Raw genomic sequence first — 69,940 nt, 5'->3', positions numbered from 1 at the left:
GCGGAGCTTCTCCTCCTCCTCTGAAGGCCCAGAATGAGGTGGGAGTCACATCCACCCCCAAACTTATATCCGAGTACTTTCCCAGCAAAGACCCCTCTCTCTTCTCTGTCTCTCTCCCTCCCTCACTCCCTCCATCCATCCCGCCTTGCTCCTCCCTCCCCCCACCCATGTACCTTGCACCAGGCTGTAGAAATGAAAGGACCCTCCTCAGGCTGCTCTTTGCCACATGAGGATACAACGAAAAGACAGCCAGCTACCTACGAGCCAGGGTCTGCCGGCACATTGATCTTGGTCTTCCCAGCCTCCAGAATTCTGGAACCGGTGGCAACCCTGCCTCAAACATACAGATGATGCCAGGCCTTAAGGGATGTCAGTGCAACGTGAGAATTTGGGTCACCGACTGAGAAGCAAGCTACCCACCCACCTGGAACGCTGACCTTGGACTGATCCACGAGAGCAGTAAAGGTCTGCCTTTGGTAGCCCCAAAGGAAACCAGATCACCTCTCCATCATCTCCCCCACAGGCCAGGCCCTCAGTGTGGCCTGCAGAGCTCTCCTGGTCCAGCGCCTGCCGACTCCTCCAGCCCCACGTCTGCCCTTCCCCACATGCTGCACTCTGCCCAGGCCCACCTCCTGTGGTTGCCCAGCTGGCCACGGGCTCCAAGGCCACGGGCCTTGGCTCATGCTGTGCCCTCTGCCTGCGATGCCCTGCCCCAACCTGTGCACTGAGACAACCTTCACCTGCTGAGACTCAGGGCAGCCTGTTCCTCCTTTGTTGGAAGGTCTCCCGACGCCCCCCACCCCCGCTAACCCCTCCCCCTCCTCCCTTCCCCCCCCTCCCCTCCCCCTTCCCTCCCCCTACTCCTCTTCCTGGCCCCTGCTCCCTGCCCCCCAGGCTGTGCCTCCCTGGGGCTGGGATGTAGGGTTTCTACATCCCAGCAGCCAACACTGCTTCTGGCTCTTAGTAGAGCTCATGACATCTAGTTTGTGCCTCGAGGATAAAAATAGTGATAGTTGCAGTTATTGAGCCTCAAGCAGCCACTGCCCTAGACCTTCTCATTTAAACCCTATATTGGCCCCATGAGGAAGGTGCTGGTTATGGTTCCTGACTCACAGGTGAGAACCTGGGGCCCCGACAAGGCTGAGTAAGCCATCCAGCAGCGGGAGAGGGGACGTTCAGCAGACCACCCAAGCCGCATCTACTCTAGTCCTGCACCAGCCACTGCGCAGAACCTGCCCAAAGGGTGGAGGGAAAGGGCATTGCCGATCCAAGAGGGTCCAGTGCAGCCACGTGCAGACGGATGGAGCAAGGTTGGGGGCACTGAGAGAATGAGGCTGCAGAAGGCGGGGATGATCTCTGGGGGGATGGCCGCAGAGGCCTCAGAGATCCCACCGAGACCGCCCGGGCAGCATGCGTCAGATGCAGCCTGTTTTGATTCTCTCAGCATCCATGTGCCCCCTGGGGACACAGCAGCCCTCACCCCGACGGGCACCAGACTGCATGGGTCAGAACCAGGCCTCTGGGCACCGCAGCCTGGAGATTGTCTTCAGGCCCCAATGGTCCTTATCCCAGGAACTTGTGACACAGCAGACACCTGATCCCATTTGGTCCAGGCTAAATAGAGACCTAGAGGCCTGGAGAGAAGGACAAGACTGAGGGGCCAGCTGGCCATCTGGGGCCACCCATAGGCCCTGCATCAACAAGAAGAGGAGCCCAGAGGCTGGCAGTCGTCCCCCACAGCACAGCCCTGACTGCTGGCAGCACCGGTGTGCACCCAGGTCACATGCTTCTCGGCGGCCCGGCCAGGAGCGATGACAGTGCAGTTTGGAGGGGATGCTGGCTGGCTTCAGTGGAATCTGGAAAATTGGGAAGTAGAGAGGAAGGAAAGAACAGAGAGAGAGAGAGAGAATTTTAATCCAGCCCCTGTATTAACCGAGTGAACTTGGAAACGTATCTTAAAGCCTCCATCTCCTTATCCGTGAAATGGTGACCGCCACATCCGCCCCTCAGGACAGTGTGAGACTGACCACAAGTGCCCATGCTTTTCAAGCTCTCGGCCACCGCATTCCAGTGTCCGCTCACCCCAGGGGTCCCAGGGCCTCCTGGAGGGTCAGCCTCGCTGGGGCGTGTACAAGCCCGTGTGTTGCATGGGTGTGGGGAGAGAGTGACCTGTGCAAACACATGCATTGACTGAATTCTGCCCAACAGCCAGTTACTTTGCAATTATGTGTAATGGGAGGTTGAATCCCAGGACTCAGAGACTTGTCCAAAACCATTGTTGTCCCATTTTTTATTTCTGGTTTTGAAATATTTACATAGACTTGATTTGAATTCCAGCTGACTTACAATTAGAATTTTTATTCTCAGAGAGCAAAGAGGTGTGGGTACCCCAACTTACAGCTGCTCATTCTGGTTTCAGAGGCGCTCAGAGTCTGGAGGAGCCTGTATTCTTAACAGCTCTCAGGACCGTGCCTTCCTTCTTTCCGCAGGGCTCCAGAGAGGGGAAAGACTTGCATAGGGTCACACAGAACTTTCCAGAAGGGCCAAGACCAGCACCCTAGAGGCCAGGCCTGAGCTCTCCCCAAGGTGCCAGGTGCCTCTCACCACACACATGCACCAAGAAAGAGAGACAGATCTATATTTTTAGGAAACAAGAGACATCAACAGTTACTTAATATATTTATAAGACTAGTTCATTTGCTAACTGCCCTGCCAACTGGTAGATTAAATTCACCTCTTTTCTTCACTGGAAGAAGGTAAGCTGTGTGTGTAGTGTGTGTGTGATCTAAGCATCAACAGCACGTGTGTGTGTGTGTGTGTGTGTGTGTGTGTGTGTGTGCCTGTGTCTGTTCTGTGTGTCTGTGTGTCTGTCTGAATGCACCAGCTACCAGCAGGGACGCCTGGCACTAGCAGGGCTGAGTCCCCCCCCACTTTCCTGCTTAATGGAGAACCCTAAGCTTCATGGTGATCCCTGAAGCTCTTGCTTCTGCTTTGCTTGAACTACGGCTGCATTTCCCTCTGCTGGTGACCTTCAGGGCTGTTTATGAGCCCGTTTCAGTGAGCCATCCCTATAACAATCACAAGGTATTTGAAATCCAAACACCTGGCTCTCCTGATGGCAGCTATTCCTGAAATCCAAAGCCATCCTTGGGGAGCCTCTCTCACTCCTAGCAGACCTCTTCCTCCCTTCGCACGCCCTCTTCCCATTGCACCACCTCACCGTGCACATTTTGACCATTAATTCTACGTTGGGGAAGCTGTCCTGTGCACTGTAGGATGTTTAGCAGCGTCCCTGACCTCGACCACTAGATGCATAGTAACATCTAGTAGGAAAACCCACCTCCCTCTGTTGTGGCTACAAAAATGTTTCCAGGAATTGTCAAATGTCCCCTGGGGGGAAACTGTCCCCAGCTAAGAACCACTGTTTTCAACCAACCACCATCCCCTCTGTCTCTATTAGGAAGTTTAAACTAATAACAACATCTAACATTTATTGACGTAAGTTTTTATTCTAAGGAATGTATATATACAGAAGTTCTCCCTTATCCATGGAGGATACGTTCCAAGGCCCTCAGTGGATGCCTGAAATGATGGATAGCACCAAACCCTATATATACTGTTTTTTCCTATACATACATACCTATGATAAATTTAATTTATAAATTAGGAACAGTAAGAGATTACCAACAGTAACTAATAATAAAATTGAACAATTATAAAAGATATGTGAGTGTGGTCCCTCTCTCTTTCTCTCTCAAAATACCTATTGTACAAATTCAATGCCTTTTCCATCTTAACTAAGTGCTCATCACACGCTGTGGCTGTAACTTTTGCAGTTTGAAGTTCAACAGCAAAAACTAGCACAAATTTCTTATCCTTCTTCACAATTTCACAGATAGAAGGTTTATTCTCACGCTAGATCTATCAACCTCAGCATACGATTTTTTCTTTTCTTATTAATTTGTGAGCTCTCACCTTTTCACTTAAAAGAAGCACTTCACGGCTTCCCTTTGGCACATCCAAATTGCCAGCATCAGTGCTCTTACACTTTAGACCCATTATTAAGTAAAATGGTTACTTGAACACAACTACTGTGGTACCGCAACAGTCGATCTGATAACTGAGAGGGCCACTAAGTGACTAACGCCAGGATATGCTGGACAAAGGGATGATTCATGTCCCAGGCAGGACGGAGCAGGATGGTGTGAGATTTCGTCATGCTACTCAGAACCGCTTGCAATTTAAAACTTATGAATTGTTTATTTCTGGAATTTTCCATTTAATATTTTCAGACTGCGGTTGACCAAGGGTAACTGAAACCATGGAAAGTGAAACCGAGGGTAAGGTGGGGACGACTACTATATATAAAATTTAGGGCTTCCCTGGTGGCGCAGCGGTGTGAGAGTCTGCCTGCCAATGCAGGGACGCGGGTTCGGGCCCTGGTCTGGGAGGATCCCGCATGCCGCGGAGCGACTGGGCCCGTGCGCCACGGCTGCTGAGCCTGCGCGTCTGGAGCCTGTGCTCCACAGCAGGGGGGGCCGCGATGGTGAGGGGCCCGCGCACCGCGATGAGGAGTGGCCCCCGCTTGCCGTAACTGGGGAGAGCCCTCGCACAGAAACAAAGACCCAACACAGCAAAAATAAATAAATAAATAAAATTAAGAAGTGTTGTAAGAAAGGTTTAAAAAAAAAAAAATTTAATCCTTGCAACCTTCCTATGAGGAATAGGTACTATCATTTTTTCCCCACTTTACAGATCAGAAAGCCAAAGCTCAGAGAGGTTAAGTAAGTTGTCCAAGGTCACACAGCTAGCAAGTAGCGGAGCTGGCAGATGACGCGAGTCTTGGTTCTTAGCCACTTGGCTCTGCAAGGGAGATCTGGGGCAGTCAACTTACAAGCAATTCTGTGCTGGGAGTGGCCCCTGCCTGACCCATTGGAGTGGGAACAAGGAAGCACAATGACATTGACACCCAAATAGCCTGTGCTTAAGCCTCCAGCTGGTCACTGGGGCTTGTGGTCTATTGCAAACCACAAACCTCCCTGCCTCGAAGCATTCTGGAGTCTCCAGGGGGTAACAGGCATTGTAAATGTTGCCCATGAGGAGGTCTGGCCTACTTTCTGGCCCATCCCCCTCTGATGTGGTGGGATTCCTGCCAATTTGCCCAGCAACTTGGGTTTTAGGGTCCAGGGCATGATGTGATTATCAGCCACTATGATCACACCGTCAGCTTGGGAGGGAGCTGCGGAAAAGCAGAATGAATTTCTGGGAGCTGTGGCTTCTGCCTTGGTGAGCCCCTCTAACTCTCCAGCCTCAAATTCCCTTTCCGCAGAAAAAAGACAATGGAGCAGGTGAACCCCAGGACCTTCTGGTTCTGACATTTCTTGATCTTCTGACCTCTCAGTTCTCTGTGGGACAGAGGCTATGTGGGCGGAGGTGTCACCATCACCAAGTGCAGGCGAGCCCCAGGAGGGCCTTGGTTCCTCCATCAGGATGATAACACTCCCTCCCGGGATGGCCATGCAGGTGCCTGGACCCCTGAAGGGGCTGCTAAATGGGGGCATCTGCATCCCTTCCCACCCCCAGGAGTCGGGGGCGCCTGGTCCACTGCCTGCCTCCTCCTCAGCCCCGCCTCCCACCCAGAACCCAGGCCCTCCTCATCGCAGCAAGCCCAGGCCCTTCCTCGGAGTGCCAGATCTGGCTGACATCTCTGCAGTGTCACATGGCCACTTTGGACTCCCCGAGAAGCAAGGCCAAGGTGAAGCCGTCAGCCGCCTTTCAGCTGGCTGCCCTGCAGAGATGCCAAACGGGTGAGAACTGCATTTCTGGAGCTGTCACTTTACTCCCCGCAAGCTCTGCCTCCAGAGCGGCTGGCCAGGGGCTGAATACGAGAGGCTCCTGCCCTCACTGCTCCACTGCAGTTATGGAGGGGTGGCACTGGGCCGGCAAGGAGCTGCTGGATCCAGCAGGAAATGCAGCGCCTGACACAGCCTGGCTCACCCCGGGGCAGGAGGGAGGGCCTGCTGCATGCTTGTCTTGGTTGGGAGATGAGATGCCTTTCCCTCTTGCCCAAGGGCAATAGAGAGCTCCCAGATCTGCTTGGAACATGTTTATGTTCGTGGCTAATCTGTTCCCAGCAGCTAACAGTGCTAACTTGAGTTCCCAACAGTGACTCAGGCATGGTGACTCAGGTTGGCCCACAGGGTCAGCAGCCTGCAGGATGGCTCAGTCCAAGGCCCACTCACTGGTCACCTGAGCCTGCCTGACCCATGGGGGATGCCCTCCCCTCCTGCACACACCCTCCCCCTGCAGGTGGCAGGTGGGAAGGAAGAAGTACCGTGGATGAGCGTCTCCTGAGTGCTGGGCCCTGGGTGGGCTGTTTGAGCCCTGGGACCTCATTTAACCCCTTAAGAGCCATGGGAGAGAAGACTCATCACTCTCCTATTCTCAGACGATGAAACTGAGATTCAGAGAGGTGCAGGGCTGTAGCGAGGATTGGGCTGGGATTAGCCGGCACCAATGCCCATGCTGGAGACAGGACAGGGCGGTGCTAACTGGGATTGCATGTGGGTGGTGACTCCGCAAGGAAGATGTTGTCTGCACAGGGCTGACCAAGTGCGTCCCCACCAGGCCCAGGACCATCCCCTACTGGGACCTCCTCCAAGGGCAAGACACTCCGAGGAGAAAGAGCTTACAGACAGTTGGCCCTGGGACTACAGTGCTTCTGCGGCAGATGCTTCCATATCCGAGGGCTGAAGCCCAGGAGCCGAGGTAGACGGCCTCACTCTGCGTCTCTGGGCGGGATAACTCGGGGCTGCCAGCCGAGGATGGCTGGTGAGTTGTGTGACGGGGGATGAGGTGTAGAGCAGGGAAGTGTGAGGCTGGCTGAGGCCGTGGCTCTGCCATTCCTTTCTGTCCTGCTGGTCTGTCCTGGCCGCTCTTGTCTGAAGGGTCAGTCGTGGATGGTCATGGCTCGGGAAGGCCCCAGCCGGCTGCAAAGAGCTCGTGTCCCACAATGGAGTCTGTGCCTCACATCTGCTAACGGTGATGCAAACCCTTACAAGACCCCATTGTTCCTCCCTTGACATGCATGGGGGCTGCTGGAGGGAGCAGGGCCGGGATCAGGCTGCCCTTCGCCAGGCCCCAGGGGCCCCCCCTCATCCTTGAGGGTGTCACCTCCACATCTAGGGTGTTGATGAGGTGTGAGGCTGACCTGCCCTTCTCTCCCATCTGAGGGGCGGGGTTACACCCTCCCTCTGCTTTCTATGAATAGGCAGACTGTCTTCTCTCCCAGGAGTCTGCCTTGGCCCCCAGAGCTGGGAGGTTGATGGGGGTCCAGACTGCTCCAGAGGAAATATACTGTCAGTTGGCCGCACTCCAGAGGGCACAGTGCTCACGGTAAAGAAAGGAAGGGGGTGGGGGACTTCTCTCTGCCTTCTCCTCGCCCCCTCCTTCCTTTCCACAGATGCACCTCCTTCCCTCCCAGGACTTGGGGCCTTCGTCTGCCCTCCCTACCCCTGCAGGCTGCCCTCTGTCCTCTCCAACCCAGAACTCTGCCCAGGGTGTGGATCTCTTTCCTGTCCCTCTTCATCTCTTGAAACCAAAATAAACTGATATTAAGCGGCAGCCAGGGCTGGGGGCCAGGACGCCAAGGCTGCAGAGGTGCTTATTTTAGCGGATGATGTTCCATCACTGGGTCAGAACTGTCCCAGGCACTGAACCACATCCCAGCTCCCACCCCCTTTTCACCCTTCTCTGGCTCTTCCTCTCCTTCCTGAAAGAGGTATCGCTGTCATATGGAAAACATGCTGGGCTTGGCTCGCTCTCTGGTCCCTACTAGGTTTGGGGCTCTATGAACTGCCTCCCTCCCCAAAACTTTACTCATTGAATTCAGATTAAAATAAACATGGAGGGAAACCTGAAAGGGAGAGGCCTGGTGTGTGTGTGTGTGTGTCTGTGTCTGTGTCTATGTGTGAGAGTGTGTGCAGCCAAGAACCAGGATGATGCTGGTGGACGTGCCACAGCCCTTCCCAGTTTAGATCCAGGAGCTGTGTGGCTTGCATGTAAGCACATATAGCAACAGCCATTTAATGAGCACCTACTATGTGCCAGGAACTGTTGTAGGTACTGATACTCAGCAGTGAACAGAAAGACTATCCAGATGGGACAGACAGGCAAAAAACAAGTGACAAATAAATGTATAATAGTTAAGGGGGGGTGATAAGTGCTATGGAGAAAAATGAAGCAGTGTAAGGAGATGGAGAGGGAGGGAGGGAGGCTCTGTGTAGGATCGGGAGAGTAGAACCCTCCTGGTGCCATGTGTGAGCCCTGGGGGCTTTCTCTTGGTGGCCCAGCCTTCTTTCTGCTGCCCTGCAGGTCGACCAGTTGTTTGGTTTCTGCCTCTGCATCTATGCCCCATTTAGCCCTTTCTGTCCCATAAAAACCTTCCCTGGAGGACTGTTCCACAGGACCACCTCTGGGGCCTTGCACAAAGGCTCCAAAGATCACTGGAGCCAGGACTTCTCAGATGCTTGTGTAATTTGTAATCAGGGACACATAAATTAAAACTGCAGTGAGCTACCACTATTGACCATCAGAATGGATAATGTGAGAAAAGATGGAAAATGCCAAGTGTTGGTGAGGATGTGGAGGAACTGGAACTCTTACACACGACAGATGGGAAGGTAAGTTGGCACAACAACTTTGGAAAACTGGTAGTTAGTGTTCCTGGAACTTAGCCTATGCTGATTTTCTGATCCAGCGATTCCTGTTTTAGGTGTTGACCCGACGGAAATGGGTATGAATATTCACCAAAAGATAGTCTAGAAAGTTCACAGCTATGCTAGTCATGATAGCCGAAAACTAAGTACCACCCAAAGGTCCATCAGCAGTAGAGTGAATTAACTGTGATATATTCATAGCATGGAAAACTACCCAGCAACAAGGAGGAACAATCCATAACTACATGAAACAATATAGACGGACTTCACACTATACAGTTCAGTGGAGGAAGACACAGACGTGACTCCATTCATATGAAGTTCAAACAACTTGAACCACTAGCTGTTAGGAGAGTGGTCACCCTTGGCAGGAGGTGGTGGGTGGTGGTATTGAGATGGGTGCAGGGAGCAAAAAGGGTCTTCTGGGGTGCTGGTAATATTCTCTCTTTGATGTAGATGCTGGGGTGTCTGTGAGTTGATTGAGCTGTATGCTTATGATAGGTGTGCTTTTCTGTGGGTATATTATTCTTTAATGAAAAGTTTTAAAAAATTGGTGCTGTTCAGGCCTTGCCTCGGATGAATGAAATCAGAATCTCTGGGGGAGAGGCAGGTGTGGCTAAGTTTAATAGGATTCTAACGTGTAGCTAAGGTTGGGAATCACCAGGTTAGCCCAACCTGTTCATTCTGGAGTTGAGTGACCTGTGATGTCAACAGACAGGCCAACCCGTGTTTATCTCAGGGTCTGTGGACCTTTATCTGCAGCTTCAAGCCTCCCAAGTGGGATGAGTGAAGGACCAGCGGAACAGCAAATATTCACCAATTTATAGTCGTAGCCTTGCAGGGCTCCTTGTTCTGCCCCAACATTTGGATTCCCATTACCTGGGGGATAGAGCTGCGACTAAAAGCATTGGTTTTTGCATCAGGCAGATGTGGTTCAAACTGCTAAACCGTCACTTATAGATTCTGGGATTATGGACAAACTCCCCAGCCTCTCCGAGCCTCAGTTTTCTCATCAGTGAAATGGGGTGACAGTAGCACTTGCTGGAAAAGTTGTGTGAGTACAGCCAGAAGATGTTATCACATATGAGCCAAAGTGTATCTGGCCAGTCCCCTCCCCCTGCTGTCCGCCCCCAATGCACTTTCTGTTCCCCGTGATGCTTCACCCACCATTTGGGCTCTTAATTTTCAAAAGATGAGTGCAGGCACAGGCAACAGGATTTGGAGACTGAGTTTCTCCAGCTTTCTTGACTCTAAGTGGTTTGTCTGGACTGGCAGAGAGAGGCAAGGCAGAGGGTCACCTGAGAAGGTGCCCTGTGTCTGCCCATGGCCCAGCCCTCCCAGGCCAAATCTGAGGTCTGTGACACATTGACAGCAGGGGAATCTGTGCCCCATGTCTGGCAGGGATCCCAAGGAAGCAGCAGGACCCCAGGGATGCATTCCATGGAGTCCACTAGAACTCCTTCCTACTGAGAAAAATTCCCAGACATTAAAGAGCCCTAGACAGCCGCCACCTTCTCCTGCACCCCGCCACCATGGCACACAGTCTGGGAGGGGCTGAGTGTGAGCTGTCCTTGAAGGGTCACCAGCCACAGTGGCCTGGGGGGGACTGTCCCAGTGGGAGTGATGTGAGTAGCTGGGAGACAGCCTGAGACTAATCATGTCCTCCCGTCCTCAGCCCCGGGTCAGCCCTCCAGAACACTGACCCGACCACAGGGCACCCTGAACTCACTGAGATTTATTTCCAGATGAACTATGCAAAGTGAGCCACGCCAGGGGGTCATAAATCCAATATCCTGAAAGGGGGAAGGGGTCTTTGAAATTGAAATTATTTTCCATTTAGAGGAATAACACCAAGTGGCACTTGCAGCCCCCTGACTCTGACACCTGAGACCTGAACGCAGATGCAGGCACATAGGTGCCTGGCATCCTGTGTGCTCAGTGCGTGTGCCTCTATGCGTGTTGTTTTTTTGCCACCCGAGGCTGACATTTTGTGGCACTCCGTCGATTCCAGAAACGGGGTATTCTTCCCTGGTCCTGGAGGAAGGGCTCCCTTCTGCTGTGTGCCTCTGCTCAAGGCTTGCCCACATGCTTATTTGCCCTTTGTAGCTCCAGCCCCACCCCATGGCCTCCAGCAACTGGATCCTGGTACCTCCAAATATCAGGCTCTGCCACCTGCTACGCGCGCAGTGATTTCTGCAAAGGCCCTTACACTGAACCCTCTCATCTTCCCTTCCCTCTCGTTCAGCCCATCTTCCTCCCTGCCTTCCTGCCTGCTCTCAATCTCCCTCCTTCCTCTCCCCTTTCCCAGCCTCCCTGTCTCCTCTCCTTCCTCTTACTTCTCTTCTCTCCATCCTCTCTTCCCACTTTTCCTCTTTTCTCCCCGTTCTCTTCCCTTCTCATCTCGCCTACAATTCCTTCCTTGCTCTTGTGTCTTTATCTCCCAGCTCCGTGTCTCTTACCCTCTGCATCTCTCTCCTCTCTCGCTCCCTCCTGGGGAGTTCCAGAAACATATCCATATATGGCCTCCATGTCAGGGATCACAAGTGATGACATCACGGGAGGGCCAAAGCTCCGAGATGCTCTCCGAAGTGCAGTCCGTAATTGACGCGCCCTGGAGGAACCAGGATCGCGGCTTCCCCAGTGCAATCTTTAAACAGGAAATCTGAGATTCATAACATCTTATAGCTTGGCTTGCCATCATTGGTCATGCGGTGGGCCCGAAATAAACTCCCTGCTTCAAAGGAGAGTGTTTCAGAACTGCCTGGCACAGCAACCAGGAGCCCAGGGCCAGGGCAGAAGGCAAGCTCAGGGAGCATGTTCTGAATTAAGACACTCTCAAGAAAATCTTTTTTATTACCCCTGAATTGTACCCTTGTTTCAGAGCCTAACAGGTAATGCATGCTTTCAACTTTCTTTTACAGAAAGATTGTTTGTCTGGTTGGGGCTTACCACTGCAGTGCCTGTTTGTAACCTCTTAAAGTCAAAGTATGTTCTTGCGTCTCCCTCTTTCTCTTATTCTCTTGAGTTATAAAGCAAGCTGGTGACTTTCATTTTGGATTTGGGGGACAAGAATCGGCTGTTTGCACGTACTTGTCCGATCTTCTGGAGGATTCTTGCTCAGAATATCACTCTGCTGTGCACTTCTAAAAATGGAAATGTAAAAGGAGTTATCAATGATGCTATTGTTGGTTCCATAGGCCTTGGGCAATGTCTGTGTCAGACAAATGAATTTCAGAAATGCTTTCAGGTTGAATGAAACATATTGTCATGCATGGGGGCGTCAATTTCATGTGCCATTTATGGAACATCCATGTGTGTGCAGTATTGTGTGTGGCGGGAGCAGGTGATAGCAACCTTGGATGCCATGGGCTATACCTACAGTGACGTGGGGTTTAGGAGAGGGAATAGAATCTGCAAACAAGAACTATGACACCACGTAAAGAATGAGAAGCGTTGTGTGTGTGTAAACATGAGGACATATTCAAGGAGGTGATGGCCTTTGAAAGGATGGGTGGATGTCTTCAGGTGGGTGGAGGGTGGGTGGGAGAGGGACCTCCAGGTGGAGGGGTGGCTCGGGCAAAGGCAGACAAGCCGGGGTGGGTCTGGGCGGATGGTGGGAAGCACAGTGTGGCTATAGCAAAGGGTCAGGAGGTGAGAAGCGGGGGTGATGCTGGGAGGGGAAGCCGGGGGTGGGGATGGGGGATGCAGGTCCCACCAGGCGAGGCAGGAAGATGGAACACTTTCTGATCATTTTTGAGCAGAGGAGGCGTGGGCGGAATCTGACTTCAGGCATCTCCTCAGGAAGCCGGGGGGATGGCCCGGAATGAGGAGGCAGGGAGGCAGTGACCCTTAGGTAAGCGATGAAGACCTGAGTCGGGGCAGAGGCCAAGCCCCCTGCCCAGGATGGAAGAGCTTATGTGTGAGATAGGGGCTGAGGGAGTTCACAGGGGCCCAGGCAGATCCTGAGGGGCCAGCCCACCAGCCGTAGGCCCTGATCTCTGCTGTCGGAGGCCTGGGGCAGAGCGCAGTGCGGCAGCCAGGGGCAGATGCTCCAGTCACTTCTGGAACAGTTGGACGGGTCCCGACAGCTGGTGGCAGGTCTGTTTACAGCACAGCCTCCTCCAGGGACTGGCAGCTGCCTCCACCTGGCACCCTTCTACTTTGCATCATCCATTCTTGCACAAACAGGCCAGCCCATGATGCCCTCCTCCTCCTCCTCGGGGTGGGGACCCCGTGTGATCCACCCCTGGTGACCTTACAATTAATAAGAGTAATCAATATCTGTGAGTGTTCATTGAGCGTTTACCGTGAGCCAGGCACTGAGTCCAGGGCTTGCGGTGGTTGCTCTCAATGACTCTTCTCATGGGCATAAGTTAAAGGTGATGGTTACTCCCATTTCCCGGATGTGGAAACTGAAGTCCCGAGAGGTTAAGGGTCTCGCCTAAAGCCGGACAGCTAGGAGGAGTTGGAGCTGGAACTCAAATCCTGGCCTCTTGGCCGATGGGCCTCCAGTGCCCACAGTCTAAGCCGTGGTCTCTGCAGCCTCCCAGGGGACTGGCACTGAGGTAAACAGACACGTCCTGGCACCTTCGAAGCATCATAAGGTGCCGTATATTGTGGACAGGCTGGATCCAAGAGAGTCTTCCCAAAGGAGGCGCAAAAATATCTCTGGACCCACCCACTGTCCTTCCACTGCTGAGCTGTAGAGGGTCAGGCTGCCCGGAGTGGGCGGCTGTCGCAGGACTTGTTTATATCTTTACTTCTCATCCTCAGCACCTTCTTCTGGACTCATTAATGCCTGGGAGTATCAGTGAAGTCGTTAAGAGCTTCGCAGTCAAGGGAAACGTTTTGGGGAGATGGTGGTAAGGTAAAAGTCAGGTGATTCCTAACCTGCCTGAATTTTTTAAAGAAAAGCACACAGAAGAGAGGGGTGGAAAAAGAGAGGAGAAGTAGAGAGAGAGAAGAAAAAGATTTAAATAAAGGCAGGAGAGCAAAAAGCAGACCAACAAAAACAGAAAGGAGAACAATCCTAGCTGATTTTGGTGTGATCTCAAATAAAACAATTTCCAGCCAGTCCTGCGTGTGGTTAGGTTGGGTGAGGAGGGGGGCTCTGGAAGGGCACCCCTGCCCCTCCTGAGACTTCCGCCTCTGAAGCCTGGAGTGAGAGCTTCCAGAACCTTCTGCCACCCAGGGGCCAAGATGAGGGAGAGTCCCTGTCCTCCAGGTACCCAGAATAGGGCTAGGCAAGGCCATACGTGGGCTGCAGAGGGGTGGCGCTGCAGCTGTCAGAGGCTCAGCCCCACACCGGTGAGCCGGCCCCTCCTCACCCCAGCCCAGGGTGCTGGCACAGACGGCAAAGCAAGGCATTCGCTGAGCCCTGGACAGAGACTGGGGCAGGGCCCTGGAGTCCTGCGTCCAGACCTGTATGTGCCAAGCCAGCCAGGCTGGCTGCAGCAGGAAAAGGCAGGGAGATGGACCAGGAGGAGCTTGGGAAGGCGCCTAGCTGTGCCAGGGTCAGAATAGCTAGGGGTCACCTCCAGCCCCTGCAGGGCCCGGGGGTGAGAGACGTGTCCTCCACTTGGGAGGCTGAACTGACGGTAACCCACGAGCCTGGGGACTCAATAGCATGGGGCCCACAGAGATAAAACTTGGCATTCACTGATGCTTTTCTTAGCTGGTGCTCATGGCACCGCTTCAGATTGTGGGCCTTTGGGCCTGTGTGGAGTTTATGCTTCTCCTCGGAAAATGGAATATTTTCTACCAAAAACAGGAAAGAGGATTTTTTCCTCTTGTTCGTTCTACTTCCCTCTCTCCCTCTCACCCTCTTTCTCTCTTCCTGTTTTGGGGTAGCTTCCTCAATGTACAACAATAAGTAAATAATCTTCTAAAACTTGTCATCAGGGTCCTCGACCACTTGTGAGTGATTCATCCTGATTCAGGTTAGCAAGGGGCGCTCAGCTCATTTCAGATGGAGTTTTGGTCTCCATAAACCTACAGTGGGCACAGAGGGTCCGGGGGTGTGGTGACATGGGAGCGGAAGCAGCTTTGAACAGGTTCAAATCCCTGGCCGTCACCTCCTACCTGGGTAATTTGGGCCTGTCATGCCCCGTCCCTGGGGCTCAGCTTTCCCTCCTGGGCTATGGGGTCAGCTGTGGTCAGATCCCCTTGGTAACCTCCAACAACCCTGGCCCAGCTTCGGAAACCTAAAGTCCTAACTCCCGAGAGAAGCCGGCGGTGTGTAACCAGCATCAAAGTTTCTTGGATTAGCAGAGCTTGGAGGGGCTTTGGAGCCTTAGAGTCTGGACAAAAGGCTCAAATCCCATTAGCTGCCAGGCCCTGGACACCACCAGCCAAAGGCTTGTCAGCACTGCCTGTTACAAAGGCCCACCCTGGGGCTTTGACCTGGGCCCTTCTGGGGGCCAATGAAGGTGGCCTGGATTCCACTCTACCTCCCCGCAAGGCCGGCTCGCCCCTTAGCCAGAGCAGAGACTTCCAGAGTAACTAACCCCTGGCCACTGCCCTAAATATTCGGTGTCAGGAGGTCCGATGAAAAGAGGGGCAGGCAGGCTCTCTGCCACTTACAATCTGGGCCTCAGTCTCCTCATCTGGGCAATGGGAAGAATCCTCCCCTGACTCCGGAGGTTTTGAGAAGTCAAATGGTGCAATACATGAAATTGGCCAGGAAACAGTGCAGGGACCCACAGCATCAGCCTTTTTATTTTTATTTTTCAAAATTTTATTGAAGTATAGTTGATACACTGGAGCCAGCGTTTGGGGCCCCGCAAAGGAGGCAAAAGAGGAGCTCCTGGAAGCCTCAGGGGTGGAGCCAGTCTCCCCTGTTCCAAGCGGGCCTTGGATCTCGACCACCGCTCCCTCCACAGGCCCCTGGCTTGACTGGCCGGGCACACGACACTCTCGCTTTCCCTGGGAAAGGGCTATTTTTTTCAGGTGTAAAGCAAAGTGATTCAGTCATATATATATATGTTCTTTTTCAGATTCTTTTCCATCATAGGTTATTACAAGATATTGAATATAGTTCCCTGTGCTATACAGAAGATCCTTGTTGTTTATCTATTTTATATATAGTAGTGTGAGCACCAGCGTTTTCTACGGTTTAGGTTTTAAAGCCATAGGACCCAGGAAGGGGAGAGAATGCTTTAATGTTTTACAATCACGAGCTCTCCAGCTGGAAGTGTTTCCCCAGATTTCCTAGGACCCCTCTGGATCCTGGGGGAACAGCAGATCAGAAAGATAAGCTTTGCCATAAACATACTGGGCATTGCAAGGAGTGGGGTTGAGGACCCTGGGGGCCAAGGAACAGCCCAGGTCAATTCCTCACTTCCTCATATGGCCCCAGGCTCGCCAAGCAGCAGGTGTTTAGGACTGCCTTGGGCTAAGGTCATGTGATGTGAGGCCCTGAAATGGATAGATAGATAGATAGATAGATAGATAGATAGATAGATAGATAGATAGATAGATAGATAGATAGATAAATAGATAATTAATTTAGTTTAACCCAGGCCTTTACTCAAAACTTAAAAAAAACTGGAGGCTGTGGGTTACATAGGATGAGGACTAGGTGTGAAGTCAGAAGATGTAGCCTCTGGTCTCTTCCTCATCAGTTTCTTCCTGCTGTGCCTCAGTTTCCTCATCTGTAGAATGGGAACAGTACCCTCATCACAAATCTATCACGCAGCTCAAGCTAACAACATACGTGAGAGTGTAAATGAGCTGCAAAGGGAGGCATTAGGGCTGTGGTTCTCCCAGTGCTTGTTGCAGTGTCTGAACCATAGTGCTTTGCATAAGAGCTGAATTGCACAGTCCACACTCACACCTAAAACATCCAAGTGGACCCTGCCTGATATACTCATCCCGCCCTTACTACGTGTGGCCCTGATCCAGGAACTAAGTGCTCACCAGAAAGCCACTATTGTCATTTGTAGGTGGTCACCTCATACATGACTTCAAACCCAGGATGGGGAGGAGTGGGTTGGGCTGTGGGTCCTTCTGAAGTTCCTAGGACAGCAGGTCATGTCAGCAGGAAGGGAGGCGGCAGAGGGAGGGGCCCTGGGGAGCAGTGGATTTGGAAGTGGTGGGGAGAAGCCATCCTGCACCCAGGCTGGATTTAGGGAGATCGTGGAGATCTCCCTCCTTCCCAAGCTCTGACCCCATTACTGACCCCTGGGGCCACCCAGCGGGTCTCTGCAGCGTCCCTCGGGGCTGCCCGGGACAGCCTGGGGGCCGACAGCCACAGCCGACCCTCCTGACCACAGCTGTCAGGGGAAAACAGTTTGCATGGAAACTGCCAACTGGGAACGAGTTCCAGGTGACAGCATCTCAGCAGGAATGGGTCAGAGCAGAGAACTGCAGCATCCTGGGAGCCATGGACTAATGTTAGCAGATTTTACTGGGCCACCGGGCACATGCCGAGTGCCCTGTCCCACATTTCTATATGTTACCTCGTTTTGTCTGACAGCGCCACTGTAGGCCAGATGCTATTATTATCTCCATTTTACAGAGGGGCAAAACGAGGCGGGGGGGTGGAGTAACCTGCTCCCTATCACACGGCCAGCTGGTGGCAGAGCGGGGTTTGAACTCAGGCAGTCAGACACCTGTGGTCACGCCCTCTACCACGCAGTGTCTTCTCATAATAGCTGTGCTTCCAAGGTTTGACCTAATCATTCATTCACCTGCCCATCCAACATTTATTAAGTACCTACTGTGTACCTGGCCTTGGGTATGTCCTGGGGTTATGGCACAAATGTGATACAGGCTTGCTCTGTGGAAGTTTCCAGACTCTCTAGCGAGCCAGGCCCACAGTGGGCAGTCAGAGCACTAGAACGTCAGGGGTGCCCTTGGAGGCAGCTCTGGATGCCTCAGCCGTCAGATCAGGGAGACTTCCTGGTGGAGGAGCTGCATGAACTGCGTCTGGAAGGATGACTAGCCAGGGGATGAGGCCGGGAAGGGAAGGGAAGGCAGATGAGTGGAGGACAGGAAGCCGCTTGTCTGGGCTCTCACTCCTGACTCAGGTCCCCGGCTGAGGGGGAGCTTGATGCCCTGGAGGATGACCACCAGTCCCTTTCCTGCCCCCAACCCTCCCAGCCACACCTCCCACCCCCAGTTTCTGATAAAACATCCAGGAAGCCACTCTTCCCTCCACAGGCCCCCAAACGACTACAGAGACCCCACCGCAGCTCCCAGGCAGACCCTAGCTGTCAGGGAGCCTGGATTTGCAGAGAGGGGAAGGAACTGGGGAGAAGAAGGACCACTTTTCAAATGTTATTATTTAGTCCTCACTCCAGTCCTGCAGGGGGGGGGGGTCCATGTTTCTATGCCCATTTCACAGATGTAAAAACTGAGGCCCAACTTAGAAGAGCACTGGCTGTGTATGGACCAGGCACTGTTCTGAGTGCTTTACTGTGTTAACTCAAGGAGCCCCATCACAGCCACTGTTATCCCCATTTTATAGCTGCCCTGGGAGAGGTGGGGGCTCCCCTGGAGCCAGCATTTGGGGCCCCACAAAGGAAGCAAAAGAGGAACCCCTGGGAGCCTCAGGGGTGGCTCCAGTCTCCCCTGTTCCAAGCTGGCCTTGGGTCGGCCACTCTCGACCACCGCTCCCTCTGCAGGCCCCTGGCTCGACTGGCAGGGCCCACTACACTCTCGCTTTCCCTGGGAAAGGGCTATTTTTTAATCCCAATCAGCCTTCCAGAGGGTCCCTTGAGACCGCTGGCCTCTCTCCAGGACTCAGGCCCAGAAGGTAGCCTAGCCCCCAGGCTGAGGCCTCAGAAATCATGCTGGACAGCACGAAGATGAGGAGAAACTGAGGGCAAGAGAGGGGCAGGGCATCACCCAGGATCTCAGCTCCTCACCCCTACCCTCACTCTGCCATGACATAGATACTCTTTTAGGTCCATTTTACAGGTGGAGAAATTGAGCTTCTAAGAGGTCACAGAGCTAATAACCAGCAAAGCTGTGATTTGACCCTGACCAAGCTGACCCCATCTGCTGCTTCTTTTCTTTTTTTTTTTTTTTCATTTTTTGGCCGTGCAGCGTGGCCTGCAGGAACTTAGTTCCCCGACCAGGGGTCAAACCTGTGCCCCCTGCAGTGGACACGTGGAGTCTCAACCACTGGACCGCCAGGGAAGTCCCCCATAGGCTGCTTCCTAACTGCCCCCTCATGCTAAGGCTGAGCAGTTCCACCTGCCAGTGTCCCTGGCAGCAGCCCTAGCCCGTAATCGCACAGGCCCAATGATGGGGAAGTAGCCTGGTATCACACACTTCCTTCCCAACGGCCAGGCCCAGCGCTAGGCCTGTCCATGCTTGAATCTCTTAATTCTACTACCACCTCCTTAACAACAGTACTTACCAGGGTCTCTGTTTTGAATGTGAGGATTCTAAAGATGGGGACTTACTCAAAGCCCCTCAAAGGCTAAGGATCTCAGTGAGAAAATCAAGAGATGTCTGGCCCCACAGTGAGGGTAGGGAAGTTCTTCTCCCTCAAGGTCCCTTCAAGGTCAACCCCCATCTGTGGGAACCCACCATGGTCCCCACCGCGCAGGTGCCGGGTTGGGTGAGGATGGCTGTATTACCCCTGCCTGCTCAGAACCCTTGTGAGTGTCACTTACTTGGATGGGTGTCCCTGGAATTCCCAGAAGGAGCACTGGATTTGAGGTAGGAAGCTTGGGCTCCAAATCCATACTTTCCAGCTGCCTGTCCTCATGCAAACCTTTCCCTTCCCCTTTCTGAACCTTAATTGCCTCGTCTATCAAATGGGATCAATCACGTAGGGGCATCAAGTCCTTTTGAAAAGAGTGAGGATGCAGAAGAATTAATAAGTTAATTCAACAAAAAATGTTCTTACTTTCTAGGGCTGTTGTCAGGGCAATGCCATGGAATAAGTGACAAAAGGGAAAGTCTCTGGACACAGTCTGATCCATGGGGGAGGGCCTGGGGAGTCTGGAATTAGCTGCGGGAGATGGCAGTTCCAGGTAACCATCACCTGGCTGCCCTTGCCTCCCTAGGAATCTGGTCAAGGAAGGGGTGCTTGCTGGAGCTGGGTGCTGTCCGTGTACCTCTGAGCTACCCATACCAGGCTGCAGGGCCAATGCTGCCTCAGGGTGAGGGGCTGGAGGGGTCCCCTCCCAGCTGCCTGCACTTGACCAGCACATGTATACAGCTCCTTCAACACGGTGAAGTGGGTTGTCTCATTCCCATTTTTACTGATAAAGGAACGGAGGCCCAGAGGGGAAGTGACTTGACCAAGGTCACATAGCTAGTAAGCTGCAGAATTGAAACTAGACCTAGGGTTCCTGACACTCAGATCTGAGATCCTTCCATTCCTGCTTGGTTCGCTATTCCCCCATGAACAATGCTAAGCTCCATACATATGGTAGACCTGTTGAAGTGACCATAGGGACCCCCAGGGACAGAGAGTTTGGTGTTCACTAGCACAGAGCTAACCAAACATCTCAATGAGTTGTAGAAGCTTTAGAACTGGAAGAACCCTTGGAAACTTTCTAGCCAAAACCCTCTTTTTGCAATGAGAAAACTGAGGCCCAGAGAGGGACAGGGATGTGGCCGAGGTCACACAGCACTTTAGCATCAACTTGGAAACCATAACCCAGGTCTCTGACTCTTAGTCCAGTGCTCTTCCCCCTCGCCCCTGGCCTGGAGCAGATGCCCTCAGGTGAGGGCACCACGACACTGGGCAGGCACTGGGCATCGGCACTTCCGGTCAAGGTAGCACCACATGAACTGAGCCTCTGCCTTGTGCCAGGTGGGGGTAGAGCCAAACTCCAGCCCTGGAAAAGTCAAGGCAGGGACCTCAGGCACAGGGAAGCAAAGAAGGGGTGGGAAGCAGGGCCTGGGTCAGCTGGGGGTGGGGACCACCTGGCTGCACGGTGCCCCCTTCCAGGATGGAAGGGATGGAGGGCAGGTTCTAGTCTATCCCGCCATTTAACAGATGGAAAAACTGAGAGCCTGAGAGAGAAAGAGAAATGCTCATGGCTGAGCTGGGACGTAAACCCCCAAGTCTCTTGATTGCCGGTCTTGGGCTCTTTACACAATAAACAAAACTGAGGTTGTCGGTGCTGCAAAATAATAATAATGGTAACAATGATAATAATAATAGTACCCCAAGCATTAGGCACAAAGTGATTTTGAGGTCAGAATGCCCCTTTACCCTCCCCTAGTGTGGAGCACAGAGCAGCTACGTGACAGTTGATGTGGAGCTGCACTGGCTACCTACTAAAATTGTCAAGGAAGCCTTGAACATTGCAATGTTTGGCCTCCAGCCCTGGAGGCTTTGAGCTCTTGGTCTCGGGTGGGACTAGAGCCTTGGCATGTTTTCAAGACACTCGGTCAGGGCTAAGAACCATGCTTTAAGATGATTTTTGACTGCATATAGCAAAAAATCCACCTACCATTGGCTTAAACCATAAGGATCTTCAGTCTTTACCTAATAAGCAGGCCAGGATGGGCAGACCCAGCACAGGTTCAGCAGCTCAACAATATAATGAAGGACTCAGAAGACCTGTCATTCACTCCGTCAAACTCATTGTTGTGACACTGTCCCTCTCATGGTTACAAGATAGCTGCCACCACTCCAAGCAGCAAGTCCTCCAGCACAAAGCAGGGGTGTGGGCGAGGAGTCTTTTTCTTCACTGCTTTCTCTTTTATTAGGAAAAGGAAAGTCCTTCCTGGGAGACCCCAGCAGAATTTCCTTTATGTCTCTTTGGACAAAACCAGGCTACATGTCTACCCCTAAATTAGTCACTGGCCAAGGGGGTGAGATTGTCCCAATTGTCTTGGAACAGTCATGCTTCATCCATGGAAGAGGGCACACTGCTGCCTGAACAAAGCCAGGTTCTGCTATCAGAGAAATTGGGGGAAATGGCTGTTGGGTGGGCAATCAAGAGGGTCTGCCGTGCTGCCCTACGATAGTGGAGACAGACAGCCACCTGCACAGTAAACTTGAACCAGGCATTCTCCCCTCGTAAGGCACTGGCCTTGGGAAGACGACCCAGGGTCAAGTCCACACATGAACTACTGACCACAGCCCGGAGGGAGAAGTTCTAGCAGCAGAATGCTCCTTGGAAGAAACTGGGTAGGCTTCCTGGAAGAGGAGGCACTTGCTCTGGGCCTTGAGGAATGAGAAGGAGTTCTTAAAATGCAGGAAGGAGGGAGATGTGTCCAGCACAGCTCAAGTAAGGGCACTGGGGTAGGAGCCACGGTTGGGTTGGGGGAGAGGTGTGCCCTCGCCTTACTTGGAAAGTCAGGGATGCAGAGGAAGAGGGTGAAGGGAGAGTGGGGACTGGATTTTGAAGAGGTGGAAGGGCAAGGCAAGGCGTGCAGGCTTTATTCTGTTAGGCAAAGGAGGGATTTGGTGAGGTCTGGGGTGTGGGGCTGGGAGACCAGCATGAAGGCCACTGCTGAGGCCGAGCAGGAGGAAGTCAAGGCCTGAACCAGGCAGAATCGGTGGGGAGAAGCAGGTGGAGGGGAGTGACACCAGGAAGGCTGAGGCAGGACACAGAACCGTCGTCCCCAGGTGCCCTTGTGCTGCTCATCTGCTGCCTTCGGAGCTGCAGCCTCTTCTAGCTGTGTTTGGAAAACCCAGATTTGTTTGATAATAACAACTCTCATTTGCTAGTGCCTTACAGAGCAGTAGGTGTTACTCTTAGGGCTGTGACAGGAATTAGACAGAAGAATATCTACCAAGGGTTCAGCCCATGTCAGATCCCACCCCTCGCCCCGCTCCCACCCCAGATGGGTGCCCCCCCCCTGCTTGTGCTTTATGGCTGGTCGTCCTGCCAAGCGGTGGTTCCCAGTCACCCGTGGAGCCCTTCGAAGAAGTGTGATGCTCAGGCCACACTCCCAGAGATTCTGACTTAATGGGTCCGAGTCGGGGCCCAAACACCAATCCTTGTTAGAACCGGTTTTATCTTCTTTTAAGTAGATGTGTTACTGTGGTATAATGTACAGAAATGTACAGATCATACCTGAACGGCTCCAGGGGTTCTTACAAAGGGAACCAACCAACCATGTAACCACTTAGATCAAGAAATACAGCGTGACCGGCCCCCCTCATGTTCCCTCCCACCTAGTAACCCCCAAAGGTAACCACTCTCCCGACTTCTATCACCAGAAGTTAGTTTTGCCTGTTCTTGAACTTCATACAGATTGAATCGTGTATGTATGTTCTTCATTATCTGACTTGTTTTGCTCACTCAGGTTTGTGAGATGCCTCCTGTTATTGTGTGTAGTGGCAGTTTGACTATTTCCATGGTGCATATTATCCATCACATGAATATACCACAGTGCAGTAATCCGTTCAAATGCTGATAGACATGTGGGGAGTTTCCACTGGGGGTTATTTTGAATAACGCTGCTATGAATTATTCTCAAACTTGTCTTCTGGTGAACATATGTACACCTGTCTTGGGCATAGAGACTGGAGTGGGATTTGGGGGTCACATGACATGTATATGTTCAGCATTAGCAAATGCCATCCCATTTTGACACTTCTGCCACGAGTGGGGGACATTCCGGTTGCTCCACTTCCTCTCCAACACTTGCCATTTCCCATCTTTTTCACTTGAGCCATTCTGGTGGGTGTACAGTGGTATTGCATTGGGGTCTTAATCTGAATTCTTCCCAAACACTTAGGAAGTTAAGCACCCTTACGTTTGGTGGTTGGCCTTTTAGATGTCCTCTCTGTGAAGTGCCTGGCCTAGTCTTTTGAGCATTGGTTAACTAGAGCCACAAGAATTCTATATGACAAAGCACCCCCAACAAGCGTTTATTCTCGTGCTCTGGCTCTGCAGGTCGATGGGCTGATCTAGGCCAGGCCAGGCTGGGCTCCTCAGCTTCAGGCTGCAGGCCCACTGGACAGAGGTCCTCTGTGCAGGTTGGGTTATGGCTGCCCCAGGTGGGTTCACTCTGGGGCCCGGCTAAAGGGCAATGGCTCCAAGGGGGAGTCCTGGCGATGGCAGAAGAGCAAGTGCCACTGCCCACGCGCATGTCAAGTGGCTGCTTTATCATGTCCACTAACATTCATTGGCCAGAGCAAGTTACATGGCCAAGCCCAATCTCAGTGGGGAAGGAAGGGGCAACATTCTGCCTCCAGGGGAAAGGGGAGGGTGAATATTTGCTGAGCAAACCGAATTACAGCACTGGTATTTTGGATATTTTTTTAAAAGATCTCATGTGACTCTAATCTTCAGTCAGGGCTCAGAATCACTGACCTACAGTCGCACTGCATGTCAGCCAGTCAAAACAAAAATCAGGCTCAGCTGATTTTACTTCTTTTCCTAAAAGCAGTTGACTCAACCAAAGTCCATTTCTCCTTAAGGCAATTTTTTTAAGAAGACAGTCCCTGGAATTACATGGCAAAAGATTTTAACAGTTGGTTTTAACTAGATCAGGTGATTCATCTCTAATAATCTCAACTCTAGCACAAGGCAGAGAAATGAGTGGATAGGGTGTTGCTGGATGATTGGAAGGAAGGAATGTGGGCACGGTTGTGTAATCTCCTTGAGGGCAGGGGTTCTGTCTCTCGGGATCGTTGTTGTTGTATCCCCAGTGCTTAGAAGGGTGTCAGACCTAGAAGAGGTGCTCAGTAAATAATCTCTCAGTTGATGATGCATGCACACGTGTATAGATAGGCTGTCTGGAATGGAAAAATGAATGGTGGATGAGTGGATGGTTGGTTGAATATATAGATGTATAGATGGATGGATGGATAAATGGATGGGTGGTGGATAGAGAGATACATCTGAGGGTGAATAATGGAGAGATGGGTGGATGGTTGGATGATTGGCTAGACAGATGAGTGGATGGATAGGAGCATGGATGTTGGATGGATGATTAGATGGTTGGACAGATGGATGGCTAAGTGAACAGATGGGAGGGTGAATGGATAAATGAGTGGGTGGATGGACAGCTGGATGTGTGGGACGATGAATAATTGGACAGATGGGTGGCTGGTTGGACGGATAGTTAGATAGGCTGGTGGAGTGATGAATAGATGAGCGGGTGGATGGATGTGTAGATGAATGAGTGGTTGGGTGGATCGTATGACAAAATGAATGGATGAAAAATGATTGCGTGATTGCCACAAGAAAGCACAGACTTCCCTGTGTGTAAACATAGCTACCTCGCAAAACTCTTAGTGACCAGGGTGGCTTTGATCTCCGCACAGACTTTTCTGATTTGATGCTTGCTCCTCCTCGCTGAGTGTCTTCTGGAGGCCAAGGTGAGAGGTGGAAGAGGATGGCCACGGAGATCAGTGCTCGGGGCAGACAGCGTGCCATTGGGCAAGAGGAGTACAACCTGTACAGCAGCCTGAGCGAGGATGAGCTGGTCCAGATGGCCATTGAGCAGAGCCTGGCTGACAAGACTCGGGGCCCAACCACCAGTGAGGCCGCTGTGTCCACACGTGTCAACCGCGAACCTGCGCATTTCTACCCGTGGACCAGGTGAGCGAGGGGAGGCCAGATGGGGCGTCCATCAGGCATAGATCCCAAACACTGTTAATCCAAGACCAAATTATCCTGGTGTCTAAGATGCATTTTCACACTGTAATGACTTACATTTGTTATCTAAACTTACTGAGCTCTGAAGGTGCCAAGTACCACCTTGGGTGCTGTACACACTTTGCCTCATTTTACCCTCTAAGGACCTTCTAGGAGGCTGTATGCTATATTCCCATTTTACAGATGAGGAAACTGAAGCTCAGGGCTGAGTAACTAGTCCAAGGTCACACAGCTAGCAGACAGTGGTGCAGAGATTGGAGCTATCTGATTCCAGAGCCCATGGCTTGGCCTTGTACCACTGGCTTTATGTTTGGATGCAAAGGAACTGATGTTCTGAATCTGGCCAGGGCTTCCAACCCTTTCTATGCCATCTCCCTGGCAAAACATGTCTGAGAAGCAATGACATCTGCCCAGCAAAACCATCCTGCCTCCTGTTCTGGCTCCCCCATCTCAGCACGACCTCATCATCCCATTAGCAGGACCATCTACAGCAGTACCACGTCGCACCAGTAGAAATATGACATGGGCCACAACTGCAGTTCCACACATGCAATTTTGAATTGTGTGACCTTGGGCAAGTCACTTAACCTCTCTGAACCTCAAACAATAATAGTAATAACAGCAGCAACAATAAACAGACTTTTTCCGATGTCCAGAGCCAGTCGACACGGGTGAAGGTGGGTGACGGTACATCTTGGCCCTGTGCCCTGATGAAACCTACCAGGGTGTTCCCCAAGTGACTTTGGCCCTTCCGAGGCTGGACCACTTCTGCCAGGAAGGCTGGGCAAAGGCCTGGGATGCCCATCACTCAGGAGCCCCCTCCCTAAAGGGGAAGGCAGGCAACCTCCTTGGGCAGCTGGAAGGAATATGAAGGCTCCAGGTTACTGAGCTGACCACAAGGACATCCCATCCTGGGACCCAATCTGAAAAACAGAAGCCCAGAGCCAAGGACTCATGGTGGCTGATGCTCTAGAGACCCTGGTTCCTGTTTTGGCCAGTTCAGCCCAAGTCAGACCACAGGTTCCTCTTTCTCAGAGGGATCAGATAGAGAGAAGAGCAAGTTCCCTCCAACGTGGTCTGCAGCACAAGCCGTACGTCCTGGGGCCTCTGCAGCCTTCTCCCCAGCGTGGGAACCCCCTCCAGGAGTCCTGTAGACACTTGAAAACATTAGAACTGGGCCCTGACCTCCTCCTTCCTCTAGTGGTAAGGAAGTGGAGGCCCAATGTGGGGTGTAAACATTTATCCTGAGAAAGAAAGTGCTCACGCAGCAGGGAAAGGACTTATCCAAGGCCATGCGGCCCTCACCCAAGATCCAGGCGCAGTCATGCAGGGCAGGAGGATTCAACCTGCATCTCCTCACTCTTGATGTGACCTGAAACCTCCTAGGCTCTGTTCTGCCCTTTCATCTCTGAAAGGAGGCTGGGTTGGGCCCTGCTAGGGAAGCAAATCCCTTTCATGTGATTGTTAATCAAATTCTCCTCCTCCTCCACATGCCCAGCCCACAGGCATTCACTTGATCCTGACAAAAGCCACGCAAGGTGGATGTTTCTGTGCCCATTTTACGTATGACAAAACACGCGCCCAGCAGGGCCAGGAACTGAACCAAGGTCTGTCCCACCCTGAAGTTCAGACACTTGACCAGCTCTGTTGATTCTGCAAAAGCCTCTCTCTATTTCCTGTCCCTCCTCCACCTTGAAGAGACTTCTCCCCACAGAGATTCAGGGTCCCCCAAACAAGAGACACACGGATTTGTGCTCACACTCAGATATGGTGTTACAGTAAGTATGGGGCCCGATAGAGTCCTTGGCCACTTTTATCCCCAAATATCATAGTGTTCATCTAAGTAGACCCACAGCAGGTTTAGAAAGCGGACATCACATATGTCCCCAGAGGCTCCACTTGGCCAGCTCCGCCTCATCTTTGACCAGCCTCCCAGGTCAAGCAAGTTGCTCTCTTACTTTCCTGGCTGTTTCTTTCACTGCCCTGACTACAAGAGTTTTTATGTACTTATTTCTGCCATTAACCTGTGAACTCCTTGAAGGCAGGGGCCTCAGCCGTCTTCCTTCCTGTGAGGCCTTGTGTCTAGCACACAGGGCCTGACCCGTGGCAACACCTCACAGCTCTTTGTGAATGGATGAATGGGTGAATGAGTGAGGAGGCAGCAGACGAGAGTGGAAACAGAAGTGGGTTGGGAGGTTCAGCTCCTTCTTCTGTCACCTACTGGCTGTGTGTCCTTAGGCAAGTTACTTGACTTTTCTGAGCCCCAGCAGCCTTATGCCTAAAATGGCAATACCAAAAACTTGCCCAGGCCTACCTTGCAGTATTCTTATGAAAGCTAATCAGATGAGGTGGGTACTGTCCCACATCCTGCAGCCTGAACAACTTCGCCCCACTTCCTCCCTGAGTGCCCGTCTCAAGGCTGCCTCTGTATCATGGACAAGCTTTTGTGTCACCCTAGAAGGCATTACCCGGCCTCCTGAGTGTGTCCCCAATGACACTGTATGACCTCCTTGGGGACAGGGAACAGATATTACTCACTTTGGTATCCTCAGTACCTGGCAAAGAGCCTGGATCATTGTAGATGCTCAATGAATGTTTTTAGGCAAATCAATGCACTTTTTAAAAATATTTATTTATTTGGCTGTGCCAGGCCTTAGTTGCGGCATGCGGGATCTAGTTCCCTGACCAGGGATCGAACCCGGGCCCCCTGCATTGGGAGCGCGGAGTCTTAACTGCTGGACCACCAGGGAAGTCCCTGCAGTTTGAATCCAATAAAATTCTCTAGAAATATAATTTATTGTTATCAGCTTGTGACCAAATGTGGACGTAAAGGTCAAGCGGGTCTTTGGGATCCTAGAAATGAAAGCCAGCTCAGCATCCCAGAGAAAACATAATATTCCCTTTTAAAGTCATTTTCCAATTTGTTCCTCTCCCACCACAAGGTAAGCGGTGAAGTTTGAACATGTATGAGGATCATTTTCCAAGCCTTGGCCCGCTGAGGGCCCCCTGAGAGGCAGACCAACGTCCCATCCAATGGAGAAGTAGGGTTTATGCACTCATGAAACAGAGAGCCCAAGGGTACTAAAATAGCAGTCCGAGTGGGTCCAGGAAGCTGAGTCTTCCAGTCTTTAAACTTCTGCATTTTATTTAAGGTTAAATTTCTAAGAAGAAAAAGGAAGAAAACATGAAGCAGGAACTTGCTTGGGCTGATGTGTGCACAGCTGCAAACAATTCAAATAAGCCACCTACACTTACTGTACACTTACAATATGACAGGTGCCTTCCCTGCACCTGGATGTGTATCAGGCCTTGTTCCTGTTCTCCCTAAGCTTTCAGTCTAATGAAGGCAAAGGCCCAGAGGTACATAATGATCCAACAGTATGGATGCAGCAAAGAGCCTTGCTTCAGTGTCAAAGGGACACAGGAAGGGTTGATTTACTTCTTAGTCAAGGAGGTGGGCTTTGCAGGATTAATAGGAGTTTACCGAACAGTCTAGAGGAAGCAAACCTCTTTGAGCCTCAGTTTCCTCATCTGCAAAAGGGAGCCAATTTCATCTCCTTCACAAAGTGGACTAGAGAATGAAATGAGATGACTTGTGCTATGTGCCTATCATAAGACTTGGTACATAGCAAGCTCTCAATGAATTTTAGCCATGGGTGGGAAGGCAGAAGTTGCTGCAGCTTGGAATCCATGTTCTCTACTTGTGAGTCCTCTCTGGCCAGCCCAGAAAGGATGGATTGGCCAGTGGGTGAGAGAGAAACAGAACTCTCATGGGAGGAATGGGCGTGGAGGTAGCAATCCTGTGTGAGCTCTTCCTCTCTCCAGCCAAGAGGGCAGTGGGCTGGTTCTCCAGGAATTTGAGGTCTTGGCAAACAACCACACAGCACCAAGATTACCATACGGGACACTATCCCTACAAAGGCTTTTGTTTGTTTGTTTTGTTTCGTTCATTTAAATTTATCAAGCGCCTACGGTGCCAGGCCCTGTACTCATGACACCTGTGCTCGACATAGGGTTCGTGTGAGGACCAGATGGGAGAACAGGTATAGGATGCTGTTAGGTGGCAGGCATGGGAAGACTCTTGTATTTGTCAGCTCCCTCTGCTATTAAGATGCCTGCTTGCCACCCGCATTCAGCCAGGTCCAGGCCAATTTAACACCCTTCCTGGGGCTGGCCTGGGCTTCTCATTAACTCAGACAGGGCCCACTGAGAAGTCAGGGGGCCTTGCCATCACAGCCCTGGTCCCCACTCTCACCGAGCCTGAACTGTCTGAAGCCGGGACCAGCTGGACTCCAGGACAGGGCTGTTGGGAGCTGGTGATGGTGACATACTACCGACCCCCACCTACCCGCCCACACAAAGGACGTGGGGCCCTACCTGGGCCCTTTCCAGGGCATGACCTGTGCCCACATCCTGCCAGGTTGCTCTCACCTCTGATGACTCAGCCCTTGTGGTTTCCTCTGCTGGGAATTTCCCTGCTCTGGACCTGAGGTGAAATGGGGCCTGTAGCCTTGATCAGAAAGAGCACGGTGCCCGGCCCGCGGCCTGGCCCCCCTTCCGGCTCTGAGCACTCGTGCTGCCTGCCCCTAAAGCCTAGTTAACACGCTCAATTTCAGAGCGCCCAGAGCGAGTCCCCCTGCCTCTCTCCCGGCCCCTCCCTTGCGGCTCTGTGGTGGTATGTGTCCTCCCCCACCCCGACCCCAATGCCATTGATCTGCACCCCCAGGCCCTAGCACAGAAGGTGCAACCAGCAAGAGCTGGGAGATTCTTGCTGAATGTTCCTCCTCTGCACGTGGGACCAATGCACCGTCCAGGTGGCAGGGAGGATAGAAAGGAGGCGAAGCCATGCCCCATCGTGAGGGAATGTCACCGTCGCCATCTCGCTGCCATCCCCGCCAGCCTTACCGTTCCATTGTTGCTGTTATTATTATACCATCAGGGATATGTCCTAATTTTAGGGTGGTGGGTAGGTTTTCATCAATGAGTTTTACCTGGCTGAAAACATTCTAACAACAAAAAGTGATGGGAGGCCACACATAGATCAGTGATGACAGTGACTGGGTCCCCAGGGCCATGTAGAGATAGAAGCCCAGGGCTTTGTCATGACCACAGGGCTGGGGACTTCTCAGGTGGGCCTGGCCTCAGGCTGCTTCCATCTTGCCCAGCATCCTCCGCTTTTCAGGACCGGGAGCAAGTGCAGATAATGACACTGAAACAGCAGCTCTCAGGGCTGGGGAAAAGGGGCCCTGGCAGGGCCAGTCTCTGCACCCCCGTCCCCAGGATGTGGTCTGAGATCTGTATGGCGTCCTGAGTTTCCACGTGAGTTCATTGCAGTGAAGGCTCCACGGCAACCACAGCAGCGAGGAAACCCCTGGTCTGGTCCTGCCTCCTCATTTTGCAAAGGAGGAAACTGAGGCACAGAGAGGGGTGGGGGCTTGTTCCCAGTTTCAGGGCCTGTCCGCGTGGCGGCCTGAGAGCCAGAGAAGGGACAAAGGGGTGGGAGACACCAAGCCTCTGGAGGAGGGAGCACGTGTCGGAGCTCCGCGGCAGACAGGAGTTGACTCTGCAGCTGCGTGTGGCCCTGAGGCCGTTTCCCGCCTCTCGGAGCCTCAGTCTCTGAGTCTAGGAAAGGCAGTGGCATTGGCACCTGCTCTAGCATTCATGGCATCATGCTCGGCCTCGCTGCTCAGGAGCAGGTGGGGGAGAAGGAAGGTGGAAGGTGATGACCGTGGTGCCGCAGGTGAAGGGGGCTGCTGGCATCCTTCCCCTCTCTCTCTCGGCTCCCTCCCTTTCCCTGTGCCCCGGCCTGGCTGAGGGTGTCCACAAAATCTGCAGGGCCTCAGGGTCACAGTTCCAGCATCTCCGTGGCCCACGGGATGCTGGTCACCTGTAGCAACATCCTTCCCAATCCCGCAGGGGACCCCGCAGAGGGGCGCAGGAGACCAGGCCGGGTCCGCTGGGGTGTCTGTTGCCCCAGGGTCCCCAACCCGCTGGAAGAAGGGCCAGCATGTCCTGTTCCCATTCCAGCTCCAACCAATCCAGATCTGTGCAGTGGCCACCTCTCCTCCTTTCACCCCTCCTGTCCTCACAACAGCCCAGTGGGGTGGGAAAACTGAGACTCAGAGTGACGAAATAATGATGCAACGAATGGTGGACACGTGTGGAGCCCTGTGCCTGGCCCTCTGATAAGCACTTTACACCATTCACGCACTCAGGCCTCACCAGACCAAGTCCCAGAGAAGATGCACCTGTTCGAGGTCACACAGCCAGGGAGTGCCAGAGCCTGGATTTGAACCCGTGTCACTCTGACTCCAAGCCCTGACTCCGATGAACTTCTTCATGCATCCTTTTCCTCTACCCTTTGTACTGCTTGTTCCTGACCCTGGGACAGCAGGACCCTCTAATGAGGGTGTGAGCCAGTGAGGTGAGGGTGGGAGCACAGACCTGGCTTGGCGCCCCAGCTTTGCACCCCTAGCCCCCAACCCCGGTGAATCTCTTGCCCATCCCTGTGGGGACCCAGCCTGACCGCCCTGGGACTGAGCCTCTTTCATCCTGGAACCTGCTGCTGACTACTCTCACATCCTCCTGGGTGAAGAATGTCACCTTGCTTCATATCTGCCTCCCGCGTGGTTGGCTGGGGAAGGGGACCTTCGGGGGTGGGGTGAGGTTAACCTCATTGTTGTCTTATATGGTCATTTAAATCTCCCAGGGCTTCCTCCAAGGGCCAAAAATAATCTGGAGACACAGCAGCTGTGTCCAGCGCACAGGGAGGACCCGGCCATCTGCTTTGGTTCAGAGCCCTGTGTCTGTCTGTCAGTCTCTCCCCCTCGCTCTCCCTCCGTCCTCGTTCCTGCCTCCGGCCATGACCCGCTTCTCATATGCAGAGTATTTTTCCCTCTTTCACTCCTGCCCTGCACCCTCCAGGTCCGCTGTGTCTCCTGAGAGCGCCCCGACCTCAGCCCCCAAGGGCCTGTTCCAGGAGGTTATGCAGAAATACAACCGCAGCAAGTCCTCACAGCTGGCGTAAGTGCCCCCCCGTCCCCACACCGCGCGGCCCCCAGAGCATCCAAGCTCATTCACCTCCAAACTGGGGTTGGGGTGCGGGGACGGGAAGCAGTCCCACAGCCCCCAGGAAGAGGGGTACTCTGGAGGGACTCCCAGGAACACCCCTCCCAGGTGTGTCCCCCTGAGACTCAGCAGCTCCTGCCGAGCTGGGCTTGGTGGTCTCAGGCTCCATCCTCTAGGAACTGCCAGCCAGGCTGAGCTTGTGATTAACCCCTCACTTCCCCCAGAATGGGCCCTGCGTGCTGGAGTAGCCCCGTAGGGCTCTGAACCTGGGGACCCAGCGAGAGGGCGACGGGGGAGACGGCCCTAGTACTCCAGGGGCTCAGAGCTGAGGCCGATGAGCCAGCCCCCCATCCTGTCTCACTTTCCCGCATGCCATCACCGCGGGTCTATCTGAGCACACCCACGACGCCCACACCCACAAGTTTTGGTTTGCTCTGTTGTTTTTATTTATTAAGTGCCAGGTGCTAAAACCAAAAGATAATCCGAGCTGCAGGAAGGGCTCTGTTTGCCTGGCACCAGGGCGCTGGGCTAGGTGAGTCCTTGGAAAATAGCTCTGTGCTGTTTCCTTCTCTGCTCGACCCTAGAAGCAGCTAAAAACAAAAAAGGGGTCCCATCGCTGGAGCCCCTATTTCCTCGATTGGTTACATTGTGGGGAGGAGACAGTTGGCCCATGTTTTGTTCCTTCTTCGCAACCCTTTTCAAGTCCTGCCACCCCTCTCTTCCTTGGAGCTGCAGGTAGGATTTTGACAGTCTGGAAAAGCGAGACCCAGGTTCTGGTCTCAGTGCTGCTGCCACTTCCTGTGAGGCTGCCCGTGAGCCGCTGGCCCTCTCTGGGTCTCCCTTCTCCGTAGAGGAGGTTGGAGAGGACAGAGTGGCCTCCAGGGTCCTGGCCAGCTCCTCAGTCTCTGATGGTCTGATACCCCCAGCAGTTCCCCCCAGCCCTGGGGCGGGCACTTTGGCCGAGCTCATACAGAAGCTGGCGGTGTGTGTGTCTGAGCGCTCCAGGGTCCTTGCACCACAGCTGGACGAGGCCCAAGCTGAGTGGTGGGTCCTGAGAATGTTCTCATGACACCGCACACCCACCAAGGCCACAAGGGCAGCTAGCCCTCCTCCCTTCCGCTTCAGCCGGTCCCACAGGAGACCTTCCAGGAGAGACAGGACACCTACCCCACTGGGGCTTTTCCAGACACCAACAGGGGCTGCTCTGGCCGCTCGTAAGAGGAACTCACCAAGGTGGCAGTGATGGTGTTGATGGGGACTTCAGGGCTTATCTGGTCAGTTACCCATCGTCCTTGCTGGGTCTGTCCTTAACCAGCATCTGTGCTGTGAAGCTATTAATAACCAGAGAGGCTGAGAGTCAGGAGGAAGTGCCGCTCATGCTGGAGGGAGAGGCTGAGAGTCAGGAGGAAGTGCCGCTCATGCTGGAGGGAGAGGCTGAGAGTCAGGAAGTGCCGCTCATGCTGGAGCGGGGAGCAGCTGGGAGGGTAAAGGGGCTGGCCCTGGAGACACTCTGGGCCGATCGTGGCCGCTGACAGGGATGACGGCCCTGGGACAAGGCCTGCCTCCGGTCTCACCTCCTCCATCAGGGAAATGGGACCACTTACGCAGCTCATTCCCCAAGAGTGGACCCACAGCAGTCTGTCGTCCTCACTGACTCTCCAAGGATGGGGGAAGCCAGCTCAATGCATGAATGAATGAATGAATGAATGAACGAACGAACGAAGTGGCTTGGATGAGCCAAGCTAAGATGTTATCTTTCACATTAGCCCTGAAATCTTTTTGACATTCAGAAGTTTTAAATTGTGAAGGTGTCAAACGTATTAATCCTTCAGGTACTTAAATCTTTCAGCAGCTGAAAGTTCTAGAGGTGAGGAGAAGGGTCCGGAGAAAGGAAAGGGGTTGGGAAGACCCCAGAGAGATGTTTACTGTACGGAGTCCCCCCCTGAAGGGTCTGTGCCTTTGTCTCAGTGCAAACAGGCCCCGAAGGCGGAGGTGCTTGGTAAACTCTGGAGCGCTATGCTCAGGGAAGGAGTTTAATTATCACTAAAACCTCCTGTGGGGTCAGTGCTCCATCCCTTTGGGGGGGCCGACACTGGAAGCCCGAATCCTCCTCGTAGAAATGGTCTTGGTATAGCAGATGCAGCCACTGAAAGCTGCAGGGACAGAGGGGTCCCCTATTTCTCTTTTGGCCACCAAGGAGCTCTGTTTAAAAGGGACCCTTGGTTTCCATCTGTGGAAGTGAATGAGCTGGCCATGTTTCTAGTAGAGTGTCCCAATGTGGTGCCCAACTTGGAGATAAAGACATGGAAACACTCCAGGCCCAGGGATGTGCACAGGGGGATGGAACACTGGCGAAGCCTGGTCCAGAGCCTTCGCATTTATCTTCATAGGCCAGTGTGTCCTCCAAACGCTCAAAGGAGGCCATTGCAAAGATTGTTTTGAAAGAGATATAAATACAATCCCCAAAGAAACAAGCAAAACTCTAACAGGGAAGAGGCTGTCTTTTTGGAAATAGAAGGGATGAAGGAGTGAAATAATTGTTGGGGTTCTTAAATTCTGTATCCTTTCTTCCTCTCTCCCTCCCTTCCTTTCATATTCTCTCTCTCTCTCTTTCTTTCGAGCAGCAAATATTTATTAAGTACCTATTATGGACCAGCCACTGAGCTGGGCCGTGGGAACCAAATCATAAGGGATAAAAGAAGGACACGGGCCCTGTGGTCTTGGAGCTCATAGTCTCATAGTCCAGTGGGGGAGACAGACAGTGGGCAAACTATCAAAGACACGTAAAAGCCAGTGGTTAGCTGAGGGCTTAGGACCGGAGGCAGGGAGAGGCTGACCCGGGCAGGCAGGCTGAGGAAGCCGTGATGGGGCTGAGAGTCAGAGAGGCCAAGGTCAGGGCCGAGGTCGGGGCAGAATTCCCAGGGCACGCCCATGTGGGTTAGGAAAAATTATTCTCCTTATTGAGAGGACACGGCTGCAGGGGCTGAGCACCTGTCCCAGAGCAGCAGGGACAAGCAGGCTGTGCGATCCCACAGCCAGCCCCACTCCTGGTCACCAGCACGCCCTGCTTTCCTTCTGGGAGAAAGGCCACCTGGCCCTGCCTCTGCCTGCCCCAGTCCTGAGGAATGACCTGCCCCTTGCTCTCACAGGCCCGTGGACCCTGTGCTAAAGGCCATCAAGGAAGGCGATGAAGCGGCCTTGAAGGCGATGATCAAGGCGGGGAAGAACCTCGCAGAGCCCGACAAGGAGGGCTGGCTGCCGCTGCACGAGGCGGCCTACTACGGCCAGCTGAGCTGCCTGAAGGTGCTGCATCAAGGTGAGGCGGTGGGCTCTGTGCGCAGCCACAGGTGGGAATGGGACGCACGGGCAAGGGCACTTTCCTTGCGGAGCTTTGCCTCACCACAACCATGGTGAAGGGGGCAAGGCAAAGTTACCACCCCCCTTGCAGAGTTAAAGTCATCAAGTTGGAAGCAAGGAAGTGCTTCCCCGCCCATCCCGCCACCTCTCCAGGCCTCCCAGGACAGGAGGGCCTAATTCCTAGAAAAGGAATAAGGGAGGGCTGACTTGTGGGAGAGCCACTGCCAGCTTGTTCGAGAATGTTCCAGGGGCTGAGTTGGTGTGGAAAATACCGCAGCTGTGCCTGTGCCCTGCCAAGGCGGTCTCCAACAGCTGTGAGGCCCTGGGCAAATCATGCCTCCTCTCTGAGCCTCGGCTCTCCCCCAGGCCAGATGTGGCTGGGTAACACCTGCAGGCAGGAGTTACCTCTGCCCTCAAGAAGCACGGACCCCAGGCAGCCCACCACATTCCAGGGCAGAAGTGACTACATGAGACTGACTTCTGGCAGTGGCTGGTGGGAGTGTAAGGGAAGGACAGGGTCATTCGGAGAAGGAGGGGGTTCAACCAGGGAAGGCTTCCCAGAGGAGGTGGCATCTGAGCTGGATTAATATGACCGGGAAGCTGAAACAGCCCTGTGAAAGTGACTGAATCCAAGGCCAAGGGGATGAAGGCAGTGTGGATGGTAAATTCAGGTGGAGGCCACTCACATCTGTCCCTGGAACGGGGAGGAAATTGGGACCACCCCTGTGTTGGAGGGGGAGGTGGGTATCTTCCTCCTTTTGAGTTTCCTGGTCTATCCTCCCCAGCATACCCGGCAGTCATGGACCAGCGCACCCTGCAGGAGGAAACGGCCCTTTACCTGGCGACATGCAGGGGACACCTGGACTGCCTCCAATCCCTGCTCCAGGCTGGGGCTGAGCCCGACATCTCCAACAAGGCCCGAGAGACACCACTCTACAAAGGTGAGCCCACTGGGGTGGGCTTCCCCGAGGGAGGGTCCAGAAACTAGGTGGGCCATGGGGAGGATTGCTTGCAAAGTGTACAACTCCCCAAGGGGGTCTACTTTGATGGTGCAGCCTCATTCAGATGTATAACTTACATAGTTGAACCATTCATTCGTGCACATATTCAGTCCACATTTCCCAAGTCCTCCCATGGGCCAGGCACGCTGAGAGCCCTGAGATGAAACAATACGGCCCGTGCCCATGTGCTATCCCCATCCGGTGGGCGTCGATTCGCAGATGATGTAATAGTCAGCTACTGGCATTGAAGAGCTTGGCACAAGGCACCTGGGAACATTGGGGAGAGGCCCTGATGTGGAAGAGGGCATCCACAGGAGGGCGTCCCAGAACTGAGCCTGAATGGGAGGGATTTACCAGCTGGACAAGCAAGGGGAACAGCATAGGCAAAAGCAAAGAGGCGTGAGAGGGAATTTGTACCTCCGGGATGTTCGAGAAAAGGAAACATTCCTGGCTTACTCAATACATCATCCAAGGACATTCACTGGCTTCCCTGGCAGTACCCAGGGTCAAAATCCGAATACTCATGACAGTTGGTATTTATTGAGTGCTTACTACCTACCAGGCTCTGTTCTTTTTTCTAACCCTCAAAGCCATCCACGTACGAGGTAGGCAATGCTAGTATCCCATTTTACAGATGAGGCCCTGAGGCACAGAGAACTGACATGAGGCAGCCAGGATCACACAGCCAGCAAGGGCAGATCTGGGATCTAAACTCCGCGAGCTGGATGCCAGCACCACACTCTGAACTACTCCACGGTCAAGTGTTTCGTTCATGCCTATACACTTAAGCAATCAGCTTTGGGTCTTGCAAAAATGATAGGACCTTTACACTTTGAAAAACTACAGAAATCTCCAATTTCCCCTGTGTCTGGTATCCAGCACCTGGAATATTCCATAGGCAGCAGGAACCAGGTCCACTGCAGACCTGTGGTGGAAGTGTCTTCCCTAGAACTCATGTCCCCCGGGCACTGAAGCCATCACCTGGAGCCTCAGCTGTCCCAGAGAGAGCGCCCAATATGCTGGGTGACTCACAGCTGAAGCCTGGGCCCTGGTCCTGCATGAGCTCCACTATGTGCCAAGCTCCACCCTAGAGCCTTCGTATGCTACCTCACTCCATCCTCCCACGGCATCCTCTCGGGAAGGTTCCATTATCTGTGCTTTACAGGTGAGGAAACCAAGCCGGGGGTCCTGTTTGAAACACTACACAGGCAGCCCCCCTTCCTTCTCACCACCCCCTCTGACTGACTCAGAGAAGCTTCCAGGGATGGTTAATTTGGACAAGTGCTCAGCCTCTCTGGTAATAGCTCTGCCAGCGCTAAGGCTGCATTTAGGGCCTAGAGCAAGATGAGGCTTATAAGGGAGGTTTGAGCAGACTCAGAAGGTAAATTTTAACCCAAATTAAGTGAGTAGCTTTTGAGGAAGTGTTTTGAGCAGGACTATGGCACTGTCCTCCTCCTCCCCTTCTGGCCTCGTGGAGGACTGAAGCAGGTTAACACTGGAAAGGGAGATGAGGTGGGGCCGTCCGGAACCTTCCAGGGGACAGAGACTCCAGAACTGACTACCTGGATTTGAATCCCAATTCTGCCACTTACTATCTGTGTGACCTTGGGCAAGTCACTTAACTTCTCTGTGCCTCACTTTTCCCATCTGTGAAAGGGAATAACACTACATCCTTTAAGGGTGGTTGGGAGAACTAAATCAGTTAATTACATGAAGTGCTTAGAATAGAGTGCCTGGCACATAACCAGTGCCAGATACATATCAGCAAATATTAATTCTGATTAGTATTACTATTACTTTTAGTTGTATACCCTAGGTTTATGCAGAGACTGAAACTTAGTACAGATCCAGTAGATATTTGTTGAGTGAATCCACTTATGGCTGATGAGTGAATGGGTAGATGGACAAACGAATGAATGAAGTCTTGGCTGGCCAGGTCCTGCCGGGGCCCTGCTGACCATCTTGCTTCTCCCTGGGCACAGCCTGTGAGCGCAAGAACGTGGAGGCGGTGAGGATGCTGGTGCAGTACAACGCGGACACGAACCACCGCTGTAACCGAGGCTGGACGGCTCTGCACGAGTCTGTAGCTCACAATGACCTGGAGGTCATGGAGATCCTGGTGAGCAGAGGTGCTAAGGTGGAAGCCAAGAATGTCTATGGCATCACCCCCTTGTTCGTGGCCGCCCAGAGCGGGCAGCTGGAGGCACTGAGGTTCCTGGCCAAACACGGTGAGTGCTAGGGTCCCTGGGTCATGGAGTTCCCAAGGGGCACAGCTGGGAAGGACCTCCGAGATCAACTCTAAGGGAAGGCAAGTTTAGGGGTCCTCTATGGATATACTCTGACTGAGTGATGCTATCTTCCGGGAGTACCGTGTTGAGAAGGATTCTGAGGCTGTTTCTAGGCTCAGCCGGAAATGTGTTGAGCTCCACCAGTGATCCCTGCAATTAGGCACAAACTTGGAGTGGAGTGGCACACGTGCCGTATATTAGCCATCTCTAACCTAGCCCAACAACCTCATTTTACAAATGAGGAATCTGAGGCCCAGAAAGAGGAAGGGACTTATCTATCTATAGTCACGTAGCAAATTAGTGATAGAACTAGCCAGAATCTTAGTCTCCCGACACCCTAACCACTTCTCTTTCTATCATGGCCAGAAGGAACTTCAGACAACATGTAGGTCACCTCCTCACTTTATAGGTGATGAAACCAAGGACCAGAATAGGAAAATGATTTGTCGACGGTCTCACGGAAAATTAGTGGCAGAACTGGGATTTGAACCCTGGTCTTCGCACTCTTTGCCTCTGAAAAATCTTTGTTCACTTAATGGCACAAAATAAAATAATACTGCCTGAAATATCATGTCCCAGTAACAGAAGACTCCAAGACTTTGGCAGACATTCTTTTGGTTAAAGAGTATTATATTCTGATCTACCCCAAGAACACTTTTGATTTCCTTTCTCCCTCCATGGGAAGTGACCCTTCCACTTAAGCAACAGAGAACACAGAGGTAAGCCAGACGCTGGGGCTGAGTTGGAATAATTTGGAATAATTTGTTGAGGACCCTGCTGTGTGCCAAGCACTGCACTAAGCATGAACACAGAAGAGGCCAGTGGGGTTTCCTCCACAGCCCTAAGAGGTAGGGAGTGTCCTCATGCCATTTTGTAGATGAGGAGACCGAGGCTCACAGAGGTTAAATGATTGGTCACAGTCAGAGCCTGGATTCCGACTGCGTCCATCTGACTCCAAACTGCATGCTCTTCGCACCCCGCCCCCCCACCCCAGGCCTCGAGAATTTCCATCCTGGGACTTGGCCTGGATAAGCGTCCACCTACTCAGCACGTGCCCGAGCAGTTGGGAAAACAGACCCAGGGCACTTCCTTGCCGCTGGGGACATATCTGCGCTGACCAGCCTGAGGACAAAGGGGCACAGGCAGGGTCCTGGGAGCCAGGAAAGGAGGCTGGGCAAAGGGCAGGGTGCTCAGCGGGCAGGCGAGGGGAACCGGCTAACGCTAAACATCTGCCCAGCTCTCCTGCTGACGCCCTTAGTCAGGGTCTGTTCCCGTTGTGGGCTGAGTCCATTTGCAAATGCAAATATTTTTCTTGTGTGAGCAGGCGGCTTTGCCGGAGGCCGGCGGGGTTCAGGTTTCCAGGGAGCCTGACTTTGAGAGCTTGGCAGTGTCAGAGCCGCTGGCCACCTCTCCCTCGGGGTGGAGGCAGAACCAGCCTCTGCGACCCGGCCCCTCCATCCTGGAGAACTCGCATTTGCTGAGCAGTCCTGCTGTGCCAGCCACCTCGTGGGGAGGTTGTCTTAGTTCACTCGGGCAGCTATCACAGAATACCACAGACTGGGTGGCTTACAGACAACCAAGGTTTATTTCTCACAGTTTTGGAGACTGGGAAGTCCAAGATCAAGGTGCCGGTGGATTCAGTGTCCCATGAGAGCCTGTCCCAACTTCCTAGGCAGCCAACTTCTCGCTGTGTCCTCACATGGTGGAGGAGCGAGGGAGTTCTCTGTGGTCTCTTTTATTATGGCACCAATCCCATTCATGAGGGCTCCACCCTTATAACCTAATCACCTCCCAAAGGCTCCCCTTTCTAACAGCATCACACTGGGGATTACGTTTCATATGAGTTTTCAGGGGACATGAGTGTTTCAGTCTATAGCAGATATTTGCTTACATTGCCTTATTTACTCCTTGCAGTTGAGTAGGTACTATTATTCCTGGTCAACAGATGAGAAAACTGAGGCTCCTAAAGGCTGCCCAAGGCCAGAGAGCTGTACAGCATGAAACAGAAACTTCAACTGGTTCTTGTCTGGCATGAAAGCCTGTGCTCTTTCCGCTAGACCAGAAATCAGTCATCAAAAATTTTAAATTACAAGAAAGCTTGTGATAAGCTGAACGCCTAGAGATAGGGGATCTGTGGTTAACAGATGCTCTTGATTTCAGCCCTTACTGACATTTCACTGCCATCTGAGTTCTGTTTCCTTCCAGAATAGGGAGGGGCTGGGAACAGGCTGCACTCCTCTTTGCAGAGAAACCTCTGCATTCTCTCTGTCACCACCAGGAGACGGAGAAGACGTAGGGGACCGGGCTCACAGGAGACTGTCCCCAGGCTGGATTCCTCCCTCCTGCAGCACAGTGTGGTGTTTCCTTCAGAGGAGACAAGAAGTAATTCCTCTCTTATTCCTTGAAATGGAAGGCAGAGAAGAGCAAATCCCAATGAATAAAATTATTAGGGGTTTTCCTTACGAGGAGGCTCTGTGCCCTCCTAGAGCTGTGAGGGCCTTCCTCAGGGCAGGATCTGGATCCTTTTAGGTGGAATGAGTGTTGAGAGCATGGTCTCTGCCATCTGACCATCTGCCAAGGCTTCTGCCATCGGATCATCTGGGTTCAAGTTTTGGCTCTTCCCTTATGAGCTGGGGGTTCTGGGGCCAGTTGCAGAGGTTCTCTATGCTTCATCGTCCTTGTCTGTGACATGGAGATAAAGTTGTTACTGATTGCATGGGGTTACAATATGTTGTGGACTCAGAGAGATAGTATAGGTAAAGCACAGTGTCCGGCACAGAGCAAGCGCTCAGTAAATCCCAGCATCGTCGTGGCAGCTCAGGATGGCAGACAGTGGGTCTCAATGCAGCAGAAAGGAGCTGGAGGTCCTCCGGGTGATCCAATGCATCACAGTGGTTAGGGCAGCAGCGCCCAGCCCGAGGTGGGCATTACATCAAGGACAGTGACCGCCCTGATCACTCACCCATCCGCCTCTCCTTCGCCAGGTGCTGAGATCAACACACAGGCCAGCGACCATGCGTCTGCCCTCTACGAGGCCTGCAAGAACGAGCACGAGAAGGTAGTGGAGTTCCTGCTGTCGCAGGGCGCCGACGCCAACAAGGCCAACAAGGATGGCATACTCCCACTGCACATCGCTTCCAAGAAGGGCAACTACAGGTCAGCCCAGGCCCCGCCTCCAGGCCCCTAGACTCCTCCCCTGCCCCACCCATTCCTCTGAATGCCCCGCCCATGGGGGTAGGGAGGCCCAGGAGAGGTCAGAGCCCAGGCCACGTTTTAGGTGGAAAAGAGGAAGACCTCTCAGCAGTCAGCAAGCTAGAGTGAATGCTTACAACACCAGGAACAATAATAATAGCCAACACCTATGTGGCACTTTCCAGCACTTTACATTAGAAATGTGTTTAATCCTTTTAACAACTGTACTTTTCATAATTCTTTTAACAGACCTACTGAGGTAGATACGATTATCTTCATTTTTTCTCAAATGAGGAAGCTAAGACAGAGAGGTTGAGTGACTTGCCCAAGGTCACTCAGCTTGCAAATGACAGTTTACTCACCTGTTCCAAATGTCACATCTACTGGATTCCACACAGGAAGCCAGATATGAGTCTGGACTAGTGGATATTTCTGTTGGGGATGCAAAGATAACCTCTTAGGCAGTTAGCAGGCATACAGGGGATACCTACAATAATACAAATAGTACCAGTGATACTAGCTAGTTTTTCTTAAGCACTTACTACGTGCTAGGTACTTTGAGCAAGATGAGAGAAGCTGAAGTTTTCAGGGAGCAGTCTGGTGGGACGGAAGATGAGCACACACACACACACACACACAGATTCATGACAAATGAAAGAGCATGAAGAGCTGAGCTCCGTGGTGGTCCTAGAGGCTAGCATGGGCTGGAAGCAGAGGTGTGCTAGAGCTGGCTTGTACGGCTCCTGTGAGCTGACTGATCACATCGGTAGTCTGAAATTGGCCATGGTGAGAGTATTTACGCCATGGAAATTAATGATTCTTAGAAATCAGAGGCCCCTCCTCCCCCCAGAGAGCAAGTTGTTAAACCTCCACCTGCACCACCACTAGCTGGAGGGTCAGGGAAGACTCGCCTAGGAGGTGGAACTCTAGCTGCCCGTGGAGATGCACAGGGCCCAGTAATTTCCATTCGGCCAGTGTTCCCCAAACTTTGAGCATTCACAGACATTCTTCCTGATTTTGGATATCTGTACCCTCACTTCTTAGTATTTTCCTTTCAAGACATTATTATTTTAAATGAATTTGTTTTCAAAAGGGAACGTTTATCACACTATTAAATTGTTAAAATGATCAATTTACAATTAATAAAAAAAACTTCTCACCTAAAATCCCATCTCATGTACCCCAGACGACACACTTTGGGAAATGCAGCCCTGTCCTCAGCAGGGAGAAGATCGTGCGTGCTGGAGAGTGTGGGTGGTCTTCGCTAAGGCAGAGGGAAATGGGGGTGAGAGTGACATCCTGGAGAATGGAGTGGAGACACAAGGAGACAGAGCTGACCCTCAGGGCCCCAGGCCCTGCTCTGTAGGTACCCGCACAAATGACCAACCAAGGATGCCCTCCCCGCTCCATGCCCCATACATGCACAGAGGAGACCCCGCCTTGTCTGGACCAAGTAGCAGGCTGTGAGGCAGACATATCTGGGTTTGAATGCCTGCTGAGGCCTTGGGGAGCTTGCTTAACCTTTCTGAGCCTCAATTCCCTCTTGTGTAAAATGGGAGGTAGGTTGCACTGCCTCGGGGTCTGTTGCGGGGACTAGTGAATTGGATATACGTGGCTACAGAATGGAAATAAAGCCCTCAGCAGAGCGCCTGGCACACAGTAGGTGCTCACTGGGTCTGCGTTCTCTCTTACGTAGGAAGGGTACATTCCATCATTTTTCAGTGAAGCCAGTGAAGGGATGAAAGCAACGCAAGTCAGGCAGAGGTGGTGGGCAAGATAGCATCTTGCTCTTCAGCTCCAGAAAGATCCAGCATCAGTCAACAAACATGGATTATCTTAACCTGACTCCAGAGAGATCCCGAGGGAAAGAGACAGAAGGGTTGACCCTTGAAATCTCCTGGTACACTGGCTCCGCATACTTGCCTGTACAGCACAGTCACTCTGGGCTATTTTTTAAATGACACGTCCCAGACACACGGAAGCAGAATCTCCAGGAGAGAAGGAGCCCAAGTCTCTATCATTGAAAAGCTCTGAGTCAACCAGAGACAGCCCAGCCAGACCTTTGGTGGGGACCATTGATCTAATCCAAGCCTGATTTTGCAGAGGAGAGACCCGAGGACAGAGATGGGTAGTGGCTTGCCAGAGAGTGGCAGAGCTGGGACTGTCACTTGGCATCCTCCAGTCACGCCCAGTGCCTTCAGGTGGAACTGGATGTCAGCAGTCTGGCCCCAGCTGGTGGGGAGTTTGAAGGAGCACTGGCTGTGGCTAAGGATGGCCAGGGAGAAAGGTTGGGCCTCTCTGGAGCCACCAATGTGAATGGTTTATGCTCTCCCAGAGTCTCCTGCTTTGGACTCGTGCTGACTCCCAAAGCCATTTCCCTGGTTATTCACCCTCCATCCTCAGCTCCCAGTTCCCTCTGGACCCCAAGACTGAGAGGGGCCAGTCCACCTTTTGAGGGCTGCCCTACAAAGGGGTAAAGCCGATTCCCAGCAGCTCCTGCCACCTGGCAGGGCCCACGGCCAGGCAAGCCCCCAGAGCTGCACTCACTCCCTGGGCATGTGGCACGCGGCCCTCTCCACGCTGTCCTCCCTTGGCTGCTTGGGGATTTGATGTGAATTTCCCTAGGCCTTCCGCACTCAGCCACCTGCCAGGACGCCCTGCCTGTCCGTAGCATGGAAAGTGGCTCCAGCATCTGGGCTCGGTGTTCACCAGATGGTGCCTTCAGCAATTTTAACTGGAGGGCGTGACATTTGGGCATGGCTGAGAAAGGAGTCCCCAAGACCCCAAAGTCTTAGGCACCTCTAAGACATACTTTTTCTTTCTTTTTTTATAAATTTATTTATTTATCTTTTTTTATTTTTGGCTGCGCTGGGTCTTCATTGCTGTGCACGGGCTTTCTCTAGTTGTGGCGAGCAGGGGCTACTCTGTTGTGGTGGCTTCTCTTGTTGCGGAGCACGGGCTCTAGGTGCACGGGGTCAGTAGTTGTGGCACACAGGCTTCGTTGCTCCACGGCATGTGGGATCTTCCCGGACCAGGCCTCGAACCTGTGTCCCCTGCATTGGCCGGCGGATTCTTAACCACTGTGCCACCAGGGAAGCCCCAAGACACACTTTTTCTTATTTTTCATTTCCAGTTTAGCAAAGACACCTTATGAGATTAAAACTCAGCACCAAAGATAGACTTGTTAAGAAGTTGTATTAGACAAGAGCAGATGGCACAAGATCCCTTTAAACTGAATGTAGAACAGCACTGAAAGCCCTGGTTCTCAACCTTGGCTACACACTGGAACCCTGGGGAACTCTTAAAACCCTGAGGCTTGGGTGCCACCCTCAGAGATACCGCTGTAAGCAATCTGGGTTGGGGCTAGGGCTGCAGGATTTCTAAAAGCCCTCAGGTGATTTTACCAGGCATCCCAGGGGAGAACCAATATGTAGTTTGTGGCTGACATATAATACTGACTTGTATTTTGGACCTTCCCTAATTTTTAAATATTCTTTCTCTTTTACTTCTAATTTATATTACCTTTGCAAGCCACTTAAAACTCTTTCTGGGAAAGGCAGAATAGAGAACATTTAATACATTAAATTAAAATGCATTTTTCAACACATTCATAAGCAAGTTAGCATGCCCGTTAATTAAAAGGGAAACTGAGGCTCAGAGCTCAAGGCCTCCCAGAAAATAAGAGGACAGGCCCCTTTATCTAACCCCATCCACTCCAGGAAACTGCTTTACTGCTTGTGTCTTCTGGAGGAAAATGAAGGTTTGCAGCAAAGTTTCTCAAGGCGTGATGCATAGATCATCCACCTCAGATTCCAGGGCCCCTCGCCAGACCTGCTGAATTGGGCCCTGAATGACAGGGCCCAGGAATCTGCATTTTCAGGATTCCCTCAGGGATTCTGAGTTGCACAGGGATTGAGAGCACGCAGTCTGCATCCTCAGCAAGCTCCATTCTCTCTCTGAGGACCCGGAGACCCCTAGGCTTGCTTGTTCATCCAGCAGGTGGCACAGAGTGGCAGTGGGCCTGTTCTTCCTCCTTCGTGGAAGACCTGCTCCCCTGCTCCAGCTCCCAGGGGAAAAGCTGCAGACTTTCCCCCAGAGGGATTCCCTCGTGGGCAGGAGTCCCACTGTGCCCTTGGGAACACCCTCAGGCAGATTCTCCACTGGCGGAGCCTTTTCTGGCTCCATAAGGGCTCAGAAAAGAGGTGATCCTCCCTCAACACACACACATACACACGCACGCACACGCGCGCGCACACACACACACACACACACACTGCCAGGTTGACACAGTGCTACCAGTGGTATTGGGAGCAGAGCCATTTGTGGGCGGCTGGTTCCCTAGTGAAAGTCAAGTCCATGGTCAAATTTACACTGAATGCTGGCAGAGGTCACACCACCGTGACCCAGTAACCCAGGACGCTGAGCTGGTGGGTGCAGCCCCCGTGCTGGGGAAAGGAGAAGAGAGGGACAGGAAACTGGGCCTCCTAGACACCAAAGTTTCTGCCAGGCAATGGGTACCTTTGTTCTCTTCTTAAGGTGAATTTTGAGCACCTGTGGTCCCAGGACCTGCCCATGGGAGAAGTGGGAATGTCCCAGTCTATCTTGTGGGGTGTCCCCCTCATCCTCCTGCCCTCCTCCCACCAACTGGGCTGTGGGAGAGAAGTGACATGCAGTGGGGCCACCAACACTCCCCAGGCCTAGGGGGACTGGGGCAACATGGAAAGGCCTGGCCTTGGGCATTCCGACACCTGCATTCTGCCCTGGCTTTGCCATCCACCTCCAGTCCAACCTCCACCTCCCGCCCCACACCCGGGTCTCAGTTTCACCCTCTGTAAAATGGGAGGCTGGACACACTGATCTCCAGACCGCCCCCCCCCCCCAGCATTACATTTACTCTCAGCTTGGCCAAGTCCTCCAGAAGCGTACAACAATTAGATAATTTCACTGTGTTATTTTCTGGGACTCTAGGCAACGTCCAGTCACGTTCCCACATTTCTGCCACTTTCCCTTGGTTCAGCAGGGGACCAGTGGAGACCAGCTGTGACCATACCAGCCCATCTGGCCAGTGGCCCCAGGCAGCCCCTTTCGCTGTTTTTCCCGTGCCTGGGCATGTTACGGCTGTTAGGGAGCATTTGTTGGCGATGGCTGTGGTCCAGGGTGAGGCCCCCGCCCCGCCTTTGACCAGCACCTCAACAGAGCAAGGTCAGGCCTCCTGAGCCTGCACAAATAGAAATTAGGAGGCAATTAGCCCCCCTGGGTGTGTGAATTTCCTTTTGAGGTTTGAGAGGCAGATTTTAAGCAAACACAGCGTCACTAACCATAATAATACTTTCCACTGAGATCCTAATGGGAGGTCCCTGGCATCACATTTCTAAGAAGCCAGAAGCCCCAGGAGCCCAAGTGCCAGGAAGCAAAGAGGTGTGGGAATGGGCCTGGTGGCACCTGCTTGCCCTGCCATGGCCACTTCCTTGGAGCCCACACAAGGTCGCCTGTCAGCAGGGATTGTGTGGATTAGGGTCTGTAATCACATCAGTGGCAAGAGCTTGGCAGGTGGCAGGGGTCTAGGGGAAGACAGCAAATACAAGGGGTCAGGATTCCTGGGGTCAAGCCCCAGAACTGCTTTATGGCCCTTGATCAGTCACTTCATCCCTCTGAGCCCCGTCTGTTACAAAGAAGGCTACAGACCCACTCTGGCTACCTCCACAGCCTGCAGTGAAGGTAAAATGAGGCAGGCAAGTAATGTGTTGTGAAGAATTGTAGAACCCTGTGACATAGCAGCTGTCTCCTGACTGCCACACAAGAAGCAGAGGAGTGGTTAAGAGTGTGGCCCTCACTCTAGGGGGAATCAGACTACCTGGGTTCAAATACTGGCTCCATCACCTACTGCCTGTGTATCCCTGGGCTTCTCTTTCCTCATCTGTAAATGAGGTTAATGCTAGTACACATCTCACAGGGCTGTTGGGAGGATATAACAGATTAGCGTAGGTTAAGTGCTGAGAATAGCGCCTGATTCAGCAGAAGAGAGCAGAGTCAGGGCTGGCAGCAATCTCCAACCTCAGCCGCAGCTGATCAACCCTCTCCAAGCCACAGGCAGGGCAGAGAGCCTGGGAGAGGCTAGAGTCAGCCTTCAGGGGAAGAGGCTTTGAGACTCACAGAACCGGGGCTAACTGAGGGCTAACTGGGGTCTGGGGCAGGAGTGGCTGGGGCCAGACAGATTTGTCCCCTCCTGTCCCCCAGGACCTGGTGGCTCCACCGAGGCCTCAGAGCAGCAAGACAGAGATGCAGGACAGCTCAGCCCTGGAGTCAGAGGAGGGTACAAATCCTGGTTTGTGTTTCCCGATGTATGGCCTGGGCCAGTCCCCTAACCGCTCTGAGCATTGAGTTTTGTCATCCGGAAAAATGGGAATGACGAGACATACTTTATGGGGTGTTGTAAAGATTAAACCGAATAGTGTTTGTAAGGCCTTTGGCTGTCTCCTGGCACGTAGTAAGCCCTTGGATATATGGCTGACCCTGCCCGCCCACGCCTACCCACATCCCCAGCCTACCTAGGCAGGGCAGGGTCTAGCTCCACGCTTCACGATGTGGCTCTACTGCCTCCTGAAGATAGTAGCTCGGACAGTCATTAGGTTTGGGGGCCTTCCAATCAATTCCCTCAGATAATTGAGCTGGGAATGGGCAACACTCCTTAGCCTGAAATAAGTCGGCAAGAGATTCTTGAAACCACAGGCCAGTCTGGCTGAGGTTTTTAAGGACTCAGACTTTGGAGGCTAAGGGTTGTGGGTTTGAAGCCCAGCTCCACTCATTACTGGCTCTGTGATTTTGAGAAGGTGGTGGAAGCTCTCTGAGCCTCAAGTTTCCTTATCTGTAAAGCAGACCCAGTCTCCCCCAAGTGGTAATTGTGAGAACGGCTGTCTCCGCGGCGCCCCCTGCTGGTGGGCCCGTGCCTCCTCACTCAGTGGTTATGAGTGGCAGAGCCTGGCCCCTCCGCTTCCCCCGGGGTCGGGTCCGGCCCAGACGTGCGGGCAGCCCCGTGACCCGCGCGTGCCCGCCCCGCCCGCAGGATCGTGCAGATGTTGCTGCCGGTGACCAGCCGCACGCGCGTGCGCCGTAGCGGCATCAGCCCGCTGCACCTGGCCGCCGAGCGCAACAACGACGAGGTGCTCGAGGCTCTGCTGAGCGCGCGCTTCGACGTGAACGCGCCCCTGGCGCCCGAGCGCGCGCGCCTCTACGAGGACCGGCGCAGCTCGGCGCTGTACTTCGCGGTGGTCAACAACAACGTGTACGCCACCGAGCTGCTGCTGGCCGCGGGCGCCGACCCCAACCGCGACGTCATCAACCCCCTGCTGGTGGCCATCCGCCACGGCTGCCTGCGCACCATGCAGCTGCTGCTGGACCACGGCGCCAACATCGACGCCTACATCGCCACGCACCCCACCGCCTTCCCCGCCACCATCATGTTCTCCATGAAGTGCCTGTCGCTGCTCAAGTTCATCATGGACCTCGGCTGCAACGGCGAGCCCTGCTTCTCGTGCCTGTACGGCAACGGCCCGCACCCGCCCGCCCCGTCGCCCTCCAACAGGTTCAACGACGCGCCCGCCTCGAACAAGGCGCCAGGCGTGGTGCAGGTAGGAAGGCGCGTCTGGGGGAGGGCGGCCAGGGCCAGTGCGCTCCGGAGGCTGGGGGGACTAGTGGTTCACTCGCTCCCGAGGCTGTGTGCACCGGAGGCGGGGTGGAATACACTAGGGAGGCAGCAGAAGATGGTGATTAGCAGGATTTGGAGGCAGTGTGGACTCGTGGTCAGTGCACTTTGGAGGGAGTGTAAGCTAGTATTTAGCGCTCTTCGGAGGCAGCGGAACCCGGTGTTAGCATGCTTTAGAGGTAGCAGAACTCAGTGGTTCACGTGAGCGATTAGCATGCTTTAGAGGCAGCAGAACTTAGTGGTTCACGTGAGAAATTAAGTCCTTTCTTTGGTCTGCTGTTTTTGGGGAAGGAACAGTGGAGCAGGGGATTGGTGAGGAACTCTGCAAAACTGAGGGGTTCATCGCCCCCAGCAAACCTACACCTGGATATGAGGTTGATTGACCAGGATCGGGGTGGAGGTGAGAGCAGGCTGGTACAAGGTCAGGTGAGGTGCAGAAGGTCAGTGACCCCAGCGGCAAGACCTGTCCATGGTGATGACTTAAATAAGCCAGAACGTAAAATGAAAAGGAAATTAGAAATTAGAAACCTCCTCTTGGAGATATTAACAATGGCTAATGGCCATCACTTATGGGCTAACCTCTGTGTGCAGAGAAGTTTACGTTTATATTACCTTAATTCTCATTAAAAAAAACCCTTGAAGTTGGTGTCATATACCCATTTTCTAGACAAGGAAGTTGAGGCTTAGGGAGGTGATGTGACTTGCCCAAGTTGCCCACCTCCCGCTTTTGGCAGCAGTAGGCCTGTGTTGATGAGAGAGGGGTGTGGATGCGGAGAACTGGATTCTCCCCTGGGCGTGCCCAGTGTCTGTCCTCAGACATGTCCCCTGCCCTCACTGGCCGCAGGTTCCCACCTGTAGGATGAGCTTGCTGAGGCGGTGCCCTTGGTCCTGGGTGTCCCAGCACTGGCGTGTGTTCCCTTTCAGTTCTGCGAGATCCTGTCTGCCCCGGAGGTGAGCCGCTGGGCAGGGCCCATCATCGACGTCCTCCTGGACTACGTGGGCAACGTGCAGCTCTGCTCCCGGCTGAAGGAGCACATTGACAGCTTCGAGGACTGGGCTGTCATCAAGGAGAAAGCAGGTAGGGGCCGTCACTGCTGCGGCTGGCAGGTCACCCTGCCTGACTCAGGCCCGGGACTCGGGGCCTGTGACTGTTACTGACATTTGATGAGCACCTTCTCGTACCAGGCTCTGTGCTGCGTGTCACGTCCAGTGTCTCCGTGGTTCCTCGTTTTGTAAGTGAGGAGCCTGGCCCTCACACTGTCACTTGGCGAGTGTCTCACCACTAGTTAGTGGCAGAGCTGGGCTTCAAACCCAGGTTTGATCGACCCCAACATCCCGCCACTAAATCTCTCTAGGATGCTTTAAACAAAAACTCCAGCTCCCCGCGGGGTATCAGGACCTTTAGAGTAAGTCGCCCAGGATTATGGGCCACTGGGAAGCAGTGTGGCGGGGTGGAGGAGGGAGTGATGGGCTAGGGCATCTCAAACTGCACAGTGCACACGAAGCACCTGAGCGTCTTGTTTAAAAATGCAGAGTCTGACTCAACAGGTCTGGGGCGGGGCCTAAAAGTCTGCATTTCAGCATGCTCCCAGGTGGTGCCGGTGCTCTCAGTTCATTGGCCACCCCTGGAGCCGCACTGGTCTAGGGGACAGGCCCCCGGAGCTCTGGAACCAGGGGCTTGCTGGGTGACCGTGGGCAGGACTCCCCTCTGGACCTCAGTATCCCTGTGTGAGCAGAGCAGGTTGGGCAGGCTCAATGTCCAGCCCCATCCAGCTCTGCCAGCTTGGGGTGTTTGCAGGGGCGGGTGTGTGCCTGGCACAGTGAGGTGGGCTTTGGCCACGGTCCAGCAGCTGTGTGCAGTGTAGATGGAGCAATCCCTATAAGAAATTATGGGCGGGTGAGGCGTCAGAGCCAGTTGAGCTGGGTGCTGCAGCTGATACTGAGGAGATGCCTGCCCCGAGGCAATCCAGCTGCCCCAGGGCTTTCTCTGGCTCTAGGGGGCACAGTCCTGTCTCTGACCAAGTGCTTGTCAATCACGTAGCACAGAGGCTGACCCACAGAAAGTTATTATTATCCCACCATTGCTGCTGCTGTCCCCAGGTGAAAACGCTGCCTCATTACCTGTGCAGTTGTCCCACAGCCCAGTTGCCCAACTCTGACTTGCCAAGTTCCTCCTTGATCCCTGTGCCCCTTTGAACCCAAACTTGCCGTAGGATTTTCCATTTGCACAAATGCCTGGGAGCTCTTGAATTGAGGCCCTTAATAAAGTTACTGGGCTGGCGATAGCGAGGAGGAGGAGGGGGCGGAGGACGGGGGGAGGGTGGGATGGACTTGCCCACTCACTGGGAACTCTAGATGCTCAATAAACAAACGTTCCTTGAATTAATGAATAATTGGTTGCCATCATGGTGACTGGCCACTAGAGGCCACTAGAGAATAGAGCAGTCCTTGCTTAGATGTCATCCCATCTCTCACTGTCCCCTCCTCAAGCCCTGCCTGGGAAGGGTAATTTACAACTAAACTGTGTCCCTGGGAAAAAATATGCTGAACCCTTTAGTGTGCTACAAACATTTATTAACAGGAAAAACAAATAGTTCTTAACCAATACCTCTTTTGGTTACTTTAAAGCCCACCCTCCATCTGCGAAACACTTTCCCACGTGTGTTTTCATTTAATGCTGTGACGTTGACATCAGAGACTCCAAAGCCAGCCAGGATACCAGCCCTGGTGGCCCTGTGTCCTTTGCCTACCAGTGGCCTTTTGCCTTCCCACAAGCTCAGACTTCATTCAGCCGAGAACGGGGCTGAGCATTCCAGAGGGCAGCCTCTGTCCTGAGATCAGAGGGCAGCGGAAGTGTCAGCAATGCCGTGATGGGGCAGCTAGTGAGACAGCCCTGCAGCTGGCTGGCCTCCCCCCTCCCCCCACATTCCTGCTGCACCCTGATCTTCCCTGGGTGGCGGTGGCCTCTTTGGCTTGGCACTGCTACTTCCCCTGCCTGGAATGCCCTGCCTCCCTCCCTCCCTCACCTGGCAAATTCCTACCCACCCATCAGGACTCTGCTCAGATGCGCCATCTGGTGTGGAAGCCTTTCGCCAAAGCTCCTGAGTGGGTACCCCTGCATCTCTGGCCCGAGCACGGGGCCAGCCACAGTGAAGGGGTCAGCACGTGTTTGTTGAATGAAGGAATGGCATTCTTTGATTCAGCAAATACCTACCCTGTTACCAGGGCTGAAATTAATTACTAGATGCATCAGGCCCTGCTCTTACCTCTCTCTCCCGCTTCCCCGGCCCCCCAGCTGAGAAAACTCCACTGAATGAGGTATCCCGGGGGCCTCCTGGAGGAGGCAGCCCAGTGGGATTCTGGGACCTGCTGGAAGCTGCCCAGTCCCTGCCCCTTGACCCTGACTTCTCTGCACCCCCCAGAGCCCAGAGCTGAATTCCATGCATGGGGGCACTTAAGAGGTCGTATTTGCTAAGGCTGTGAGGAGGGGCGGGGTTTGGGCTGATGTGTAGAGGAAGGGGCACAGGACAAAGGAAGTGCCAGTTCTAGCCCCAGGTGTGATCCTCGCTAAGCCCTCACCTGTAAAATGGGTTTGGTACCTGCCCTGCTACTTCCCTGGGCTGTGCAGACGAATGAGGGGTGACGTCTTTTCAGTTGGCAGGGGCCGGGGTTACGGAGCATGGGGTAGTCCAGGCGCCCGCTCTCTTCGCCAGCCACGTGGGTTGGGTACTTCCCACAAGCCAGGGGTCACAGGTGCAAACCCTCTGCCGGTTGCAAACGGCGAATCAGCATCTCTCTCTCCTTTTTCCAGAACCTCCAAGACCCCTGGTTCACCTTTGCCGGCTGCAAGTTCGAAAAGCCATTGGGAAATACCGTATAAAACTCTTGGACACGTTGCCACTCCCAGGCAGGCTGATTAGATACCTGAAATATGAGAACACCCAGTAACCGGAGCACGTGGAGAAGGAGTGGCTCCTCAGACTGTTTCACTGAGTGTCAGGCCAGCAGTGTCCCCAAATCCAAGGGGACCTGGTGACAGACGAGGCTGTGGGCTGCCTCCGTCTCAGCTGGGGTAGCGCCGTGATCTCACCGGTCTCTGGGCCAGAGCTTTGCCCAGAGCAGAGGACGGAATGTGTCAAGTAGGAGAAGAACCATGTTTGTTTTCAAATGGACGAGGAGATCCCCGACCTTCTCTGCCATCAGGGATGGCAGAAAGCTCCATTCCTGGGGCCAGGAGATGGGACCAGGGCAGAACTTGGGGTGGTCTGCGGGAGGCAGGGGCCAGCAGGGAAGCCCTGGCGCCGCCTCTGGGCTGTGGCTGGAGAGCTTTCGGGGGTGAGTCTGTCTTTCCCAGACAGCCTCGCTGCAGAGTGTCCCTGTGCCCCTCCCCCTTTGCTCCGTGAAACTCTCCACTTGACTCTGAGCTCTCTCCCCAGAGGTGTGGCCCAGGGGAGTGGGGTGGGGAGACCTCGGTCCCAAAGGGCTTCCTTAGGTACAATAAATGTTGCACAGATGGTGCCCTGCCCGGTGAAGTCCCTTTCGCCAGACCCCTCCGGGGCCTCAGGTCCTTAGCCTAGCTCCTGGCGGGAGTGGGGGAGAAGCAGGTGCTGGGACAAGGCACGTGGACTCCTGATAGTGTCACTTTGGTTTGGGCTTCTGAAAGGCCCAAGAGAATGTGTCCTTCATTCACCAGAAGAGACCTGACAGCCCCAGGAGAGGGGGCAGCTTCCTGCCCTGTGGTTGGAGCAGCCAAGGTTGGTTTTTCTCTCCCAGTTCAGTTGTCATGGAAACTGGAGCTTCATCACAAACAGGGTCTCAGATCCTACAAGTCTCCTGACACCTGGGCTTGTCCTGTACACGTGTTCCCTGGCACTGTCTTCACGTCTTACCCGTTTTGCTACAAAAGCTGAGATACTGGGGAAAACCATTCAAATACCGGCTCCTGTGAGCTAACGCCAGAGGGATGGACATCGTCAGCCCTTGCAAAGGCACCACACTTGAGAGACAGGAAGCCTTGTGCCCCCCATTGCATCCTTCCGTCCTCACGTGGGTGCGGGAGGAGCCCGGCAGGAGCTGCAAGCCCATTTTGGGTGGTGCAGGTGAGAGAGCTGAGGTCTGGCACGGCTGTAGTGCTTTCTCGCCGTCTGAGTCCCGCTCGCCGAGATTGCCTTGTTTCCATGGAAGTCCCAGTGACTCATAGATGCTGCCTTCCCTGACTGCTTAAAGCCACTCAGGTGACACCAGAGCAGGTGACCTACCTCAGAGTCTGCTCCGGCCCCGCCCCAGGAGAGGCTTAAGCGAGGTCAGACGTACTTTCTGGCTTTTGGCAAACAAGCAGCTGGGCAGGTTGGGGGAGCATGGGTTCCAGGCCTGGCTCTGCTGTTGGCTCACTCCTCTGGGGCCTCAGGTTGCCATCCTTGTGGCCCCTGGTGGCCTTGCTGGCTCTGACACGCTGGCTTGCCGTGGAACCAGTAAGTCCCAGTGTCTTCCTGAAGAGGACGAGTCTGCCAAATGACACCTTCCAGCCAGGGGTCAGAGGGGACTAGGCCACATCTTGCCCACTCCCTCCTGGTACAGGAGGGAAAACAGGCCCAGGGAAGGGAAGGGACTTGCCTGGGTACACACAGCAAATCCCCGGGATTCCAGCCCAGCAGTGCTTGGCTAGAGTCCCACGCTGTCTTGCTGCAGAGATCCTGAGGAAATATCGAAGGAAACCTGCGTCCTCCCGGACTGGGGATGTTCAACCCCAGGGTCCCAGGGGAAGGGGCCAAGGAGGGCTCAGTGCATAGCCAGAGGAAAGCCCTGACTGAAGAATGCCTTTGCTGACCTGGGAGCCAGAGGGGGTGGTAGTCAATGATGGGACAGAGCAGAAAGATGTTGTTTGGGGGCATTTGGGGTGGGGCTGGGTATCAGGCAAAACTCTTAAACCACAGCACTTCTCAGGTCACCTTATGTCCTAGAGGGTCCTAACAGGCAGGGGCCACAGGCATTGGGCAGGATGGGGACGCTGGTCTGAGGGAGGTCTCCCCTGGAGGAGGTGAGGCTTGAGGAGGTGGTGGGAGATGTGGGAAGGGAGAGCTCAGCCCCCGGATTCCGCATCAGCACCGTTTATTTGTAGGATGTGGGGCCCGGCTTGGGAGGCACAGGAGTCGCCTTGGGTTCTTAGAATATTGATGTACGTCCACACCAGTCAGTCACAGCCACTGGTCTGGGCCCCTCCCCTCCAGTGCCTTGCCCAGCCCCCCGCCTCCGAATCACCCAGCAGCTAAAGCGTAAATGCCCTGCTTCTCCCGGGGGGTCGGTTCTGAGAGGTCAGTGCTCACACTGTGCCAGTGGTTCCATTTTTTGAGCATCTCTGCTGTCAAGAGGACTGTACAGACGCCACTCCCGCGCTTACCCAGCCCCTGGGAAGATTTCGGCCTCAGAGGTGTCTAGACAGCATCACCAAACAGTAAACGTCCTGAAAGTGTCTTCATTTCGTGAGGCGGAACACATTTGACCCAGTGCTGGAGATCTGAGCCTGTGAGCAGGAGATGAGTTCCTGGGTTTCATGTGGAACAAACACCATTCACTTCTTGGTTAGGGAAGCAGCTGCTGCTGTTACTGCGGCTGTTTTTTGTTTGTTTGTTTGTTTTTAATACTGAAGTTTTCCAAGTTGTGTTTTTCCCCAACTTGCTTCGACGTGGAAAATCATGGTGTTGGGTGCTTCTGTTGAGTGGCTCCTTAGTAAAGGTTTCTGCTTCCAGACAAGGCTCCCAGAATTTGAATTAAGGCACTGCCAGGTATCCCCTGGGAAAGGTTGAGCCCCAGAGGAGCTGTGGGGACCCAGGCCCAGTGTACTCGAGCAGCACCCCAAGAAAACATGCCTCCCAGAGCTGGACTCCTTCTCTGAAGGAATGCGGGTGGCTGGATGACCCAGGCACCCGTTCCCGTGGGTTGCCCACTCTATAAACAACACTGAAATGTCAGTGTGGAAGGACCTACAGACACCATCGGATAACTAGGAGAGGTTACTTTGGGTTGGTGCAGCTTTTCATCCTTTGTGAAGTACTAGAGTGCCCGGCACTCACATCATCCCCACAGCTACCCACGTTTGTTTTGGTCTGTTTTCAATCACAGTTTTTGGATGAGGATGTTCTGGCACAGAGAGGGTAAGTAACTTGCCCAAGGTCACACAGCTAGCAGGTGGCAGGGCCCAGATTAGAGCTTTTAACACCCTGCTGTACAGTGTGGAGGGGCTGAGCCTCTCATCACAGTGGGTCCTGCAGGGCGTTTGTAATGATGTGCAGGTGGGGAGAGAAGGAGACATGCCTCCTCCAGGCCCCCTCTCTGTTCTTTAAAACCAGAGCAGCCTGAGGCAAGGGCTCCGGCTGAGGGCTCCCTACCCCATGAGCCAGATAATTACTCAGGACAACCCTGCCTGCATCATGTGGCCTCATGGCTCTGAAGTCCTCTGAGACCATCAGGCATAAACCACCAGAAACCCACCGGCTTCCCAGTGAAGCCGCCCCTCCATGTGGATGCCCCTCTCCAGGGGAATCCTGGAGTGAAAACAGGCAGGGTAGCAAGGGCCCTTAGCAATCACTAATCCTGGGGCCTTGTGTTAGGAAGGATTCTGAGGCCATATCCGGGCCCCAACAGAGAGAGTATGTGACCAATTGATGATACTTGCCTTGGACTCAGAAGTGGTGGGTGCATCTGTTTGCTATCTTTGATCTAGTCCCTGCTTTACAGAGGAGGAAACAGGCACAGGACGGGGATTAACTTGTTCAACAGGATGCTGTTGATTTGGGAGCCATAGTCCCCAACCAGGCTGGTCCCCCGCACCTGTCCCGGTCGTGAGAACTGCGTTTTGATGAAATGAGCCGCTCAGCGCCCATGGCAGCCCCTTCGCTCTCAGCCACGGAGCCACGCCACACACAGCAGCGCAGATCCCGGGCCAGCGTGCGGTGCGGGCCAGAGCAATGCCCCACCGACTGAGGTCTGCACGGGCATGCGGTGATCCCTCGGGCTCTGGCTCTGCCGGCCCCCCACCTCCCAAGGCTGCTGGTTTGGGCACTATTGGGGCCAAACCGAGGGCCACTCCCCGCCAGCAGTGCCCCCTCTGTGCATTGTCACAGGCAGAGGCCCTCATCATTCCATTGACGGGGCACCTAGGGGGTGCCCGGGGCTGCATCAGGCCCGGGAAGAGAGCCGTTGGCCGGGAACCTAGGGATTGGAATGAGCTAGACGTGATGATGATGATGATTTTTCCCATGGACGTAGAACCAAAGTCTATGTTGAAAAAAGGAGCAATTTGGTCAAATCGCTCCACAGGGGGCTCCGCTCCTGCTTGGTCTTGGCCCAGTCTGTGCCCTGAGGCTGTGATCGGAGTGGAAGGTACTGCAGAGGGAACCATTCTCATCCCACCCCTCCTCCTGCAGGTGGGGCAGAGAGGCCCCAAGAGGAAGGCTCCAGCCCCACATCCCACGGCAGAGCTAGGAGCACAGGTCCCCCTGCCCTGGTCCCAGCCTCCCTATTCTCTAGAGCAGTTTGGACCCTCTGGGTAGCCATACCTTCCCCGCTCTGTTCTCTGGCGTGGGGAATCAGAGCATCCTTCCCCGTGAACTGTCTCCACCCTCCTTCCTTGGAATTGAGCGGTTGGGCCCCAGTGCCCATCCCCAGACATCACGGAGGTCTCTGGGCCACTCCAGGCTTCCCCCACAGCCTCTGTAAGTGGCCCTCCATCTGGGATAGCCAGCATGTCCTAGGCCTGGGGACCATTCAACTTCATGGACCCAAGATGTGAAAACTGCAAAAGAAATGTCTTTATTCTTTTAGCCTTCTTAATATTTACAAAGAACAAGAAGAACAGAACTGAGATTGGCTTACACAGTGGGTGGCAGATGCTCAGGTGCGTAACTCTGGCTTCTGGAACGGCCGGCAGGCCAGAGCGACGCCCCGCCAACTGAGGTCTGCACAGGCCCGCGGGTGATCTGTCGGGCTCTGGCCCGGTTGGAGAGGGGCCGGCCGAGCCCGGCTCCACCGCTCCCAAGGCTGCAAGGGCTGGCTGGGCAACTGCCTGAGAAGCCCCTGCCCCGATCCTGCCCTCCCCCTCCCCCCCCCACATACAAAGGGAAGGCTCTCAAGGGGCTACACCCCTGCCCAGCCCACTCCTCACCAGGAGAGCTCCCGGGGTCCCCAACACCCCTGCAGGCCAGCGGTGGGGACCGAGGCCCTCCCAGCCCAGCTAGAGGTAGCCAAAGACGTTGAAGATGGGCGGGGGCATGGCCGGCTTGGTGGGGATTGGCTTCAGAACCACGGGTCTGTACACTTTCTGCCCAGGGCCTTCCACATCCTTGCAGAAGTGGGCCAGCTCGCCGGGGGAAGCCGAGCTTTTCCGCCAGAGGCCCAGGCTGGGGAGCGGGCTCTGAGGCAAGGCCCCCGCAGGGCCTGGGTAGACGGGCTGTCCATGGTACTGGAAGGGGCAGCAGCTCCAGGCATTGACACGGCCCACCAGGGAGACCCCAGGCATCTTGAGTGGCTCCTTTTCAGCGGGTGCCCTTGGGGATGCGGGCACTGGGGCTGTCTCGGGCCCCAGGAGCTCCAAGCCCTTGCGGTGTTTCTTACCCTCATAGGGAGGTCCCTCCCTGGGGCCCAGTCCCCCCTCCAACCCCACGGGGTAGCTGTGGGTGGGCCGTGGCTCTTCCCAGAAGGAAGCGGGCAGCTGTCTTTTCCTCATGGGCACCTGGCCAGGCCTGGCAGCTTCTGGATCCGGCCCGTGTAGGGTCTGCTCCTTAGAGAGACATTCCTCCCTGTAGGGGTTCCCCAACGCCTTCTCCTTGCAGCACCCACCCCCGCTGGGGCTGGAACTGTGGCCAGAATCAAGGGGCAGCCTCCCAGGCCGGTCCTCGGACCCCCTTTTCAGGTGAGGCTCGACCCCTCTGCCGGGGAGGCCCCGCGGGAGCCGGGAATACTTCTGGGAGAAGCGTTTGAGCTGCTTCTGCAGGTACTTGCGGTGGTCCACCGAGCGGCGGCAGGGTGCAGACTTGTCCAGGGCCGCCTTGATGTCGCTGGATGCCAGGTTCACAAAGTTCAGCAGCATCTTCACGTCACTGTCGGATGCCATCACCAGGGGACCACTGCACGGGGCTTTCCATGAAGAGGGTGGTTCTGCAGGCGGCTGGCGGCTCCAGGGAAGGGCACGGAGCTGACCTGGAGGGACACAGCAGCCGTTGGAGTCTCTTTGAGCAACCACACTCAGCCCTCCCCAAAGGCCACATGGCTGCAGACAGTGGTCCTCACTGCAACACCCCTCAGCCCTAGACAGAGTCCTGGGTCACGGGATGCTCATTCAAGCCTCTAAGCATTCCCAGGGCATCTGTGATGCACAAACACATTTCGTCTTCTTGGGTCTGTTACCCTGCACATGCAGCTGAGGCTCAGAGAGGTCGGGCGACTTGCCCAAGGCGACCCAGCCACAAGTGGCATTGCTGGGGCTGGAACCCACTGTGTCTCCCACATACCACGCCGCCGGCATGCACAACCTGCCAGCAAGGTTTTCATTTCTGAGCCGAGGCAACCGCTCCACTTTAATGCAAGGCCAAGCCCCCTGTCTCCCCGGCGGTGCCCTCCTCCTCCCACCCCCGCCCCCAGCCCTGCTAGCATCCACCCCCCTCCTCAGTCCCCACGCTCCACCCACAGTTCTCACGCAGGACAGGCAGGACCCCTGTCTGGCACTCAAGCCGAGGCCTGCCTGGCGGGCTGATCTCAGGCTGTGGGCAGCAGGGACTCCCCCGTAGAAGCATCTGCAGCAATTTCATGCCTCCTCGGCCACCACCCACAGCACCTCGCCCCTCCCCCAGGCCCCAGCCTGCCCCACGTCCCCACCCAGTGGGGCCTGAGACGCCTGGACCTCCACACTGACCGAGGGTGCGGGGCCCCGGGCCCTGCCAAGGTGGCCCGGCAGGTTCCCCGCCGCAGACCTGGGCCAGGCCCGGCGCGGCCGGCGAGCTCCGTGGTCCGGCTGGAGGCAGTTGTGCAGCCCTCGAGCGGGCTGAATGGAGGACGAGTCCCCGGAGCTGGGGGGCCCCTCAGGCCAATCAGGAGCGCCTCTCCAGATACAAAGCATCCCAATCAGGCGGCAGCGCCCCGTTCCCACATTCTTTGCCGTCACAAATTGTCACCATGGGGACCATCACAAAAAAGACAGCTCCCAAATGCAATCATTTCCCGGTAAATTTCTACCCTTCAGCCCACTCTCCCTCTCGGCCTCCACGCCCCTCCTCCCCTTGACCTCGGTTCCCTGTTTTCTCGAGGGGGCGGGGTGTGTGTGTGTGTGTGTGTGCCCGCGTGCGCGTGCGCGCACGAGCGCGTGTGTGTACGTGTGTGTGTGTGTGTGTGCGCGCGCACGCACGTTTAAAAAGTCCAAGATTGAGGAGGGGCTGGGCCCAGAAGAGATGGGCTGGCAAAGCTCCCCCAGACTCCAGGCCTACAGCTGCCATGCTCCAGTGCAGGCAGACAATCGGATGGGGTGAGCGGGGCGGGCTGCTTTCCGCGCTGTCCCTGAGTGTTGAGTGGCTCTCTCTGCTCTCTCTCTCCCTCTTTCCCTCTCTCCTCTGTCCTCTCTCTCTCCCCACCCCCTTCCCAAGGCATCGGGCACTGGCAGGCCTGCGAGGGCGGGCAGCACACTGATGTTGGAGAGGTAGCCAGGGAAGGACTCTCTAACGAGGTGCTGGGATATCCATGGGAAGGGAGCTGGAGCTCTCAGGAATCTTGTCTTTATGTTTGCTTCCTCAATTGAGCTGCACAAAGCCTGAATTGCCCATTCAGCGCGGCCGGACAAAAGGTTGGCGTTGCACGGTCCCCTAGCATTTGTAGTCAAACAGTTAGGGACTTAAATCGAGTCGTCATGATGGAGAAAGAGGTGGACAAAGCCCATAGAATTGCCATCAGCAAACATTTTCCTGTGTCATATTAGCCAGTCTCCATGGCTCCCCCTGGCCTGGGGACAATGGCACAAGTTTGCACACTTGGCTACTGTCACCGTGCCAACGCTGGCGGGGCCCGCAAGCAGGGCCGCTCTGAGCAAGCAAGGGAGCCTAGAGCCAGCCGCTGGCCCTGCCCACTGACTGGCCAGAGGGAAGGTGAGGCCGCAGGCGGAGGGAGGCTGCCTGGGAAATGCTGATGGGCGAGGCCTCCGTGCCAGCCAGCTGGGTGGGCCCCCACCATCTCACGCTCTGCCTCTTCTTTCCCCTCCTCCTCTCCTTCCTCTTCCTTTCTTTTTCCCGTTTCCTCTGCCACCTTCTCCTCCTGTCCCCAGCCAGCTGACACCAACCCACACCTTGGCATCACAACCTATAATGCCAAGGACTCCTCTCCAAGGCTCCCACTCCCCCAGACTGGGAGCACTGGCAGGGCAGGAGGACTCACCCAAGAGTGGTGGCCCCACCCCCTCCTGCTGGCCAATAGGCAGCCGCTGCCAGCACGAGGCGCCTGCCCACAGCCCCGGGCTCCAGGCTGCCTCCTCTCTGGCCTGAGAGTCTACAGGCAGAATGTTGGGTTCGGAGGAGAATTCGGTTTAGGCATTTATGAGCCAGTGCACTGTTCTCTATGCCCTCTTCCCCTGCTGCTGAGATGAAGGTGACCTCGGACCGCAGCATCCTGGATTATTGGCCCGTATCTGCAGCAGCGTCTGTGTGGCTGAGGGCTAAACCACTGTCATTTTAAACCCCTGAGATTTAGGGGTTATTTGTTTCTGCAGCATAACCCAGCCCACCCTGACTGGTAGAAGCAAGAAACATCCTTTCTGCTCCAAAATGCCCTGCACACACACGGCTGGAGAAAACACTCTAATGCCTGAGGTCACCAGGTTAGGCTCTGGAACTGCTCTCCTCACGGCTCCCCGCTGCCTGCTGCCTGGTGGAGGCTGGGTCAGCCAGCCTGATGTGCGTTCCAGTTCCTCCATAACCCAGCGCCGGCCCAGGAACCACCTTCTCCATTACTCTCTGCTGGGAGACTGGCCTCAGACCACCCCAGCCCCATTCCTGCCTGGCCTCCTGCACACTCTGTGTCTGCTCCTGCCTGCCCCTCTCTCTGGAACGCCTTCTCCCTTCTAAGAGCGTCGAGATGCTCTCGGGCCACTCTGCTCAGATCTCAGCTTCCTTTTAGACTCCAGGGCACCTGCGGTCACTGCAGCCCACCTGATGCTGCCTGCCTGTGACAACATCCCCTTGCTTTTCAGCCAGTAATGGACCCTCGTCCCCAACAGGTCCCTGAGCTCCGTGGGAGTTGAGCCTGCATCTTTAAAAATCTCCAGAGCTCTTAACACTGGCTGTTCTTCCACCAAATACTTTTTGAGGAAAGAGGGAAGGAAGGGAGGGAGGGAGAAAAAAATGGGGTGCAGACAATCGATATTTGTAGGGCATCTGGTACGCGCTGAAACGCATGCACATGGACCATCTCACGTGGCCCTGAGACAGCTCCGAGGGTGTGCGTGTGGCCATCACGGAGGAGCACGAGGTGCAGTTACTTTCCCAAGGCCTCGCAGCTACTAACTGGCAGAACTTGAACTTGAAGCCAGGACTGTCTGTGTACAAAGCCCGTGTCAGTCCCACCAGCCCTTGCTGATTCCCTGAGCTGTTAGGAGGCCTCACAGACCAGATTTTCTACATCAAGTCCTGGGTTCAGCTCTTCCGTCCTTTCGTTGGAAGGTGACTTTCAACTTCCAACTCAGGAACTTGGGACCCATAGCTATCGGTGACCAGGAGAGGGGAGCGGGGCCAGCTGTGGCTTGAGCTGTGGCCTGAGAACCTGATCCACGGCCCCACATGGACGCGGCCACACCCCAGGCCTCAGGCCAGGCCTCTGGTGCTGCCGGCGACCCCTGCTGGGGAAGGCTTCTCCGTGATTTTCCAACGGGCCGTATAGACAGGTGGAAAAACATCACTAATAATAATCATGCCTCACTCTAGAGAGTCCTTCCACAGTCATTCTCTCATTGTGGTCCTGGTCCTGCGCAAGGAGTGAATTGTTCTCCCTATTTATAGTTGGTGACACACACAAAGACAAGCCTTAAACTTCTGCTTCTTGGGCCCAACTCAGGCAACCCTGTCCCCTCAGCATTCTTCAAGGCCCAGCTCAAACATCCAGGAAGACTTCCACCAACTGCCAGCATTGTATACGACACCGTCTCCCGTCCCTCCATTTACAGATTCAAAGGTGAAGTCTAACCTCCTTGGCTTAACACAAAAGGCCCTTTGGAATCTGACCCCTCCTGGGGCCTGGCACAGAGTAGCTTCTCATTAAGTGTTTCATGAATTAAATACTTCAGCCATCCTGCCGAATAGAATTTATCCTGTCGACTAGAAACAACTGCTTCCTGTCTAGTGTTATTGTTTATCGCTTGCCCCACCCTCCCAGCCTTGCCTGGCAAGCTCCACAAGAGCGGGGCACTTGTCTGCCGGTTCATTTCTGTATCTCTGCTGCCTAGAATGGCCTTGGCACAGAGCAGGCCTTCATGACTGACCCTTGTGGCTGCCATGGTTGCACTTGATGAGAAATTGTGTGTTCCTTCTCGACTGTGTGTGCCTTGAAAGCAGGAAGCTCTGTTTCGCAATTGCATCCCCCTGCGCCACAGCAGGGGCTCTAGAAAGCTCTGTTGAAAGCAAGTGAGCTGTGCTGACTCGAACTTGAGGGTCCCGTCCCAACCATCTGCTGTCATTGCCATAGATCTCCTACATCCCAGTCGTGTTAACCCCGCCTCAAGTTTATCCACACTATTCATCACGAGGGACTCCATTTGGTACCTACTATGTGCCAGGACCAGAGGGTGCCACGGTGGGTGCATTTGGCTTGCTCCTCTGTTCCCAAGGCAACTTACTGGAGGGGAGAGATCAACTTTGACTTGATGATTAAGCATCCATCTGTGGGCCCATCTAGCGGTGAAACGAACGACACCCTAACTTTCCTTGGCTTCCCAAACAAACTACTAGGGACCACCCATCCGGAATCTCTGGATATCATCTGACATGGTCCTCTTCTAGAATTAGCTGACACAGGTGCAGCCTGAAACTGAAAAGCTAAAGGAAGCAGTTGGCCGTGTCTTGTGCCAGCCCAGCCAGAGGGAGCCTAGAGAGGTGATCTGGGGCAGTGCGCTTTCAAACTGCTTTTATGCAGAGAAGCCCATTAAGAAATAGTGTGTGGGAGTCCAACATGTAAAATAGTGACAGCAGTGTGCAGTGAGTACAGATTGATTTTGCACACACAAATGCATACTTTCTACTTATTTTGCAAACAGTGGATTAGAGCAAGGAGTCTGCTTTGATGACAGGGAATGTGGAAATAAGGGCCTGTAGATTACATTCTGACATCAGCTGTACTGTCCAACCACCCCCGCTCAGGAAACGTACAGAGGCTACACTGGGGGCAAGGGCACAGTGGTCCAGCCTGCACCTCTGTGGATGTATGACGTGGACATCACAAGATGATTTATGTAACCTCCTTACATAATGGGAGTATTTCTATGAAAGACCAGCCTGAGGCTTGCTGTCAACTGTAATTAGAGCAGACGGGCTTCCTGCTTCCTTGTAATGGGAGGTGTCGGGTTGAAATTTGGCTGCTGGGCCAAGGGCTTCTGGCCTTGGCAACCTTGCCCCACAACTGAGGCTGAATATCAGCATGGCTGTGCCCTCAGAGCAGCTAGAGACCTCACGATGACCTGGAGAAGTCACAGCCCAGCTCAGACTGTCCCTGTGTCCTGGGCCACAGCTCGACTGCAGGGCCAGAGACAAATGTCAGTGTGACCAAGTCCCATATTGGAAGTGATTTCACTGCATTATTATGAAGCCAGAAGGGAGACTGGCTTTGGAGATAAGACCTCTGAACTCTGCCCATACCTGGCTGTGTGATCTTGGACCAGTCACTCACCCTCTCTGGGCCTCAGTTTCCTGGCTAGATTACATTAGCAGCTCTCAGCCTCCATGTTGCACATGTGAACATTGGTGTAGGGCTGGTGTGTCACAAGTCAGTGTTATTTACAAATGTTCCAAACTTAGAAAATGTGCTTTTTCCTAACATAAATTAGAGCAGATTCAGCATAATAAAATTAGGTGAACTCCTTTGCATTCTCTTGTGCTTTCTGGAAAGTTATATGAATGAGCAGGTGAGTCTGAGGACCCAACTCTCCAGGAAGAGAGGCTAGAGCCTCAAATTTTCATTCATCACATGGGGTCTCAGGAAGGGCAGGGTTCAGAGAAAGAATTTTATGTTGAATGAGGTGAGAACAGACATCCGTGCCTTGTTCTTGCTCTTAGGGGGAAAGCATTCAGTCTTTTACCATTAAGTATGATGTTAGCTATAGGATTTTTGTAGATGCCCTTTATCTGGTTGAGAAAGTTCTCCTCTATTCCTAATATGCAGAGAGTTTTTTTTAATCATGAATCAGTGTTGAATATTGTCAAATGATTTTTTTCATCAATTGATATGATCATGTGGTTTTTCTTGTTTAGCCTATAGATATGGTGAATTATACTGGTTGATTTTCAAATATTGAACCAGCCTTGCATTCCTGGGAAAAACACTCCACTCAGTTAGGGTGTATAATTCTTTTCATATATTGCTGAATTTAATTTGCTGATATTTTGTTGAGGATTTTTTTTTTTTTCTCTTCTCTATGTTCATTGGGTGTATTAGTCTATAGTTCTGTTTTTTGTACTGTTTTTGTCTGGTTTTGGCTTCATGGTAACACTGGCCTCATAAAATGAATTTGGCAGTGTTTCCAAATTTTTTTCCCTAGAAGAGTATAAAATTGGTGCTAATTCTTTAAATGTTTGGTAGGATTCTCCCATGAAAATATCTGGGCCTGGGGATTTCTTTGGGGGGATGTTTTTAACTACAAACTCAATTTCTTTAATAGTAATAGGATTATTCAGATTATCTACTTCATATTGGATGAGCTTTAGTAGTTCGTAGTGTTTGAGGAATTGATCCATTTCATCTAAGTTGTTGAATTTATGTGCATAGAGTTGCTCATAGTATTCTTTTATTATCATTTTGATGTCTGCTGTATCTGTAGTGCTATCTCATTTCATTCCTGATACTGGTGATTTGTGTCTTCTTTTTTGGTCAGCCTTGCTAGAGGTTTATCAATTTTATTGATCTTTTCAAAGAACAAGCATTTTATTGATTTTCTCTATTGTCTTTCTGTTTTCAATTTCATTGATTTCTACCCTTTATTATTTCTTTTCTTCCCCCTTCTTTGAGTTTGTTTTACTTTTCTTTTTCTACTTTCTTGAGCTTAGATAATTGAGATTTTCTTTTCTAATGTAAGAAGTTAGTGCTATAAAATTTCCTCTCAGTGCTGTTTTAGCTGCATCTCACAAATGTTGACATGTTTTATCTTAAATTTCCATCAGTTCAGTGTGTCTTTGGTATTTCTCTTGATATATCCTCTTTGACCCTGTGATGGTTAATTTTATGTGTCAACTTGACTGGATTATGAGGTGCCCAGATGTCTGGTTAGTCATTAGTTCTGGGTGTGTCTGTGAGGGTGTTTCTGGAAGAGATAAGCATTTGAAATAGTAGACTGAGAAGAAGGCATTGTCCTTCCCAGTGTGGGCGGGCATCATCCAATCTGTTGAGGGTCTGAATAAAACAAAAAGCAGAGGAAGGGAAGATTTCTTCTCTTCCTGCCTCCCTGCTTGAGCTGGGACATTGGTCTTCTCCTGCCCTTGAACTGAACTGAGATTTACATATTCAGCTCACTTAGTTCTCAGACCTTTGGACTCAGACTGGAAGTACACCACCAGCCTTCCTAGGTCTCTAGCTTGCATATGGCAGATCATAGGACTTCTCAGCCTCCATAATCACATGAGTCAATCACATAATCACATGAGTCAATTCCTCATAATAAATCTCTCTCTCCCATATATATACGTGTGTGTGATTACACAGATTAGACAGATAGATAGATAGATATAGTTTCTCTGGAGAACTCTGACTAATTACAGATAATTACAGACCCACTGATTACTGAGAAGCATGAGAGGTATGTTGTTTAATTTCCAGTGCCTAGAGATTTTGGGAGTAATCTTTCTGCTATTGATTTCTACTTTGATTTCATTATGGTCAGAGAACATACACAGTATAACTTGAATTCTTTTAAATTTGCTGAAGTTTGTTTAATCACTCAGGGTATGGTCTATCGTAGCAAATGTTCCACAAGCACTTGAAAAGAATGTATGGTCTGCTGTTGTCAGCTTGAGGGTTCTATAAATGTCAGTTAGATCTTGCTGGTTGATGGTGCTGTTCAGTTCTTCTACATTTTTGCTGCTTTTCTGTCTGGTAGTTCTGTCAGTTGCCGAGAGAGGGGTGTCTAAGTATTCAACTATAATTGTGGATTTGTCTACTTCTCCTTTCAGCTATATCAGGTTTTGCTTCATATACTATGCAGTTCCATTGTTTGATGTGCAAACATTTAAGATTGCTATGTTTTCTTGGTTGATTGACGCTTTTAGCATTATGTAATGCTTCTCTTTATCCCTGGTAATTCTCTTTGCTCTAAAGTCTACTTTACTTGATATTAATATAGCCACTCCTGCTTTTAAAAATTAATGTTTGCATGATATATCTTTATTCATCTTTTAACTTTCAACCTGCCTATATAGTTATATTTGAAGTGAATCTCTTGTAGACAATATGTGATTGGGTCATTTTTTAATCCACTCTGCCAATCTCTTTTAATTTTTATACCATTTATGTTACATTAACTGTTGATACGTTAGGGCTTAAGTCTGCCATTTGGTCATTTGTTTTCTGTTTCTTTGGATATTTCTCTTTGCATAGTTTTTTTTAGTGGTTGCTCTACGTATTTCAGTGTACATACATAACTGTTACAGTCTATTAGTTTCAACACGTTGCCATCATTTTACTGTTGTCCTAAATCAGTGCTTCTCTACCCGGTGCCAGGCCCCTCCTGAGACCAACAAATTCAGAATCTTTTTTACTGGGGCAGTTGGGGGGAAGGTGAGGCAGGCCCTGGTATTTTTAAAAGCTCCCCAGGTGATTCTAATGTGCAGCCAGGATGGAACTCACTGCCTGGACCCTCTCTGACACTCCTTCCAGGACAGATAAATTGGGCAAGTGTAGGTTCTCACAGAGCCGGAAACATGTCCAGGTCTGAAACTTCACTATAATTCCAAAGCTAGAAGTCACTTAGTACAGTGAAGCAAACCTGTGGATGAAGTTAAGAAGAATGAGACAGACACATGGCCATCTCACCAAGGGGGGCCCTGCTCTTAGCCTGTGCTCAGTTTCTCTAGAAGTCAATGCTCCCTAATGTTCTAGAGGTTGGCCATTCACAAAACACCTGAGACACTGAGTGAGCAACAGGAGATTGGGGAAAGGCTCAGGATCCCTTCGCCACCGTTCCTGGGGCCAGTTCCCAGCCTTTTATCATTTCCTTCACAGATGCCCACTGTTCACATCCGTCCCCGGGCAGACATCACAGCAGGTCAGCACCCTCTCCTGCTGACCCCTGCAGTGGCTCTGTACCTTTCAGCAGCCTCCACCAAGTAAGATAAAACCCATGGTCAATCCCTACCCAGCTTAAGAGCACCTTGAACTCTCTTAATTCACTTTATATCATGTGCATTCTTCACCTTCCACTGCCTCGAATCAAGGTTAGCTCGGAGCACACTTATCAAATATCTCAGTTACTTTATGGATCTAGGTTTCAGACTTCATTGGTTAATTAATTCCTCCTGGTCAGAATCGCCGTCTACTCTTACGTTCTCCTATGACACGTGGTTACATATCCTCTATTCAGGGGCTGAGCAGCAGGTGAGTCTTTGGAACGTTTTAAGGAAAAAGTGAAGGGCGAAGCCCCTGAGGGAGGCAGGGGCATGGGAAGCACTCTGGGCTCACACACACCTGGAGTGGAAGTTCGCTCCACCACTTCTTAGCTTTGGGACTTCGGGCAGGTCACCTTATCACACAAAGCTTCAGTTTTTCTCTCTGTGAAATGGGGACAAGGAGAGCTATGCAGGACTCTTCTAAGGATAGTCAGAGCTCAATGGCTCGGTTCCAAAGCATTTAATGAGCACCT

At 53.1% G+C, this 69,940-nt stretch overlaps 2 protein-coding genes across 3 annotated transcripts; one reads left to right on the top strand and one right to left on the bottom strand.

Moving 5' to 3' along the window:
* The first annotated feature begins 11,465 nt into the window (after positions 1 to 11,465).
* ASB2 (ankyrin repeat and SOCS box containing 2) lies at positions 11,466 to 54,374 on the top strand. Of its 2 annotated transcripts, none has more exons than XM_036843958.1 (10): positions 11,466 to 11,608; positions 24,916 to 25,192; positions 32,174 to 32,272; positions 35,467 to 35,633; positions 36,460 to 36,615; positions 38,658 to 38,903; positions 41,948 to 42,119; positions 49,219 to 49,783; positions 50,782 to 50,935; positions 53,669 to 54,374. In XM_036843958.1, the coding sequence occupies exons 2-10, from the start codon at positions 24,987 to 24,989 to the stop codon at positions 53,803 to 53,805; spliced, it is 1,902 nt and encodes a 633-aa protein (XP_036699853.1). In that variant the 5' UTR covers positions 11,466 to 11,608; positions 24,916 to 24,986; the 3' UTR covers positions 53,806 to 54,374. The 2 variants fall into 2 exon arrangements, with proteins under 2 accessions (XP_036699853.1, XP_036699854.1); XM_036843959.1 differs by lacking the exon at positions 11,466 to 11,608 and adding an exon at positions 13,557 to 13,579.
* Positions 54,375 to 58,642: 4,268 nt separating this feature from the next.
* FAM181A (family with sequence similarity 181 member A) lies at positions 58,643 to 61,142 on the bottom strand. The gene is made up of 2 exons (XM_036843735.1): positions 60,764 to 61,142; positions 58,643 to 60,051 (listed from the first exon to the last, which is right to left on the bottom strand). The coding sequence occupies exon 2, from the start codon at positions 59,963 to 59,965 to the stop codon at positions 59,087 to 59,089; it is 879 nt and encodes a 292-aa protein (XP_036699630.1). The 5' UTR covers positions 59,966 to 60,051; positions 60,764 to 61,142; the 3' UTR covers positions 58,643 to 59,086.
* Between the last annotated feature and the right edge of the window lie 8,798 nt (positions 61,143 to 69,940).

Source organism: Balaenoptera musculus, chromosome 2, assembly GCF_009873245.2.
Source record: "Balaenoptera musculus isolate JJ_BM4_2016_0621 chromosome 2, mBalMus1.pri.v3, whole genome shotgun sequence".
Taxonomy (NCBI): domain Eukaryota; kingdom Metazoa; phylum Chordata; class Mammalia; order Artiodactyla; family Balaenopteridae; genus Balaenoptera; species Balaenoptera musculus.
This window is presented reverse-complemented; position numbering and strand designations above follow the sequence as displayed.

Coding starts and splice junctions, on each gene's coding strand:
- FAM181A (XM_036843735.1), bottom strand. CDS start 59,965: ATGGCATCCGACAGTGACGTGAAGATGCTGCTGAACTTTGTGAACCTG.
- ASB2 (XM_036843958.1), top strand. CDS start 24,987: ATGGCCACGGAGATCAGTGCTCGGGGCAGACAGCGTGCCATTGGGCAA. Junction 36,616..38,657: donor AGAGACACCACTCTACAAAG/GTGAGCCCACTG, acceptor CCCTGGGCACAG/CCTGTGAGCGCAAGAACGTG. Junction 38,904..41,947: donor GAGGTTCCTGGCCAAACACG/GTGAGTGCTAGG, acceptor CTCCTTCGCCAG/GTGCTGAGATCAACACACAG.